The following is a 70,338-nucleotide window of genomic DNA, read 5'->3' on the forward strand; positions in this document are numbered from 1 at the left end:
GTGGTGGTGCGGCGCTTTTTTTTCTTTGGGCTGATAGCTTTGAAGATATGTTCTGATGGTGGTGAGAGTGGAAGAGGACTGTCTCTGTGGCGCAATTGGCTAGCGTGATCGGCTGTTAACCAAAATGTTGGAGGTTCGAGCCCACCCGGTGGTGGTGCGGCGCTTTTTTTTCTTTGTGCTGATAGCTTTGAAGATATGTTCTGATGGTGGTGAGTGGGCAGCAAGACTGTCTCTGTGGCGCAATGGGCTAGCGCGATCGCCTGTTAACTGAATGGTTGGAGTTTCGTGCTCTGCCGGGAGGGGTGTGTTGCTTTTTTCATTGCGCTGATAGCTTTGAAGGTATGATCTGACGGTGGTGAGATTGGAGCAGGACTGTCTCCGTGGCGCAATTGGCTAGCGTGATCGGCTGTTAACCAAAAGGTTGGAGGTTTGAGCCCACCCGGTGGTGGTGCGGCGCTTTTTTTTCTTTGGGCTGATAGCTTTGAAGATATGTTCTGATGGTGATGAGAGGGGAGCAAGACTGTCTCCGTGGCGCAATGGGCTAGCGCGATCGGCTGTTAACAGAAAGGTTGGAGTTTCGAGCTCTCCCGGGAAGGGTGTGTTGCCTTTTTTCTTTGCGCTGATAGCTTTGAAGGTATGTTCTGACGGTGGTGAGAGTGGAGCACGACTGTCTCCGTGGCGCAATTGGCTAGCGCGATCGGCTGTTAACCGAAAGGTTGGAGTTTCGAGCCCACCCGGTGGTGGTGCGGCGCTTTTTTGTCTGTGGGCTGATAGCTTTAAAGATATGTTCTGATGGTGGTGAGAGTGGAGCAGGACTGTCTCCGTGGCGCAATTGGCTAGCGTGATCGGCTGTTAACCGAAAAGTTGGAGGTTCGAGCCCACCTGGTGGTGGTGCGGCGCTTTTTTTTTGGGCTGATAGCTTTGAAGATATGTTCTGATGGTGGTGAGAGTGGAGCAGGACTGTCTCCGTGGCGCAATTGGCTAGCGCGATCGGCTGTTAACCGAAAGGTTGGAGGTTCGAGCCCACCCGGTGGTGGGGCGGCGCTTTTTTTTCTTTGGGCTGATAGCTTTGAAGATATGTTCTGATGGTGGGGAGAGTAGAGCAGGACTGTCTCTGTGGCGCAATTGGCTGGCGAGATCGGCTGTTAACCGAAAGGTTGGAGGTTCGAGCCCTCCCGGGTGGGGTGTGTTGCTTTTTTCTTTGCGCTGATAGCTTTGAAGATATGTTCTGATGGTGGTGAGAGTGGAGCACAATTGTCTCCGTAGCGCAATTGGCTAGCGCGATTGGCTGTTAACCGAAAGGTTGGAGGTTCGAGCCCACCCGGTGGTGGTGCGGCGCTTTTTTTTTCTTTTGGCTGATAGCTTTGAAGATATGTTCTAATTGTGGTGAGAGGGGAGCAAGACTGTCTCCGTGGCGCAATTGGCCAGCGCGATCGGCTGTTAACCGAGAAGTTGGAGGTTCGAGCCCTCCCGGGAGTGGTGTGTTGCTTTTTTCTTTGCGCTGATAGCTTTGAAGGTATGATCTGACGGTGGTGAGATTAGAGCACGACTGTCTCCGTGGCGCAATGGGCTAGCGCGATCGGCTGTTAACCGAAAGGTTGGAGGTTCGAGCCCACCCGGTGGTGGTGTGGCGCTTTTTTTCTGTGGGCTGATAGCTTTGAAGATATGTTCTGATGGTGGTGAGAGTGGAGCAGGACTGTCTCCGTGGCGCAATTGGCTAGCGCGATCGGCTGTTAACCGAAAGGTTGGAGGTTCGAGCCCACCCGGTGGTGGTGCGGTGCTTTTTTTGGGCTGATAGCTTTGAAGATATGTTCTGATGGTGGTGAGAGTGGAGCAGGACTGTCTCCGTGGCGCAATTGGCTAGCGCGATCGGCTGTTAACCAAAAGGTCGGAGGTTCGAGCCCACCCGGTGGTGGGGCGGCGCTTTTATTTCTTTGGGCTGATAGCTTTGAAGATATGTTCTGATGGTGGTTAGAGTAGAGCAGGACTTTCTCTGTGGCGCATTTGGCTGGCGAGATCGGCTGTTAACCGAAAGGTTGGAGGTTCGAGCCCTCCTGGGTGGGGTGTGTTGCTTTTTTCTTTGCGCTGATAGCTTTGAAGATATGTTCTGATGGTGGTGAGAGTGGAGCACAATTGTCTCCGTAGCGCAATTGGCTAGCGCGATCGGCTGTTAACCGAAAGGTTGGAGGTTTGAGCCCACCTGGTGGTGGTGCGGCGCTTTTTTTTGGGCTGATAGCTTTGAAGATATGTTCTGATGGTGGTGAGAGTGGAGCATGACTGTCTCCGAGGCGCAATTGGCTAGCCGATCGGCTGTTAACCGAAAGGTTGGAGGTTCGAGCCCACCCGGTGGTGGGGCGGCGCTTTTCTTTCTTTGGGCTGATAGCTTTGAAGATATGTTCTGATGGTGGTGAGAGTAGAGCAGGACTGTCTCTGTGGCGCAATTGGCTGGCGAGATCGGCTGTTAACCGAAAGGTTGGAGGTTCGAGCCCTCCCGGGTGGGGTGTGTTGCTTTTTTTCTGTGGGCTGATAGCTTTGAAGATATGTTCTGATGGTGGTGAGAGTGGAGCACGACTGTCTCCGTGGCGCAATTGGCTAGCGCGATCGGCTGTTAACCGAAAGGTTGGAGTTTCGAGCCCTCCCGGGAGTGGTGTGTTGCTTCTTTTCTTTGCGCTGATAGCTTTGAAGATATGTTCTGATAGTGGTGAGAGTGGGGCAGGACTGTCTCCGTGGCGCAATTGGCTAGCTCGTTTGGCTGTTAACCGAAAGGTTGGAGGTTCGAGCCCACCCGGTGGTAGTGTGGCGCTTTTTTTTCTTTGGGCTGATAGCTTTGAAGATATGTTCTGATGGTGGTGAGAGTGGAGCTGGACTGTCTCCGTGGCGCAATTGGCTTGCGCGATGGGCTGTTAACCGAAAGGTTGGAGGTTCGAGCCCACCCGGTGGTGGTGCGGCGCTTTTTTTTCTTTGCGCTGATAGCTTTGAAGATATGTTCTGATGATGGTGAGAGTAGAGCAAGACAGTCTCCGTGGCGCAATGGGCTAGCGCGATTGGCTGTTAACCGAAAGGTTGGAGTTTCGAGCCCTCCCGGGAGTGGTGTGTGCTTTTTTCTTTGCGCTGATAGCTTTGAAGATATGTTCTGATGGTGGTGAGAGTGAAGCAGGACGATCTCCGTGACGCAATTGGCTAGCGCGATTTCGTTGTTAACCGAAAGGTTGGAGGTTTGAGCCCACCCGGTGGTGGTGCGGCGCTTTTTTTTGCGCTGATAGCTTTGAAGATATGTTCTGATGGTGGTGAGAGTGGAGCAAGACTGTCTCCATGGCGCAATGGGCTAGCGCGATCGGCTGTTAACCGAAAGGTTGGAGGTTCGAGCCCACCCGGTGGTGGTGTGGCGCTTTTTTTCTGTGGGCTGATAGCTTTGAAGATATGTTCTGATGGTGGTGAGAGTGGAGCAAGACTGTCTCCGTGGCGCAATGGGCTAGCGCGATTGGCTGTTAACCGAAAGGTTGGAGTTTCGAGCCCTCCCGGGAGTGGTGTGTGCTTTTTTCTTTGCGCTGATAGCTTTGAAGATATGTTCTGATGGTGGTGAGAGTGAAGCAGGACTATCTCCGTGACACAATTGGCTAGCGCGATTTCGTTATTAACCGAAAGGTTGGAGGTTTTAGCCCACCCGGTGGTGGTGCGGTGCTTTTTTTTGCGCTGATAGCTTTGAAGATATGTTCTGATGGTGGTGAGAGTGGAGCAAGACTGTCTCCATGGCGCAATGGGCTTGCGCGATCGGCTGTTAACCGAAAGGTTGGGCGTTCGAGCCCACCCGGTGGTGGTGCGGCGCTTTTTTTTCTGTGGGCTGATAGCTTTGAAGATATGTTCTGATGGTGGTGAGAGTGGAGCACGACTGTCTCCATTGCGCAATGGGCTAACGCGATCGGCTTTTAACCGAAAGGTCGGAGTTTCGAGCCCTCACGGGAGTGGTGTGTTGCTTTTTTCTTTGCGGTAATAGCTTTGAAGGTATGTTCTGATGGTGGTGAGAGTGGAGCAGGACTGTCTTCGTGGCGCAATTGGCTAGCGCGATCGGCTATTAACCGAAAAGTTGGAGGTTCCAGCCCTCCCGGGTGGGGTGTGTTGCTTTTTCTTTGCGCTCATAGCTTTGAAGATATGTTCTGATGGTGGTGAGAGTGGAGCACGATTGTCTCCGTGGCGCAATTGGCTAGCGCGATCGGCTGCTAACCGAAAGGTATGAGGTTCGAGCCCACCCAGTGGTGGTGCGGTGCTTTTTTTTCTTTGGGCTGATAGCTTTGAAGATTTGTTCTGATGGTGGTGAGAGTGGAGCAGGACTGTCTCCGTGGCGCAATTGGCTAGCGTGATCGGCTGTTAACCGAAAAGTTGGAGGTTCGAGCCCACCCGGTGGTGGTGCGGCGCTTTTTTTGGGCTGATAGCTTTGAGGATATGTTCTGATGGTGGTGAGAGTGGAGCAGGACTGTCTCCGTGGCGCAATTGGCTAGCGCGATCGGCTGTTAACCGAAAGGTGGGAGGTTTGAGCCCACCCGGTGGTGGTGCGGCGCTTTTTTTTCTTTGGGCTGATAGCTTTGAAGATATGTTCTGATGGTGATGAGAGGGGAGCAAGACTGTCTCCGTGGCGCAATGGGCTAGCGTGATCGGCTGTTAACAGAAAGGTTGGAGTTTCGAGCTCTCCCGGGAAGGGTGTGTTGCCTTTTTTCTTTGCGCTGATAGCTTTGAAGGTATGTTCTGACGGTGGTGAGAGTGGAGCACGACTGTCTCCGTGGCGCAATTGGCTAGCGCGATCGGCTGTTAACCGAAAGGTTGGAGTTTCGAGCCCACCCGGTGGTGGTGCGGCGCTTTTTTGTCTGTGGGCTGATAGCTTTAAAGATATGTTCTGATGGTGGTGAGAGTGGAGCAGGACTGTCTCTGTGGCGCAATTGGCTAGCGTGATCGGCTGTTAACCGAAAAGTTGGAGGTTCGAGCCCACCTGGTGGTGGTGCGGCGCTTTTTTTTGGGCTGATAGCTTTGAAGATATGTTCTGATGGTGGTGAGAGTGGAGCAGGACTGTCTCCGTGGCGCAATTGGCTAGCGCGATCGGCTGTTAACCGAAAGGTGGGAGGTTCGAGCCCACCCGGTGGTGGGGCGGCGCTTTTTTTTCTTTGGGCTGATAGCTTTGAAGATATGTTCTGATGGTGGGGAGAGTAGAGCAGGACTGTCTCTGTGGCGCAATTGGCTGGCGAGATCGGCTGTTAACCGAAAGGTTGGAGGTTCGAGCCCTCCCGGGTGGGGTGTGTTGCTTTTTTCTTTGCGCTGATAGCTTTGAAGATATGTTCTGATGGTGGTGAGAGTGGAGCACAATTGTCTCCGTAGCGCAATTGGCTAGCGCGATTGGCTGTTAACCGAAAGGTTGGAGGTTCGAGCCCACCCGGTGGTGGTGCGGCGCTTTTTTTTTCTTTTGGCTGATAGCTTTGAAGATATGTTCTAATTGTGGTGAGAGGGGAGCAAGACTGTCTCCGTGGCGCAATTGGCCAGCGCGATCGGCTGTTAACCGAGAAGTTGGAGGTTCGAGCCCTCCCGGGAGTGGTGTGTTGCTTTTTTCTTTGCGCTGATAGCTTTGAAGGTATGATCTGACGGTGGTGAGATTAGAGCACGACTGTCTCCGTGGCGCAATGGGCTAGCGCGATCGGCTGTTAACCGAAAGGTTGGAGGTTCGAGCCCACCCGGTGGTGGTGTGGCGCTTTTTTTCTGTGGGCTGATAGCTTTGAAGATATGTTCTGATGGTGGTGAGAGTGGAGCAGGACTGTCTCCGTGGCGCAATTGGCTAGCGCGATCGGCTGTTAACCGAAAGGTTGGAGGTTCGAGCCCACCCGGTGGTGGTGCGGTGCTTTTTTTGGGCTGATAGCTTTGAAGATATGTTCTGATGGTGGTGAGAGTGGAGCAGGACTGTCTCCGTGGCGCAATTGGCTAGCGCGATCGGCTGTTAACCAAAAGGTCGGAGGTTCGAGCCCACCCGGTGGTGGGGCGGCGCTTTTATTTCTTTGGGCTGATAGCTTTGAAGATATGTTCTGATGGTGGTTAGAGTAGAGCAGGACTTTCTCTGTGGCGCATTTGGCTGGCGAGATCGGCTGTTAACCGAAAGGTTGGAGGTTCGAGCCCTCCTGGGTGGGGTGTGTTGCTTTTTTCTTTGCGCTGATAGCTTTGAAGATATGTTCTGATGGTGGTGAGAGTGGAGCACAATTGTCTCCGTAGCGCAATTGGCTAGCGCGATCGGCTGTTAACCGAAAGGTTGGAGGTTTGAGCCCACCTGCTGGTGGTGCGGCGCTTTTTTTTGGGCTGATAGCTTTGAAGATATGTTCTGATGGTGGTGAGAGTGGAGCATGACTGTCTCCGAGGCGCAATTGGCTAGCCGATCGGCTGTTAACCGAAAGGTTGGAGGTTCGAGCCCACCCGGTGGTGGGGCGGCGCTTTTTTTTCTTTGGGCTGATAGCTTTGAAGATATGTTCTGATGGTGGTGAGAGTAGAGCAGGACTGTCTCTGTGGCGCAATTGGCTGGCGAGATCGGCTGTTAACCGAAAGGTTGGAGGTTCGAGCCCACCCGGGTGGGGTGTGTTGCTTTTTTTCTGTGGGCTGATAGCTTTGAAGATATGTTCTGATGGTGGTGAGAGTGGAGCACGACTGTCTCCGTGGCGCAATTGGCTAGCGCGATCGGCTGTTAACCGAAAGGTTGGAGCTTCGAGCCCTCCCGGGAGTGGTGTGTTGCTTCTTTTCTTTGCGCTGATAGCTTTGAAGATATGTTCTGATAGTGGTGAGAGTGGGGCAGGACTGTCTCCGTGGCGCAATTGGCTAGCTCGTTTGGCTGTTAACCGAAAGGTTGGAGGTTCGAGCCCACCCGGTGGTAGTGTGGCGCTTTTTTTTCTTTGGGCTGATAGCTTTGAAGATATGTTCTGATGGTGGTGAGAGTGGAGCTGGACTGTCTCCGTGGCGCAATTGGCTTGCGCGATGGGCTGTTAACCGAAAGGTTGGAGGTTCGAGCCCACCCGGTGGTGGTGCGGCGCTTTTTTTTCTTTGCGCTGATAGCTTTGAAGATATGTTCTGATGATGGTGAGAGTAGAGCAAGACAGTCTCCGTGGCGCAATGGGCTAGCGCGATTGGCTGTTAACCGAAAGGTTGGAGTTTCGAGCCCTCCCGGGAGTGGTGTGTGCTTTTTTCTTTGCGCTGATAGCTTTGAAGATATGTTCTGATGGTGGTGAGAGTGAAGCAGGACGATCTCCGTGACGCAATTGGCTAGCGCGATTTCGTTGTTAACCGAAAGGTTGGAGGTTTGAGCCCACCCGGTGGTGGTGCGGCGCTTTTTTTTGCGCTGATAGCTTTGAAGATATGTTCTGATGGTGGTGAGAGTGGAGCAAGACTGTCTCCATGGCGCAATGGGCTAGCGCGATCGGCTGTTAACCGAAAGGTTGGAGGTTCGAGCCCACCCGTTGGTGGTGTGGCGCTTTTTTTCTGTGGGCTGATAGCTTTGAAGATATGTTCTGATGGTGGTGAGAGTGGAGCAAGACTGTCTCCGTGGCGCAATGGGCTAGCGCGATTGGCTGTTAACCGAAAGGTTGGAGTTTCGAGCCCTCCCGGGAGTGGTGTGTGCTTTTTTCTTTGCGCTGATAGCTTTGAAGATATGTTCTGATGGTGGTGAGAGTGAAGCAGGACTATCTCCGTGACACAATTGGCTAGCGCGATTTCGTTATTAACCGAAAGGTTGGAGGTTTTAGCCCACCCGGTGGTGGTGCGGTGCTTTTTTTTGCGCTGATAGCTTTGAAGATATGTTCTGATGGTGGTGAGAGTGGAGCAAGACTGTCTCCATGGCGCAATGGGCTTGCGCGATCGGCTGTTAACCGAAAGGTTGGGCGTTCGAGCCCACCCGGTGGTGGTGCGGCGCTTTTTTTTCTGTGGGCTGATAGCTTTGAAGATATGTTCTGATGGTGGTGAGAGTGGAGCACGACTGTCTCCATTGCGCAATGGGCTAACGCGATCGGCTTTTAACCGAAAGGTCGGAGTTTCGAGCCCTCACGGGAGTGGTGTGTTGCTTTTTTCTTTGCGGTAATAGCTTTGAAGGTATGTTCTGATGGTGGTGAGAGTGGAGCAGGACTGTCTTCGTGGCGCAATTGGCTAGCGCGATCGGCTATTAACCGAAAAGTTGGAGGTTCCAGCCCTCCCGGGTGGGGTGTGTTGCTTTTTCTTTGCGCTCATAGCTTTGAAGATATGTTCTGATGGTGGTGAGAGTGGAGCACGATTGTCTCCGTGGCGCAATTGGCTAGCGCGATCGGCTGCTAACCGAAAGGTATGAGGTTCGAGCCCACCCAGTGGTGGTGCGGTGCTTTTTTTTCTTTGGGCTGATAGCTTTGAAGATTTGTTCTGATGGTGGTGAGAGTGGAGCAGGACTGTCTCCGTGGCGCAATTGGCTAGCGTGATCGGCTGTTAACCGAAAAGTTGGAGGTTCGAGCCCACCCGGTGGTGGTGCGGCGCTTTTTTTGGGCTGATAGCTTTGAGGATATGTTCTGATGGTGGTGAGAGTGGAGCAGGACTGTCTCCGTGGCGCAATTGGCTAGCGCGATCGGCTGTTAACCGAAAGGTGGGAGGTTCGAGCCCACCCGGTGGTGGGGCGGCGCTTTTTTTTCTTTGGGCTGATAGCTTTGAAGATATGTTCTGATGGTGGTGAAAGTAGAGCAGGACTGTCTCTGTGGCGCAATTGGCTGACGAGATCGGCTGTTAACCGAAAGGTTGGAGGTTCGAGCCCTCCCGGGTGGGGTGTGTTGCTTTTTTCTTTGCGCTGATAGCTTTGAAGATATGTTCTGATGGTGGTGAGAGTGGAGCACAATTGTCTCCGTAGCGCAATTGGCTAGCGCGATCGGCTGTTAACCGAAAGGTTGGAGGTTCGAGCCCACCCGGTGGTGGTGCGGCGCTTTTTTTTTCTTTTGGCTGATAGCTTTGAAGAAATGTTCTAATTGTGGTGAGAGGGGAGCAAGACTGTCTCCGTGGCGCAATTGGCCAGCGCGATCGGCTGTTAACCGAGAAGTTGGAGGTTCGAGCCCTCCCGGGAGTGGTGTGTTGCTTTTTTCTTTGCGCTGATAGCTTTGAAGGTATGATCTGACGGTGGTGAGATTAGAGCACGACTGTCTCCGTGACGCAATGGGCTAGCGCGATCGGCTGTTAACCGAAAGGTTGGAGGTTCGAGCCCACCCGGTTGTGGTGCGGTGCTTTTTTTTGGGCTGATAGCTTTGAAGATATGTTCTGATGGTGGTGAGAGTGGAGCAGGACTATCTCCGTGGCGCAATTGGCTAGCGCGATCGGCTGTTAACCAAAAGGTCGGAGGTTCGAGCCCACCCGGTGGTGGGGCGGCGCTTTTATTTCTTTGGGCTGATAGCTTTGAAGATATGTTCTGATGGTGGTTAGAGTAGAGCAGGACTTTCTCTGTGGCGCATTTGGCTGGCGAGATCGGCTGTTAACCGAAAGGTTGGAGGTTCGAGCCCTCCTGGGTGGGGTGTGTTGCTTTTTTCTTTGCGCTGATAGCTTTGAAGATATGTTCTGATGGTGGTGAGAGTGGAGCACAATTGTCTCCGTAGCGCAATTGGCTAGCGCGATCGGCTGTTAACCGAAAGGTTGGAGGTTCGAGCCCACCTGGTGGTGGTGCGGCGCTTTTTTTGGGCTGATAGCTTTGAAGATATGTTCTGATGGTGGTGAGAGTGGAGCAGGACTGTCTCCGAGGCGCAATTGGCTAGCGCGATCGGCTGTTAACCGAAAGGTTGGAGGTTCGAGCCCACCCGGTGGTGGGGCGGCGCTTTTTTTTCTTTGGGCTGATAGCTTTGAAGATATGTTCTGATGGTGGTGAGAGTAGAGCAGGACTGTCTCTGTGGCGCAATTAGCTGGCGAGATGGGCTGTTAACCGAAAGGTTGGAGGTTCGAGCCCTCCCGGGTGGGGTGTGTTGCTTTTTTTCTGTGGGCTGATAGCTTTGAAGATATTTATTTATTTATTTAATATACCTCAAAGGCCACCCAACAGGGGGCTTTACATGAGGGTGTGGGCAAACAATATAGAGTTAATAAAACAATGATTCTATGGCATTTTTAAATCTATCCGTGTTGCTATGATGGATGACACTTGGGGGAAGATCGTTCCAGTCCCTGGCTGCTTGAGCGAAGAAGGAGTGATGGTGGGCTGTGGTACATGCAGGAGGTGGGTACACGGCCTTGTGGTGGCTTGTGCGGGCTGAAGTACGATGAGCTGATTGAATGGGACAGTTGTAATGAAACGTATGATACATTTTGTGATACAAGGATAGTCTGGAAACCTTACGGCGTAGGTCAAGGTTAGGTAGATCTGCTATTCTTTTAAGGGTGGTAACACTGGTATGATACGAGTAATCTGAGTAGATGAATCTAACTGCTCGGTTTTGAATTAGTTCGATGGACTTACTTAGGTTAATTTGGAATGGGTCCCAAATGGCGGATGCGTACTCTAGTTTTGGGCGAATTAGTGTTTTGTAGGCTAGTAATTTGACTGATGGAGGAACAAGATGCAAGTTACGACGAAGGTAACCGAGAGCTCTGTTAGCATTGTTAACTATTTTACTTACGTGTAAAGACCAGTTTAGATTCTGTGAAATGTTAACACCGAGATATTTAATGGAACTTAGGGAAGAAACTATGGAGCCATTAATATTATAGTTAGTGGTGGGTAAGTTTTGGCGCCTGTGAAATGAAATAAGTGCAGTTTTATTAGTATTTAATACCATGAGCCATTTGCGACACCACTCGTCCAGCTTTAGTAGGTCCTGCTGGAGAGTAATTGTATCTGAAACGTTAGTAATAGGTCGGTAGATTACACAGTCGTCGGCAAAGAGGCGGATGTTAGATGAAATGTTATCGGGTAAATCATTGATGTAAATTAAGAAGAGGAGGGGTCCTAGAACTGTACCTTGTGGCACACCGGAGATTACGTTGGAAAGGGAAGAGGGCGTGTCGTTAGCTTCAACAAATTGCTGACGGTTAGTGAGGAAGTCCTGAATCCAATTGTAGACAAGTTGATTAAGGCTTAATTGGGAGAGTTTTAGTAGTAGGCGGTTGTGGGGAACTTTGTCAAAGGCTTTCTCAAAGTCAATAAAAAGGGCGTCAACTGGTATGTTAAGGTCTACACTAGCGCTTAAGTCATGGATGAATAGTGCAAGCTGAGTATCGCATGAGAGTCCCCTTTGGAATCCATGTTGGTTAGGGTGAAAAAATTTAACTGAGGTAAGGAAGTTAGCGATTTGTGAATGAATTATATGCTCCATTATTTTTGAACAGACGCTGGTTAAGGAAATTGGCCGGTAACTAGATGAACCAGGCTTAGGAACCGGAAAGATCTTACCCACTTTCCAGTCGTGAGGAACGATGCCGGATGAGAGTGATTGCTGAAAAATATAGGAAAGAATGACACTGGTGATTTCTTTGGTGTTTTTGAGCACCTTAGCATTATTACCATCGATGCCGCAGGATGATGTAAGTTTTAACGACTCGATAATTTTCTGGATGCCCTGAGGTGAAAAAATGACGTCCGGCATGGTAGGGTAGTTGTGGGGGGAGACATCAGGGAGGTTTTCAATCGGTTCTCTGGTGAAAACGGAAGAAAAGGTATGGTTTAGTTCTTCTGCTACTGCATTATTCGCGATAGGCTGTCCAGTTGGATCCATTATTGATATGCATTTGTTTTCGTTTCGCGGGTTAATCACTCTCCAAAATTGTTTTGGGTTAGTGCGGAGTAAGTTGGGCAAGGTGGTATTATTAAACAGCCGCTTCGCTTTATCGATGGCAGAGCAGAATAGTTTCGTGGTAGTCTGGTATTTTTGCCACGCCACAGGATTGTTGCTGTTTTTTGCGGCGCGAAATTGTCGTTTCTTTTTGTTTTTGAGCCTCTTGAGTTCAGGATTAAACCAGCGGGATGTGCTACGTTCACCAATCGTAATTGTTGGAATGTAAGTACTAATAAGCTCATGCATTTTAGATTTAAACATTAACCAATTTTCAGTGACAGATCGTTTGTTAAAATCTTTAACTACAAACTGACAGAATTTTGTTAGTTCTTTATTGAAGTTATTATAATCACCCTTATCGTATAAGGTAAGCTTTTTCCTTGTTTTGTCTGGGCGCTTCAGCCTACATTGGAATGTGCCATGAATGACCTTATGGTCACTGATTTCGTCGAGGTACGAAAGCGAAGTGATTCTATCAGGATGGGTTGTTAGTACTAGATCAAGTATATTGGCTGAGTGTTTAGATTGCCTCGTTGCTGCATTAACAATTTGAGTTAAAGCGAATGTTAAACATGTATCGACGAAGTTGCTTTCAATGTTTTGTTTCGATGTGACAAGAACGAGGTCAGACCAATCTATATTCGGAAAATTAAAGTCGCCGAATAGGACAACTGGTGCATTAGGGAAATGAATCTTTAGTGATTGTAGCGCGTCATGAAACATTGGTATAAATGTACTGTCGGAATCAGGTGGGCGATAGCATGCACCTAAGACTACGTGGGGTTGAATGGCTTTACAGCACACAAACACCATTTCGAGTGAGGTTGGTATATTTATACGATAGCAGCCAAGGTCACGGTGAGTGGCAATGAGCACGCCACCACCTCGCCTGCCACCTCGGTCGGTACGAAAAATATTGAAATCTGGATAAGAAGGGAATATTTCACCGCTGATGACAGACGAGTTTAACCAGGTTTCGGTTAGCACTATAACGTTGGAATCTGAAGAGTCAATTAAACAGGACAAGATATCCCGCTTTGGTAGTACGCTCCTGATATTAGTAAAAAGAAACGATAAATAGTCCTTGGGACCGTAAGGGCAACCACTAGCTAACTGCTACGGCGTGCGAAGAACGACTTGTTGATTAACCGGGTCATACACGTAGGTGTTCTTCCCTGCTACAAGTTTGTTATGACGAAGGCTGCTGGGAAAAGTTTGAGTTTTTTTGAACTCGACCACTTTTTTACGGGCTAGGCGTGTGGCTGGTGAAAAATCTTGCACAATGTTAACATTGGGATGCTTGTGATCTCTACTAGCAGTTAGTACCTTTTCCTTATCTTTGAAATGGGTGAATTTTACTAGAACTGGTCTAGTTTTATTCGGCGAAAAGGTACCGAGTCTGTGTGCGCGTTCTATGTCTTTCGGAGCAATAGTTGATTTGAGGTGCTCGCTTGAAAACCTGATAATCTTCTCCTCAGATTTTGTCCAACTTTCGTTAGACTCATCATCTATCCCGTAGAAGACTAAGTTATTTCGCCGCGCTCTATCTTCGGCGTCATCAGTGCGTGCAGTCAGCTGCTCAATCTGATGCGCGTTTGCCTCTGCGAGTGCATGCATATGTTCTGATGGTGGTGAGAGTGGAGCACGACTGTCTCCGTGGCGCAATTGGCTAGCGCGATCGGCTGTTAACCGAAAGGTTGGAGTTTCGAGCCCTCCCGGGAGTGGTGTGTTGCTTCTTTTCTTTGCGCTGATAGCTTTGAAGATATGTTCTGATAGTGGTGAGAGTGGGGCAGGACTGTCTCCGTGGCGCAATTGGCTAGCGAGTTTGGCTGTTAACCGAAAGGTTGGAGGTTCGAGCCCACCCGTTGGTGGTGTGGCGCTTTTTTTTCTTTGGGCTGATAGCTTTGAAGATATGTTCTGATGGTGGTGAGAGTGGAGCAGGACGATCTCCGTGACGCAATTGGCTAGCGCGATTTCGTTGTTAACCGAAAGGTTGGAGGTTTGAGCCCACCCGGTGGTGGTGCGGCGCTTTTTTTTTGCGCTGATAGCTTTGAAGATATGTTCTGATGGTGGTGAGAGTGGAGCAAGACTGTCTCCATGGCGCAATGGGCTAGCGCGATCGGCTGTTAACCGAAAGGTTGGAGGTTCGAGCCCACCCGGTGGTGGTGTGGCGCTTTTTTTCTGTGGGCTGATAGCTTTGAAGATATGTTCTGATGGTGGTGAGAGTGGACCAAGACTGTCTCCGTGGCGCAATGGGCTAGCGCGATTGGCTGTTAACCGAAAGGTTGGAGTTTCGAGCCCTCCCGGGAGTGGTGTGTGCTTTTTTCTTTGCGCTGATAGCTTTGAAGATATGTTCTGATGGTGGTGAGAGTGAAGCAGGACTATCTCCGTGACGCAATTGGCTAGCGCGATTTCGTTATTAACCAAAAGGTTGGAGGTTTTAGCCCACCCGGTGGTGGTGCGGCGCTTTTTTTTGCGCTGATAGCTTTGAAGATATGTTCTGATGGTGGTGAGAGTGGAGCAAGACTGTCTCCATGGCGCAATGGGCTTGCGCGATCGGCTGTTAACCGAAAGGTTGGGCGTTCGAGCCCACCCGGTGGTGGTGCGGCGCTTTTTTTTCTGTGGGCTGATAGCTTTGAAGATATGTTCTGATGGTGGTGAGAGTGGAGCACGACTGTCTCCGTGGCGCAATTGGCTAGCGCGATCGGCTGTTAACCAAAAGGTCAGAGCTTTGAAGATATGTTCTGATGGTGGTGAGAGTGGAGCAGGACTGTTTACGTGGCGCAATTGGCTAGCGCGATTGGCTGTTAACCGAAACGCCAGAGGTTCGAGCCCACCCGATGGTGGTGTGGCGCTTTTTTTTCTTAGGGCTGATAGCTTTGAAGATATGTTCTGATGGTGGTGAGAGTGGAGCAAGACTGTCTCCATGGCGCAATGGGCTACCGCGATCGGCTTTTAACCGAAAGGTCGGAGTTTCGAGCCCTCACGGGAGTGGTGTGTTGCTTTTTTTTTCTTTGCGGTAATAGCTTTGAAGGTGCCCCGCCGCGGTGGTCTAGTGGCTAAGGTACTCGGCTGCTGACCCGCAGGTCGCGGGTTCGATTCCCGGCTGCGGCGGCTGCATTTCCGATGGAGGCGGAAATGTTGTAGGCCCGTGTACTCAGATTTGGGTGCACGTTAAAGAACCCCAGGTGGTCAAAATTTCCGGAGCCCTCCACTACGGCGTCTCTCATAATCAAATGGTGGTTTTGGGACGTTAAACCCCACAAATCAATCAATCAGCTTTGAAGGTATGTTCTGATGGTGGTGAGAGTGGAGCAGGACTGTCTTCGTGGCGCAATTGGCTAGCGCAATCGGCTATTAACCGAAAAGTTGGAGGTTCCAGCCCTCCCGGGTGGGGTGTGTTGCTTTTTCTTTGCGCTGATAGCTTTGAAGATATGTTCTGATGGTGGTGAGAGTGGAGCACGATTGTCTCCGTGGCGCAATTGGCTAGCGCGATCGGCTGCTAACCGAAAGGTTGGAGGTTCGAGCCCACCCAGTGGTGGTGCGGTGCTTTTTTTTCTTTGGGCTGATAGCTTTGAAGATATGTTCTGATGGTGGTGAGAGTGAAGCACGACTGTCTCCGTGGCGCAATTGGCTAGCGCGATAGGCTGTTAACCGAAAGGTCAGAGCTTTGAAGATATGTTCTGATGGTGGTGAGAGTGGAGCAGGACTGTCTACGTGGCGCAATTGGCTAGCGCGATTGGCTGTTAACCGAAACGCCAGAGGTTCGAGCCCACCCGATGGTGGTGTGGCGCTTTTTTTTCTTAGGGCTGATAGCTTTGAAGATATGTTCTGATGGTGGTGAGAGTGGAGCAAGACTGTCTCCATGGCGCAATGGGCTACCGCGATCGGCTTTTAACCGAAAGGTCGGAGTTTCGAGCCCTCACGGGAGTGGTGTGTTGCTTTTTTCTTTGCGGTAATAGCTTTGAAGGTATGTTCTGATGGTGGTGAGAGTGGAGCAGGACTGTCTTCGTGGCGCAATTGGCTAGCGCGATCGGCTATTAACCGAAAAGTTGGAGGTTCCAGCCCTCCCGGGTGGGGTGTGTTGCTTTTTCTTTGCGCTGATAGCTTTGAAGATATGTTCTGATGGTGGTGAGAGTGGAGCACGATTGTCTCCGTGGCGCAATTGGCTAGCGCGATCGGCTGCTAACCGAAAGGTTGGAGGTTCGAGCCCACCCAGTGGTGGTGCGGTGCTTTTTTTTCTTTGGGCTGATAGCTTTGAAGATATGTTCTGATGGTGGTGAGAGTGAAGCACGACTGTCTCCGTGGCGCAATTCTCTAGCGCGATCGGCTGTTAACCGAAAGGTTGGAGGTTTGAGCCCACCCGGTGGTGGTGCGGCGCTTTTTTTTCTTTGGGCTGATAGCTTTGAAGATATGTTCTGATGGTGATGAGAGGGGAGCAAGACTGTCTCCGTGGCGCAATGGGCTAGCGCGATCGGCTGTTATCAGAAAGGTTGGAGTTTCGAGCTCTCCCGGGAGGGGTGTGTTGCTTTTTTTCTTTGCGCTGATAGCTTTGAAGGTATGTTCTGACGGTGGTGAGAGTGGAGCACGACTGTCTCCGTGGCGCAATTGGCTAGCGCAATCGGCTGTTAACCGAAAGTTTGGAGGTTCGAGCCCACCCGGTGGTGGTGCGGCGCTTTTTTTTCTGTGGGCTTTAAAGATATGTTCTGATGGTGGTGAGAGTGGAGCAGGACTATCTCCGTGGCGCAATTGGCTAGCGCGATCGGCTGTTAACCAAAAGGTCGGAGGTTCGAGCCCACCCGGTGGTGGGGCGGCGCTTTTATTTCTTTGGGCTGATAGCTTTGAAGATATGTTCTGATGGTGGTGTGGGCTCGGCGGCTGTGCACCAACGCAGACCGCTAATCCCTTCACTCTTGTCATGCAGGTGTTTCAGTGCGCATTCCTGCGCATACTGCTTTCCGTTTTCCTGCCAGCTTCCTTGACCACACCGTTGCAGTATCAACATCGTTCCAGCGAAAGTGGCACGCTTACCTGTCACGCCCTCTTGGTCTTCGACACAAGCTTATCAACCGCAACGTACTTGGAACCACTGGATCTCACCTCACGCAACAGATCTGGATCCCTTCCGGCGCCACCGGTCAGCTACATGGTCCTCGACAAAACCTGGTCGACGCTATCAGCATCGGCATCGATGCCTGTGTCGACTACAAAAGAGCGGCCTTTGCCGGCGGCGCTGTGTGGGCTCGGCGGCTGTGCACCAACGCAGACCGCTAATCCCTTCACTCTTGTCATGCAGGTGTTTCAGTGCGCATTCCTGCGCATACTGCTTTCCGTTTTCCTGCCAGCTTCCTTGACCACACCGTTGCAGTATCAACATCGTTCCAGCGAAAGTGGCACGCTTACCTGTCACGCCCTCTTGGTCTTCGACACAAGCTTATCAACCGCAACGTACTTGGAACCACTGGATCTCACCTCACGCAACAGATCTGGATCCCTTCCGGCGCCACCGGTCAGCTACATGGTCCTCGACAAAACCTGGTCGACGCTATCAGCATCGGCATCGATGCCTGTGTCGACTACAAAAGAGCGGCCTTTGCCGGAGGCGCTGTGTGGGCTCGGCGGCTGTGCACCAACGCAGACCGCTAATCCCTTCACTCTTGTCATGCAGGTTAGTAAAACTTACAGTCTTCTCGCTAAGAAGTCTAGTAATTACCTGCTGTTTCAGCTGCCGAGCCCACACTGCTGCGTTCTTGTTGCACTTGAGTGTTCTCGTGTTATTCGTGCCTTGTTGATGATGTCGGGCGATATTGAAAGCAATCCGGGTCCTGCTTCTAATGCTGTACTAACTGAACTGCAGAAATTGTCTGCCGGTCAGACGGAATTAATCAGTCAGGTACAGGACCTTAAGTCCCATTTGCTATCAACAGATAAATCTATAGCAGATCTCAGTAGACGCATGACTGATCTGGAAGGGCACTGCCATAATATTATTTCCTTACGTACTGATGTGGAAGCGCTCAGAAGAGACACCGCTCGCGCGAGTGACCTTCTGCGCAAGCTTGAAGCACGCGTGGATGAAGCCGAGAATCATTCTCGGCGCAATAACCTCATATTTTATGGCCTTCCTGAATCAACTGGATCGGAAGCACTTGTCCAAGTTGAACAACTTGTCATCAAGCACTGCCGTGATCGTCTAGGTATTTCCATCGATCCGAAGGAAATTGAGCGCGCGCATCGTCTGGGTCGCCGCAAGGGTACTAACCACCATCGCCCCATAATAGTTAAATTCGCATTCCATAAAACAAAAGGAGAGATTCTTTCTAATGGACGGAAATTTAAAGGAACCACTTTTAGTGTTGGTGAAGATTTTTCACGTCGTGTGCAAAACGTCCGTCGGCAATTGATTGCCTTTGCTAAAACCAAGTCGCTGCCTTTTTCCATCACGTACAAGACACTGCTAATGGGTCACAAGCGCTACGTCTACGATGAGCAATCGCAAACTGTAAGGGAAGCGTCGTAGCAATTTCCTCGGCGCAAATCTGCCGGGCACACCCCCACACCTCAATCTGGCCTGTCACTTTCGGTAGTCTTTGCTAACGCGCGCAGTTTTTTTCCGAAACGCATAACTTTTTCTGAGCTTGCTTTGTCATCAAGCAGTAACGTATTGGTGATAACCGAGACTTGGCTGACAAATGATATAACCGATGCAGAAGTGCTAGATCACCTACCTGGATTTCAACTTTATCGTAAGGACCGTACAGGCGCACGTGGAGGCGGGGTTCTGATAGCTGTGCACCAACATTTATCGTGCTCGGTGGCCAGGACCAACTCTCCTGAACTTGAAATTCTTTGGGTCGTTTGCCGTGCTCGCCCTCATACTGTCCTTGTAGGCGTTTGTTATAGGCCCCCAAACAGTGACCCAGATTTCGCATATAAGCTCAACAACAACCTGAGTGACCTTGGGAAACAGTATCCGCAAGCAGAGATACTGCTTTTCGGCGATTTTAATTTCCCTCAAATAGATTGGAGTAGTAGCGTCCCGTCAGCTGTGGGCAGTGAGCCCGCAAAAGACTTCATAGATTTCTGCCTGAATTGCAATCTAACCCAACTTGTATCCCAACCAACGCGCGTTACAGAGAGCAATTCCAGCATCTTAGATCTAATACTAACTAGTCATCAAGAGAGCTTATCATCAATTACATATCTGCGTGCCGTCAGTGACCACAAGGTAATCCATGCGGCCTTTGCGTTTCGACCTGTAAAACGCGATCTTGTCACCAAAACAATCCGTCTTTACGACAAGGGCAATTATAGTGCCATCAATAATGAATTGATATCTTTTCTTCCTGATTTCGAGAGAATAAGCCATACACGCTCTGTGGATGAGAATTGGATTATATTTAGAGATAAGTTAGCCACTCTTGTCGAGAAATTTATCCCAAAAATAACGTTTACCGCAAACCGAAACAAGCCATGGTTTTCACGTACACTTCACAAACTAAGAAACAAGAAAAAACGCCTCTTCCGATCAGCCAAACAGTCTAAACTTCTGTCCTTATGGGAAAAATATTACGCCGCGGAAGATGATTATCTTAGAACCATTCGAAACGCCAAGCACGTGTTCTTTCATGAAGAGCTGCCCAAAATGCTTGCAACCAGCCCTCGCAAATTCTGGGAGGTGATAAACCCTCAGGAGATGCGCACCACCAGTCTTTCAAATGCGCATGGCGATATAGTCGACAACAATGAATGCGCGAACCTTTTTAACGAGGCCTTTTTCTCTGTTTTTACGAATGAGAGTTCAGTTCCCGATTTTTCTTCACCTGCGCGCAGCACCGAGTCTATGCCCCCGATTGCATTTTCTACGGACGGCATCATTTCGATTATAGAAAAGATTAAGCTTTCTTCTTCTGCAGGTGTGGTTGACATTAATTCAAAACTTCTCATAAATGTTAAACATGTGTGTGCCGCATACCTTACATTGTTATTTTCGCAGTCATTATCATCAAGCATTCTGCCAGCAGACTGGAAAGTAGGCAAGGTCGTTCCAGTCTACAAATCAGGTAACAGAGATTCTCCACTAAATTACCGTCCCATATCCTTAACAAGTATCCCCTGCAAAATCATGGAACATGTCATCTACTCCCATATCATCAACTTCTTGGACTCAATGCACTTTTTTCATCCTTCTCAACACGGGTTCCGAAGGGGTTATTCTTGTGAAACGCAGCTGGCCATTTTCATTCACGACTTACATTCTAACCTTGACTGCAACATTCAGACCGATGCTCTTTTCCTGGATTTCGCCAAAGCATTTGACACTGTCCCTCACAAACGCCTAATTCTTAAATTATCTCTGTTAAATCTAGATCCTAATGTACTTGCATGGATAACATCTTTCCTGACTAATCGTTCCCAATTTGTGTTTGTTAATAATCACTCATCTAACCGACTACCTGTAACCTCAGGTGTCCCGCAAGGGTCTGTCTTAGGGCCTCTACTCTTTTTAATTTACATTAACGACCTACCATTGCATGTATCATGTAACTTTCGTATGTTTGCCGATGACTGCGTAATCTACCGATCAGTAACCAACATTCATGACCAAACACTAATTCAGCATGATCTTAACAACATACAAACATGGTGTGATCGTTGGTTAATGAACTTAAATCCTAATAAATGTAAGCTCGTTTCTTTTTCTCGCCACCGTAACCCTTTTGAGTTTACCTATTCCATCACTAATGTTCCCATACAATCAGTTCAATCATTCAAATACCTCGGCATCACCTTGGCTCATGACCTGTCTTGGCGTCATCACACTACTAACATCATCTCGTCTGCTAATAAATCACTCGGGTTTCTCAGACGACACTTACGCCATACTCCGCCTCACGTCAAGACGCTTGCATACAAATCATTTATCAGGTCCAAACTCGAGTATGCATCTTCCATCTGGAGCCCTCATCAATCATACATCATAAGTGAACTCGAATCACTTCAAAATCGGGCTACCAGGTTCATTCATTCTGCATATTCATACGATATCAGCATCTCATCTCTAAAGGCGGAATCAGGTCTAGAAACCCTTGCTTCACGCCGACGGTGTGCCACCCTCTCTCTTTTTCATATGTTTTATTTCAGTTCACTGAATCATCCACCGTACATCACGCCCCCTCCGCACATATCCAATCGCACTGGTCATCCGTTACAAGTCGCATTACCACGTACCCGGACCACTGTATTCCAAGCCTCCTTTTTCGTAAGAGCAGCAAAAGACTGGAATGGCCTTCCTCACGCCACCTGTGCCATCACTAACCCATCTATGTTTGCAGAAGCCATTAAAAACACCGTTGTATAGTTCTCTTTTTTTTTTTTGTTATGCACCACCCCTTATGTAATACCCCTACAGGGGGTCTTTAAGGAAATAAAAGTGAAGTGAAGTGAAGTGAAGAGTAGAGCAGGACTTTCTCTGTGGCGCATTTGGCTGGCGAGATCGGCTGTTAACCGAAAGGTTGGAGGTTCGAGCCCTCCTGGGTGGGGTGTGTTGCTTTTTTCTTTGCGCTGATAGCTTTGAAGATATGTTCTGATGGTGGTGAGAGTGGAGCACAATTGTCTCCGTAGCGCAATTGGCTAGCGCGATCGGCTGTTAACCGAAAGGTTGGAGGTTCGAGCCCACCTGGTGGTGGTGCGGCGCTTTTTTTTGGGCTGATAGCTTTGAAGATATGTTCTGATGGTGGCGAGAGTGGAGCAGGACTGTCTCCGAGGCGCAATTGGCTAGCGCGATCGGCTGTTAACCGAAAGGTTGGAGGTTCGAGCCCACCCGGTGGTGGGGCGGCGCTTTTTTTTCTTTGGGCTGATAGCTTTGAAGATATGTTCTGATGGTGGTGAGAGTAGAGCAGGACTGTCTCTGTGGCGCAATTGGCTGGCGAGATGGGCTGTTAACCGAAAGGTTGGAGGTTCGAGCCCTCCCGGGTGGGGTGTGTTGCTTTTTTTCTGTGGGCTGATAGCTTTGAAGATATTTATTTATTTATTTAATATACCTCAAAGGCCACCCAACAGGGGGCTTTACATGAGGGTGTGGGCAAACAATATAGAGTTAATAAAACAATGATTCTATGGCATTTTTAAATCTATCCGTGTTGCTATGATGGATGACACTTGGGGGAAGATCGTTCCAGTCCCTGGCTGCTTGAGCGAAGAAGGAGTGATGGTGGGCTGTGGTACATGCAGGAGGTGGGTACACGGCCTTGTGGTGGCTTGTGCGGGCTGAAGTACGATGAGCTGATTGAATGGGACAGTTGTAATGAAACGTATGATACATTTTGTGATACAAGGATAGTCTGGAAACCTTACGGCGTAGGTCAAGGTTAGGTAGATCTGCTATTCTTTTAAGGGTGGTAACACTGGTATGATACGAGTAATCTGAGTAGATGAATCTAACTGCTCGGTTTTGAATTAGTTCGATGGACTTACTTAGGTTAATTTGGAATGGGTCCCAAATGGCGGATGCGTACTCTAGTTTTGGGCGAATTAGTGTTTTGTAGGCTAGTAATTTGACTGATGGAGGAACAAGATGCAAGTTACGACGAAGGTAACCGAGAGCTCTGTTAGCATTGTTAACTATTTTACTTACGTGTAAAGACCAGTTTAGATTCTGTGAAATGTTAACACCGAGATATTTAATGGAACTTAGGGAAGAAACTATGGAGCCATTAATATTATAGTTAGTGGTGGGTAAGTTTTGGCGCCTGTGAAATGAAATAAGTGCAGTTTTATTAGTATTTAATACCATGAGCCATTTGCGACACCACTCGTCCAGCTTTAGTAGGTCCTGCTGGAGAGTAATTGTATCTGAAACGTTAGTAATAGGTCGGTAGATTACACAGTCGTCGGCAAAGAGGCGGATGTTAGATGAAATGTTATCGGGTAAATCATTGATGTAAATTAAGAAGAGGAGGGGTCCTAGAACTGTACCTTGTGGCACACCGGAGATTACGTTGGAAAGGGAAGAGGGCGTGTCGTTAGCTTCAACAAATTGCTGACGGTTAGTGAGGAAGTCCTGAATCCAATTGTAGACAAGTTGATTAAGGCTTAATTGGGAGAGTTTTAGTAGTAGGCGGTTGTGGGGAACTTTGTCAAAGGCTTTCTCAAAGTCAATAAAAAGGGCGTCAACTGGTATGTTAAGGTCTACACTAGCGCTTAAGTCATGGATGAATAGTGCAAGCTGAGTATCGCATGAGAGTCCCCTTTGGAATCCATGTTGGTTAGGGTGAAAAAATTTAACTGAGGTAAGGAAGTTAGCGATTTGTGAATGAATTATATGTTCCATTATTTTTGAACAGACGCTGGTTAAGGAAATTGGCCGGTAACTAGATGAACCAGGCTTAGGAACCGGAACGATCTTACCCACTTTCCAGTCGTGAGGAACTATGCCGGATGAGAGTGATTGCTGAAAAATATAGGAAAGAATGACACTGGTGATTTCTTTGGTGTTTTTGAGCACCTTAGCATTTATACCATCGATGCCGCAGGATTATGTAAGTTTTAACGACTCGATAATTTTCTGGATGCCCTGAGGTGAAAAAATGACGTCCGGCATGGTAGGGTAGTTGTGGGGGGAGACATCAGGGAGGTTTTCAATCGGTTCTCTGGTGAAAACGGAAGAAAAGGTATGGTTTAGTTCTTCTGCTACTGCATTATTCGCGATAGGCTGTCCAGTTGGATCCATTATTGATATGCATTTGTTTTCGTTTCGCGGGTTATTCACTCTCCAAAATTGTTTTGGGTTAGTGCGGAGTAAGTTGGGCAAGGTGGTATTATTAAACAGCCGCTTCGCTTTATCGATGGCAGAGCAGAATAGTTTCGTGGTAGTCTGGTATTTTTGCCACGCCACAGGATTGTTGCTGTTTTTTGCGGCGCGAAATTGTCGTTTCTTTTTGTTTTTGAGCCTCTTGAGTTCAGGATTAAACCAGCGGGATGTGCTACGTTCACCAATCGTAATTGTTGGAATGTAAGTACTAATAAGCTCATGCATTTTAGATTTACACATTAACCAATTTTCAGTGACAGATCGTTTGTTAAAATCTTTAACTACAAACTGACAGAATTTTGTTAGTTCTTTATTGAAATTATTATAATCACCCTTATCGTATAAGGTAAGCTTTTTCCTTGTTTTGTCTGGGCGCTTCAGCCTACATTGGAATGTGCCATGAATGACCTTATGGTCACTGATTTCGTCGAGGTACGAAAGCGAAGTGATTCTATCAGGATGGGTTGTTAGTACTAGATCAAGTATATTGGCTGAGTGTTTAGATTGCCTCGTTGCTGCATTAACAATTTGAGTTAAAGCGAATGTTAAACATGTATCGACGAAGTTGCTTTCAATGTTTTGTTTCGATGTGACAAGAACGAGGTCAGACCAATCTATATTCGTAAAATTAAAGTCGCCGAATAGGACAACTGGTGCATTAGGGAAATGAATCTTTAGTGATTGTAGCGCGTCATGAAACATTGGTATAAATGTACTGTCGGAATCAGGTGGGCGATAGCATGCACCTAAGACTACGTGGGGTTGAATGGCTTTACAGCACACAAACACCATTTCGAGTGAGGTTGGTATATTGATACGATAGCAGCCAAGGTCACGGTGAGTGGCAATGAGCACGCCACCACCTCGCCTGCCACCTCGGTCGGTACGAAAAATATTGAAATCTGGATAAGAAGGGAATATTTCACCGCTGATGACAGACGAGTTTAACCAGGTTTCGGTTAGCACTATAACGTTGGAATCTGAAGAGTCAATTAAACAGGACAAGATATCCCGCTTTGGTAGTACGCTCCTGATATTAGTAAAAAGAAACGATAAATAGTCCTTGGGACCGTAAGGGCAACCACTAGCTAACTGCTACGGCGTGCGAAGAACGACTTGTTGATTAACCGGGTCATACACGTAGGTGTTCTTCCCTGCTACAAGTTTGTTATGACGAAGGCTGCTGGGAAAAGTTTGAGTTTTTTTGAACTCGACCACTTTTTTACGGGCTAGGCGTGTGGCTGGTGAAAAATCTTGCACAATGTTAACATTGGGATGCTTGTGATCTCTACTAGCAGTTAGTACCTTTTCCTTATCTTTGAAATGGGTGAATTTTACTAGAACTGGTCTAGTTTTATTCGGCGAAAAGGTACCGAGTCTGTGTGCGCATTCTATGTCTTTCGGAGCAATAGTTGATTTGAGGTGCTCGCTTGAAAACCTGATAATCTTCTCCTCAGATTTTGTCCAACTTTCGTTAGACTCATCATCTATCCCGTAGAAGACTAAGTTATTTCGCCGCGCTCTATCTTCGGCGTCATCAGTGCGTGCAGTCAGCTGCTCAATCTGATGCGCGTTTGCCTCTGCGAGTGCATGCATATGTTCTGATGGTGGTGAGAGTGGAGCACGACTGTCTCCGTGGCGCAATTGGCTAGCGCGATCGGCTGTTAACCGAAAGGTTGGAGTTTCGAGCCCTCCCGGGAGTGGTGTGTTGCTTCTTTTCTTTGCGCTGATAGCTTTGAAGATATGTTCTGATAGTGGTGAGAGTGGGGCAGGACTGTCTCCGTGGCGCAATTGGCTAGCGAGTTTGGCTGTTAACCGAAAGGTTGGAGGTTCGAGCCCACCCGTTGGTGGTGTGGCGCTTTTTTTTCTTTGGGCTGATAGCTTTGAAGATATGTTCTGATGGTGGTGAGAGTGGAGCAGGACGATCTCCGTGACGCAATTGGCTAGCGCGATTTCGTTGTTAACCGAAAGGTTGGAGGTTTGAGCCCACCCGGTGGTGGTGCGGCGCTTTTTTTTTTGCGCTGATAGCTTTGAAGATATGTTCTGATGGTGGTGAGAGTGGAGCAAGACTGTCTCCATGGCGCAATGGGCTAGCGCGATCGGCTGTTAACCGAAAGGTTGGGCGTTCGAGCCCACCCGGTGGTGGTGCGGCGCTTTTTTTTCTGTGGGCTGATAGCTTTGAAGATATGTTCTGATGGTGGTGAGAGTGGAGCACGACTGTCTCCGTGGCGCAATTGGCTAGCGCGATAGGCTGTTAACCGAAAGGTCAGAGCTTTGAAGATATGTTCTGATGGTGGTGAGAGTGGAGCAGGACTGTCTACGTGGCGCAATTGGCTAGCGCGATTGGCTGTTAACCGAAACGCCAGAGGTTCGAGCCCACCCGATGGTGGTGTGGCGCTTTTTTTTCTTAGGGCTGATAGCTTTGAAGATATGTTCTGATGGTGGTGAGAGTGGAGCAAGACTGTCTCCATGGCGCAATGGGCTACCGCGATCGGCTTTTAACCGAAAGGTCGGAGTTTCGAGCCCTCCCGGGTGGGGTGTGTTGCTTTTTCTTTGCGCTGATAGCTTTGATGATATGTTCTGATGGTGGTGAGAGTGGAGCACGATTGTCTCCGTGGCGCAATTGGCTAGCGCGATCGGCTGCTAACCGAAAGGTTGGAGGTTCGAGCCCACCCAGTGGTGGTGCGGTGCTTTTTTTTCTTTGGGCTGATAGCTTTGAAGATATGTTCTGATGGTGGTGAGAGTGAAGCACGACTGTCTCCGTGGCGCAATTCTCTAGCGCGATCGGCTGTTAACCGAAAGGTTGGAGGTTTGAGCCCACCCGGTGGTGGTGCGGCGCTTTTTTTTCTTTGGGCTGATAGCTTTGAAGATATGTTCTGATGGTGATGAGAGGGGAGCAAGACTGTCTCCGTGGCGCAATGGGCTAGCGCGATCGGCTGTTAACAGAAAGGTTGGAGTTTCGAGCTCTCCCGGGAGGGGTGTGTTGCTTTTTTTCTTTGCGCTGATAGCTTTGAAGGTATGTTCTGACGATGGTGAGAGTGGAGCACGACTGTCTCCGTGGCGCAATTGGCTAGCGCAATCGGCTGTTAACCGAAAGTTTGGAGGTTCGAGCCCACCCGGTGGTGGTGCGGCGCTTTTTTTTCTGTGGGCTGATAGCTTTAAAGATATGTTCTGATGGTGGTGAGAGTGCAGCAGGACTGTCTCCGTGGCGCAATTGGCTAGCGTGATCGGCTGTTAACCGAAAAGTTGGAGGTTCGAGCCCACCTGGTGGTGGTGCGGCGCTTTTTTTTGGGCTGATAGCTTTGAAGATATGTTCTGATGGTGGTGAGAGTGGAGCAGGACTGTCTCCGTGGCGCAATTGGCTAGCGCGATCGGCTGTTAACCGAAAGGTGGGAGGTTCGAGCCCACCCGGTGGTGGGGCGGCGCTTTTTTTTTTGTTTGGGCTGATAGCTTTGAAGATATGTTCTGATGGTGGTGAGAGTAGAGCAGGACTGTCTCCGTGGCGCAATGGGCTAGCGCGATCGGCTGTTAACCGAAAGGTTGGAGGTTCGAGCCCACCCGGTGGTGGTGCGGTGCTTTTTTTTGGCTGATAGCTTTGAAGATATGTTCTGATGGTGGTGAGAGTGGAGCAGGACTGTCTCCGTGGCGCAATTGGCTAGCGCGATTGGCTGTTAACCAAAAGGTCGGAGGTTCGAGCCCACCCGGTGGTGGGGCGGCGCTTTTATTTCTTTGGGCTGATAGCTTTGAAGATATGTTCTGATGGTGGTTAGAGTAGAGCAGGACATTCTCTGTGGCGCATTTGGCTGGCGAGATCGGCTGTTAACCGAAAGGTTGGAGGTTCGAGCCCTCCTGGGTGGGGTGTGTTGCTTTTTTCTTTGCGCTGATAGCTTTGAAGATATGTTCTGATGGTGGTGAGAGCGGAGCACAATTGTCTCCGTAGCGCAATTGGCTAGCGCGATCGGCTGTTAACCGAAAGGTTGGAGGTTCGAGCCCACCTGGTGGTGGTGCGGCGCTTTTTTTTGGGCTGATAGCTTTGAAGATATGTTCTGATGGTGGTGAGAGTGGAGCAGGACTGTCTCCGAGGCGCAATTGGCTAGCGCGATCGGCTGTTAACCGAAAGGTTGGAGGTTCGAGCCCACCCGGTGGTGGGGCGGCGCTTTTTTTTCTTTGGGCTGATAGCTTTGAAGATATGTTCTGATGGTGGTGAGAGTAGAGCAGGACTGTCTCTGTGGCGCAATTGGCTGGCGAGATCGGCTGTTAACCGAAAGGTTGGAGGTTCGAGCCCTCCCGGGTGGGGTGTGTTGCTTTTTTTCTGTGGGCTGATAGCTTTGAAGATATGTTCTGATGGTGGTGAGAGTGGAGCACGACTGTCTCCGTGGCGCAATTGGCTAGCGCGATCGGCTGTTAACCGAAAGGTTGGAGTTTCGAGCCCTCCCGGGAGTGGTGTGTTGCTTCTTTTCTTTGCGCTGATAGCTTTGAAGATATGTTCTGATAGTGGTGAGAGTGGGGCAGGACTGTCTCCGTGGCGCAATTGGCTAGCGCGTTTGGCTGTTAACCAAAAGGTTGGAGGTTCGAGCCCACCCGGTGGTGGTGTGGCGCTTTTTTTTCTTTGGGCTGATAGCTTTGAAGATATGTTCTGATGGTGGTGAGAGTGGAGCTGGACTGTCTCCGTGGCGCAGTTGGCTTGCGCGATGGGCTGTTAACCGAAAGGTTGGAGGTTCGAGCACACCCGGTGGTGGTGCGGCGCTTTTTTTTCTTTGCGCTGATAGCTTTGAAGATATGTTCTGATGGTGGTGAGAGTAGAGCAAGACTGTCTCCGTGGCGCAATGGGCTAGCGCGATTGGCTGTTAACCGAAAGGTTGGAGTTTCGAGCCCTCCCGGGAGTGGTGCGTGCTTTTTTCTTTGCGCTGATAGCTTTGAAGATATGTTCTGATGGTGGTGAGAGTGAAGCAGGACGATCTCCGTGACGCAATTGGCTAGCGCGATTTCGTTGTTAACCGAAAGGTTGGAGGTTTGAGCCCACCCGGTGGTGGTGCGGCGGTTTTTTTTTTGCGCTGATAGCTTTGAAGATATGTTCTGATGGTGGTGAGAGTGGAGCAAGACTGTCTCCATGGCGCAATGGGCTAGCGCGATCGGCTGTTAACCGAAAGGTTGGAGGTTCGAGCCCACCCGGTTGTGGTGTGGCGCTTTTTTTTCTGTGGGCTGATAGCTTTGAAGATATGTTCTGATGGTGGTGAGAGTGGAGCAAGACTGTCTCCGTGGCGCAATGGGTTAGCGCGATTGGCTGTTAACCGAAAGGTTGGAGTTTCGAGCCCTCCCGAGAGTGGTGTGTGCTTTTTTCTTTGCGCTGATAGCTTTGAAGATATGTTCTGATGGTGGTGAGAGTGAAGCAGGACTATCTCCGTGACGCATTTGGCTAGCGCGATTTCGTTATTAACCGAAAGGTTGGAGGTTCTAGCCCACCCGGTGGTGGTGCGGTGCTTTTTTTTGCGCTGATAGCTTTGAAGATATGTTCTGATGGTGGTGAGAGTGGAGCAAGACTGTCTCCATGGCGCAATGGGCTTGCGCGATCGGCTGTTAACCGAAAGGTTGGGCGTTCGAGCCCACCCGGTGGTGGTGCGGCGCTTTTTTTTCTGTGGGCTGATAGCTTTGAAGATATGTTCTGATGGTGGTGAGAGTGGAGCACGACTGTCTCCGTGGCGCAATTGGCTAGCGCGATCGGCTGTTAACCAAAAGGTCAGAGCTTTGAAGATATGTTCTGATGGTGGTGAGAGTGGAGCAGGACTGTCTACGTGGCGCAATTGGCTAGCGCGATTGGCTGTTAACCGAAACGCCAGAGGTTCGAGCCCACCCGATGGTGGTGTGGCGCTTTTTTTTCTTAGGGCTGATAGCTTTGAAGATATGTTCTGATGGTGGTGAGAGTGGAGCAAGACTGTCTCCATGGCGCAATGGGCTACCGCGATCGGCTTTTAACCGAAAGGTCGGAGTTTCGAGCCCTCACGGGAGTGGTGTGTTGCTTTTTTCTTTGCGGTAATAGCTTTGAAGGTATGTTCTGATGGTGGTGAGAGTGGAGCAGGACTGTCTTCGTGGCGCAATTGGCTAGCGCGATCGGCTATTAACCGAAAAGTTGGAGGTTCCAGCCCTCCCGGGTGGGGTGTGTTGCTTTTTCTTTGCGCTGATAGCTTTGAAGATATGTTCTGATGGTGGTGAGAGTAGAGCACGATTGTCTCCGTGGCGCAATTGGCTAGCGCGATCGGCTCCTAACCGAAAGGTTGGAGGTTCGAGCCCACCCAGTGGTCGTGCGGTGCTTTTTTTTCTTTGGGCTGATAGCTTTGAAGATATGTTCCGATGGTGGTGAGAGTGAAGCACGACTTTCTCCGTGGCGCAATTGGCTAGCGCGATCGGCTGTTAACCGAAAGGTTGGAGGTTTGAGCCCACCCGGTGGTGGTGCGGCGCTTTTTTTTCTTTGGGCTGATAGCTTTGAAGATATGTTCTGATGGTGATGAGAGGGGAGCAAGACTGTCTCCGTGGCGCAATGGGCTAGCGCGATCGGCTGTTAACAGAAAGGTTGGAGTTTCGAGCTCTCCCGGGAGGGGTGTGTTGCTTTATTTCTTTGCGCTGATAGCTTTGAAGGTATGTTCTGACGGTGGTGAGAGTGGAGCACGACTGTCTCCGTGGCGCAATTGGCTAGCGCAATCGGCTGTTAACCGAAAGGTTGGAGGTTCGAGCCCACCCGGTTGTGGTGCGGCGCTTTTTTTTCTGTGGGCTGATAGCTTTAAAGATATGTTCTGATGGTGGTGAGAGTGGAGCAGGACTGTCTCCGTGGCTCAATTGGCTAGCGTGATCAGCTGTTAACCGAAAAGTTGGAGGTTCGAGCCCACCCGGTGTTGGTGCGGCGCTTTTTTTTGGGCTGATAGCTTTGAAGATATGTTCTGATGGTGGTGAGAGTGGAGCAGGACTGTCTCCGTGGCGCAATTGGCTAGCGCGATCGGCTGTTAACCGAAAGGTGGGAGGTTCGAGCCCACCCGGTGCTGGGGCGGCGCTTTTTTTTCTTTGGGCTGATAGCTTTGAAGATATGTTCTGATGGTGGTGAGAGTAGAGCAGGACTGTCTCTGTGGCGCAATTGGCTGGCGAGATCGGCTGTTAACCGAAAGGTTGGAGGTTCGAGCCCTCCCGGGTGGGGTGTGTTGCTTTTTTCTTTGCGCTGATAGCTTTGAAGATATGTTCTGATGGTGGTGAGAGTGGAGCACAATTGTCTCCGTAGCGCAATTGGCTAGCGCGATCGGCTGTTAACCGGAAGGTTGGAGGTTCGAGCCCACCCGGTGGTGGTGCGGCGCTTTTTTTTTCTTTTGGCTGATAGCTTTGAAGATATGTTCTAATTGTGGTGAGAGGGGAGCAAGACTGTCTCCGTGGCGCAATTGGCCAGCGCGATCGGCTGTTAACCGAGAAGTTGGAGGTTCGAGCCCTCACGGGAGTGGTGTGTTGCTTTTTTCTTTGCGCTGATAGCTTTGAAGGTATGATCTGACGATGGTGAGAGTGAAGCAGGACGATCTCCGTGACGCAATTGGCTAGCGCGATTTCGTTGTTGACCGAAAGGTTGGAGGTTTGAGCCCACCCGGTGGTGGTGCGGCGCTTTTTTTGCGCTGATAGCTTTGAAGATATAATCTAATTGTGGTGAGAGGGGAGCAAGACTGTCTCCGTGGCGCAATTGGCCAGCGCGATCGGCTGTTAACCGAGAAGTTGGAGGTTCGAGCCCTCCCGGGAGTGGTGTGTTGCTTTTTTCTTTGCGCTGATAGCTTTGAAGATATGTTCTGATGGTGGTGAGAGTGAAGCAGGACGATCTCCGTGACGCAATTGGCTAGCGCGATTTCGTTGTTAACCGAAAGGTTGGAGGTTTGAGCCCACCCGGTGGTGGTGCGGCACTTTTTTTTGCGCTGATAGCTTTGAAGATATGTTCTGATGGTGGTGAGAGTGGAGCAAGACTGTCTCCATGGCGCAATGGGCTTGCGCGATCGGCTGTTAACCGAAAGGTTGGAGTTTCGAGCCCTTACGGGAGTGGTGTGTTGCTTTTTTTGCGGTAATAGCTTTGAAGATATGTTCTGATGGTGGTGAGAGTAGAGCAGGACTGTCTCCGTAGCGCATTTGGCTAGCGCGATCGGCTGTTAACCGAAAGGTTGGAGGTTCGAGCCCACCCGGTGGTGGTTTGGCGCGTTTTTTCTGTGGGCTGATAGCTTTGAAGATATGTTCTGATGGTGGTGAGAGTGGAGCAAGACTGTCTCCGTGGCGCAATGGGCTAGCGCGATTGGCTGTTAACCGAAAGGTTGGAGTTTCGAGCCCTCCCGGGAGTGGTGTGTGCTTTTTTCTTTGCGCTGATAGCTTTGAAGATATGTTCTGATGGTGGTGAGAGTGAAGCAGGACTATCTCCGTGACGCAATTGGCTAGCGCGATTTCGTTATTAACCGAAAGGTTGGAGGTTTTAGCCCACCCGGTGGTGGTGCGGCGCTTTTTTTTTGCGCTGATAGCTTTGAAGATATGTTCTGATGGTGGTGAGAGTGGAGCAAGACTGTCTCCATGGCGCAATGGGCTTGCGCGATCGGCTGTTAACCGAAAGGTTGGGCGTTGGAGCCCACCCGGTGGTGGTGCGGTGCTTTTTTTTCTTTGGGCTGATAGCTTTGAAGATATGTTCTGATGGTGGTGAGAGTAGAGCAGGACTGTCTCCGTGGCGCAATTGGCTAGCGCGATCGGCTGTTAACCAAAAGGTCGGAGGTTCGAGCCCACCCGGTGGTGGTGCGGCGCTTTTTTTCTTTGGGCTGATAGCTTTGAAGATATGTTCTGATGGTGGTGAGAGTGGAGCAGGACTATCTCCGTGGCGCAATTGGCTAGCGCGATCGGCTGTAAACCGAAAAGTTGGAGGTTCGAGCCTACCCGGTGGTTGTGCGGCGATTTTTTTCTGTGGTCTGATAGCTTTGAAGATATGTTCTGATGGTGGTGAGAGTGGAGCTGGACTGTCTCCGTGGCGCAATTGGCTAGCGTGATCGGCTGTTAACCGAAAAGTAGGAGGTTCGAGCTCACCCGGTGGTGGTGCGGCGCTTTTTTTCTTTGGGCTGATAGCTTTGAAGATATGTTCTGATGGTGGTGAGAGTGGAGCAGGACTGTCTCCCTGGCGCAATTGGCTAGCGTGATCGGCTGTTAACCGAAAAGTTGGAGGTTCGAGCCCACCCGGTGGTGGTGCGGCGCTTTATTTTTCTTTGGGCTGATAGCTTTTAAGATATGTTCTGATAGTGGTGAGAATGGAGCAGGACTGTCTTCGTGGCGCAATAGGCTAGCGCGATCGGCTGTTAACCGAAAGGTTGGAGGTTCGAGCCCACCCGGTGGTGGTGCGGTGCTTTTTTTTCTTTGGGCTGATAGCTTTGAAGATATGTTCTAATTGTGGTGAGAGTGCAGCAGGACTGTCTCCGTGCGCAATTGGCCAGCGCGATCTGCTGTTAACCGAGAGATTGGAGGTTGGAGCCCTCCCGGGAGTGGTGTGTTGCTTTTTTCTTTGCGCTGATGGCTTTGAAGAATGTTCTGATGGTGGTGACAGTGGAGCATGACTGTCTCCGTGGCGCAATTGGCTAGCGCGATCAGCAGTTAACCGAAAGGTTGGAGGTTTGAGCCCACCCGGTGGTGGTGCGGCGCTTTTTTTTTCTTTGGGCTGATAGCTTTGAAGATATGTTCTTATGGTGGTGAGAGGGGAGGAAGACTGTCTCCGTGGCGCAATGGGCTAGCGCGATCGGCTGTTAACCGAAAGGTTGAAGTTTCGAGCTCTCCCGGGCGGGGTGTGTTGCTTTTTTCATTGCGCTGATAGCTTTGAAGGTATGATCTGACGGTGGTGAGAGTGGAGCAGGACTGTCTCCGTGGCGCAATTGGCTAGCGCGATCGGCTATTAACCGAAAGGTTGGAGGTTCGAGCTCACCCGGTGGTGGTGCGGCGCTTTTTTTCTGTGGGCTGATAGCTTTGAAGATATGTTCTGATGGTGGTGAGAGTGGAGCAGGACTGTCTCCGTGGCGTATTGGCTAGCGCGATCGGCTGTTAACCAAAAGTTCGGAGGTTGGAGCACACCCGGTGGTGGTGCGGCGCATTTTTTTCTTTGGGCTGACAGCTTTGAAGATATGTTCTGATGGTGGTGAGAGTAGAGCAGGACTGTCTCCGTGGCGCAATTGGCTAGCGCGATCGGCTGTTAACCGAAAGGTTGGAGTTTCTAGCCCTCCCGGGAGTGGTGTGTTGCTTTTTTCTTTGCGCTGATAGCTTTGAAGATATGTTCTGATGGTGGTGAGAGTGGAGCACGACTGTCTCCGTGGCGCCGTTGGCTAGCGCGATCGCCTGTTAACTGAATGGTTGGAGTTTCGAGCTCTCCCGGGCGGGGTGTGTTGCTTTTTTCATTGCGCTGATAGCTTTGAAGGTATGATCTGACGGTGGTGAAAGTGGAGCACGACTGTCTCCGTGGCGTAATTGGCTAGCGCGATCGGCTATTAACCGAAAGGTTGGAGGTTCGAGCTCACCCGGTGGTGGTGCGGCGCTTTTTTTCTGTGGGCTGATAGCTTTGAAGATATGTTCTGATGGTGTTGAGAGTAGAGCAGGACTGTCTCCGTGGCGCAATTGGCTAGCGCGATCGGCTGTTAACCAAAAGGTCGGAGGTTCGAGCCCACCCGGTGGAGGTGCGGCGCTTTTTTTTCTTTGGGCTGACAGCTTTGAAGATATGTTCTGATGGTGGTGAGAGTGGAGCAGGACTGTCTCTGTGCTCGCAATTGGCTAGCGCGTTCGGCTGTTGAGCGAAATGATGGAGGTTCGAGCCCACCCGGTGGTTGTGCGGCGCTTTTTTTTGTGGGCTGATAGCCTTGCAGATATGTTCTGATGGTGGTGAGAATAGAGCAGGACTGTCGTCGTGGCGCAATAGGCTAGCGCGATCGGCTGTTAACCGAAAGGTTGGAGTTTCGAGCCCACCCGGCGGTGGTGCGGCGCTTTTTTTCTTTGGGCTGATAGCTTTGAAGATATGTTCTGATGGTGGTGAGAGTAGAGCAGGACTGTCTCCGTGGCGCAATTGGCTAGCGCGATCGGCTGTTAACCGAAAGGTTGGAGTTTCTAGCCCTCCCGGGAGTGGTGTGTTGCTTTTTTCTTTGCGCTGATAGCTTTGAAGATATGTTCTGATGGTGGTGAGAGTGAAGCAGGACGATCTCCGTGACGCAATTGGCTAGCGCGATTTCGTTGTTAACCGAAAGGTTGGAGGTTTGAGCCCACCCGGTGGTGGTGCGGCACTTTTTTTTGCGCTGATAGCTTTGAAGATATGTTCTGATGGTGGTGAGAGTGGAGCAAGACTGTCTCCATGGCGCAATGGGCTTGCGCGATCGGCTGTTAACCGAAAGGTTGGAGTTTCGAGCCCTTACGGGAGTGGTGTGTTGCTTTTTTTGCGGTAATAGCTTTGAAGATATGTTCTGATGGTGGTGAGAGTAGAGCAGGACTGTCTCCGTAGCGCATTTGGCTAGCGCGATCGGCTGTTAACCGAAAGGTTGGAGGTTCGAGCCCACCCGGTGGTGGTTTGGCGCGTTTTTTCTGTGGGCTGATAGCTTTGAAGATATGTTCTGATGGTGGTGAGAGTGGAGCAAGACTGTCTCCGTGGCGCAATGGGCTAGCGCGATTGGCTGTTAACCGAAAGGTTGGAGTTTCGAGCCCTCCCGGGAGTGGTGTGTGCTTTTTTCTTTGCGCTGATAGCTTTGAAGATATGTTCTGATGGTGGTGAGAGTGAAGCAGGACTATCTCCGTGACGCAATTGGCTAGCGCGATTTCGTTATTAACCGAAAGGTTGGAGGTTTTAGCCCACCCGGTGGTGGTGCGGCGCTTTTTTTTTGCGCTGATAGCTTTGAAGATATGTTCTGATGGTGGTGAGAGTGGAGCAAGACTGTCTCCATGGCGCAATGGGCTTGCGCGATCGGCTGTTAACCGAAAGGTTGGGCGTTGGAGCCCACCCGGTGGTGGTGCGGTGCTTTTTTTTCTTTGGGCTGATAGCTTTGAAGATATGTTCTGATGGTGGTGAGAGTAGAGCAGGACTGTCTCCGTGGCGCAATTGGCTAGCGCGATCGGCTGTTAACCAAAAGGTCGGAGGTTCGAGCCCACCCGGTGGTGGTGCGGCGCTTTTTTTCTTTGGGCTGATAGCTTTGAAGATATGTTCTGATGGTGGTGAGAGTGGAGCAGGACTATCTCCGTGGCGCAATTGGCTAGCGCGATCGGCTGTAAACCGAAAAGTTGGAGGTTCGAGCCTACCCGGTGGTTGTGCGGCGATTTTTTTCTGTGGTCTGATAGCTTTGAAGATATGTTCTGATGGTGGTGAGAGTGGAGCTGGACTGTCTCCGTGGCGCAATTGGCTAGCGTGATCGGCTGTTAACCGAAAAGTAGGAGGTTCGAGCTCACCCGGTGGTGGTGCGGCGCTTTTTTTCTTTGGGCTGATAGCTTTGAAGATATGTTCTGATGGTGGTGAGAGTGGAGCAGGACTGTCTCCCTGGCGCAATTGGCTAGCGTGATCGGCTGTTAACCGAAAAGTTGGAGGTTCGAGCCCACCCGGTGGTGGTGCGGCGCTTTATTTTTCTTTGGGCTGATAGCTTTTAAGATATGTTCTGATAGTGGTGAGAATGGAGCAGGACTGTCTTCGTGGCGCAATAGGCTAGCGCGATCGGCTGTTAACCGAAAGGTTGGAGGTTCGAGCCCACCCGGTGGTGGTGCGGTGCTTTTTTTTCTTTGGGCTGATAGCTTTGAAGATATGTTCTAATTGTGGTGAGAGTGCAGCAGGACTGTCTCCGTGCGCAATTGGCCAGCGCGATCTGCTGTTAACCGAGAGATTGGAGGTTGGAGCCCTCCCGGGAGTGGTGTGTTGCTTTTTTCTTTGCGCTGATGGCTTTGAAGAATGTTCTGATGGTGGTGACAGTGGAGCATGACTGTCTCCGTGGCGCAATTGGCTAGCGCGATCAGCAGTTAACCGAAAGGTTGGAGGTTTGAGCCCACCCGGTGGTGGTGCGGCGCTTTTTTTTTCTTTGGGCTGATAGCTTTGAAGATATGTTCTTATGGTGGTGAGAGGGGAGGAAGACTGTCTCCGTGGCGCAATGGGCTAGCGCGATCGGCTGTTAACCGAAAGGTTGAAGTTTCGAGCTCTCCCGGGCGGGGTGTGTTGCTTTTTTCATTGCGCTGATAGCTTTGAAGGTATGATCTGACGGTGGTGAGAGTGGAGCAGGACTGTCTCCGTGGCGCAATTGGCTAGCGCGATCGGCTATTAACCGAAAGGTTGGAGGTTCGAGCTCACCCGGTGGTGGTGCGGCGCTTTTTTTCTGTGGGCTGATAGCTTTGAAGATATGTTCTGATGGTGGTGAGAGTGGAGCAGGACTGTCTCCGTGGCGTATTGGCTAGCGCGATCGGCTGTTAACCAAAAGTTCGGAGGTTGGAGCACACCCGGTGGTGGTGCGGCGCATTTTTTTCTTTGGGCTGACAGCTTTGAAGATATGTTCTGATGGTGGTGAGAATAGAGCAGGACTGTCTCCGTGGCGCAATTGGCTAGCGCGATCGGCTGTTAACCGAAAGGTTGGAGTTTCTAGCCCTCCCGGGAGTGGTGTGTTGCTTTTTTCTTTGCGCTGATAGCTTTGAAGATATGTTCTGATGGTGGTGAGAGTGGAGCACGACTGTCTCCGTGGCGCCGTTGGCTAGCGCGATCGCCTGTTAACTGAATGGTTGGAGTTTCGAGCTCTCCCGGGCGGGGTGTGTTGCTTTTTTCATTGCGCTGATAGCTTTGAAGGTATGATCTGACGGTGGTGAAAGTGGAGCACGACTGTCTCCGTGGCGTAATTGGCTAGCGCGATCGGCTATTAACCGAAAGGTTGGAGGTTCGAGCTCACCCGGTGGTGGTGCGGCGCTTTTTTTCTGTGGGCTGATAGCTTTGAAGATATGTTCTGATGGTGTTGAGAGTAGAGCAGGACTGTCTCCGTGGCGCAATTGGCTAGCGCGATCGGCTGTTAACCAAAAGGTCGGAGGTTCGAGCCCACCCGGTGGAGGTGCGGCGCTTTTTTTTCTTTGGGCTGACAGCTTTGAAGATATGTTCTGATGGTGGTGAGAGTGGAGCAGGACTGTCTCTGTGCTCGCAATTGGCTAGCGCGTTCGGCTGTTGAGCGAAATGATGGAGGTTCGAGCCCACCCGGTGGTTGTGCGGCGCTTTTTTTTGTGGGCTGATAGCCTTGCAGATATGTTCTGATGGTGGTGAGAATAGAGCAGGACTGTCGTCGTGGCGCAATAGGCTAGCGCGATCGGCTGTTAACCGAAAGGTTGGAGTTTCGAGCCCACCCGGCGGTGGTGCGGCGCTTTTTTTCTTTGGGCTGATAGCTTTGAAGATATGTTCTGATGGTGGTGAGAGTAGAGCAGGACTGTCTCCGTGGCGCAATTGGCTAGCGCGATCGGCTGTTAACCGAAAGGTTGGAGTTTCTAGCCCTCCCGGGAGTGGTGTGTTGCTTTTTTCTTTGCGCTGATAGCTTTGAAGATATGTTCTGATGGTGGTGAGAGTGAAGCAGGACGATCTCCGTGACGCAATTGGCTAGCGCGATTTCGTTGTTAACCGAAAGGTTGGAGGTTTGAGCCCACCCGGTGGTGGTGCGGCACTTTTTTTTGCGCTGATAGCTTTGAAGATATGTTCTGATGGTGGTGAGAGTGGAGCAAGACTGTCTCCATGGCGCAATGGGCTTGCGCGATCGGCTGTTAACCGAAAGGTTGGAGTTTCGAGCCCTTACGGGAGTGGTGTGTTGCTTTTTTTGCGGTAATAGCTTTGAAGATATGTTCTGATGGTGGTGAGAGTAGAGCAGGACTGTCTCCGTAGCGCATTTGGCTAGCGCGATCGGCTGTTAACCGAAAGGTTGGAGGTTCGAGCCCACCCGGTGGTGGTTTGGCGCGTTTTTTCTGTGGGCTGATAGCTTTGAAGATATGTTCTGATGGTGGTGAGAGTGGAGCAAGACTGTCTCCGTGGCGCAATGGGCTAGCGCGATTGGCTGTTAACCGAAAGGTTGGAGTTTCGAGCCCTCCCGGGAGTGGTGTGTGCTTTTTTCTTTGCGCTGATAGCTTTGAAGATATGTTCTGATGGTGGTGAGAGTGAAGCAGGACTATCTCCGTGACGCAATTGGCTAGCGCGATTTCGTTATTAACCGAAAGGTTGGAGGTTTTAGCCCACCCGGTGGTGGTGCGGCGCTTTTTTTTTGCGCTGATAGCTTTGAAGATATGTTCTGATGGTGGTGAGAGTGGAGCAAGACTGTCTCCATGGCGCAATGGGCTTGCGCGATCGGCTGTTAACCGAAAGGTTGGGCGTTGGAGCCCACCCGGTGGTGGTGCGGTGCTTTTTTTTCTTTGGGCTGATAGCTTTGAAGATATGTTCTGATGGTGGTGAGAGTAGAGCAGGACTGTCTCCGTGGCGCAATTGGCTAGCGCGATCGGCTGTTAACCAAAAGGTCGGAGGTTCGAGCCCACCCGGTGGTGGTGCGGCGCTTTTTTTCTTTGGGCTGATAGCTTTGAAGATATGTTCTGATGGTGGTGAGAGTGGAGCAGGACTATCTCCGTGGCGCAATTGGCTAGCGCGATCGGCTGTAAACCGAAAAGTTGGAGGTTCGAGCCTACCCGGTGGTTGTGCGGCGATTTTTTTCTGTGGTCTGATAGCTTTGAAGATATGTTCTGATGGTGGTGAGAGTGGAGCTGGACTGTCTCCGTGGCGCAATTGGCTAGCGTGATCGGCTGTTAACCGAAAAGTAGGAGGTTCGAGCTCACCCGGTGGTGGTGCGGCGCTTTTTTTCTTTGGGCTGATAGCTTTGAAGATATGTTCTGATGGTGGTGAGAGTGGAGCAGGACTGTCTCCCTGGCGCAATTGGCTAGCGTGATCGGCTGTTAACCGAAAAGTTGGAGGTTCGAGCCCACCCGGTGGTGGTGCGGCGCTTTATTTTTCTTTGGGCTGATAGCTTTTAAGATATGTTCTGATAGTGGTGAGAATGGAGCAGGACTGTCTTCGTGGCGCAATAGGCTAGCGCGATCGGCTGTTAACCGAAAGGTTGGAGGTTCGAGCCCACCCGGTGGTGGTGCGGTGCTTTTTTTTCTTTGGGCTGATAGCTTTGAAGATATGTTCTAATTGTGGTGAGAGTGCAGCAGGACTGTCTCCGTGCGCAATTGGCCAGCGCGATCTGCTGTTAACCGAGAGATTGGAGGTTGGAGCCCTCCCGGGAGTGGTGTGTTGCTTTTTTCTTTGCGCTGATGGCTTTGAAGAATGTTCTGATGGTGGTGACAGTGGAGCATGACTGTCTCCGTGGCGCAATTGGCTAGCGCGATCAGCAGTTAACCGAAAGGTTGGAGGTTTGAGCCCACCCGGTGGTGGTGCGGCGCTTTTTTTTTCTTTGGGCTGATAGCTTTGAAGATATGTTCTTATGGTGGTGAGAGGGGAGGAAGACTGTCTCCGTGGCGCAATGGGCTAGCGCGATCGGCTGTTAACCGAAAGGTTGAAGTTTCGAGCTCTCCCGGGCGGGGTGTGTTGCTTTTTTCATTGCGCTGATAGCTTTGAAGGTATGATCTGACGGTGGTGAGAGTGGAGCAGGACTGTCTCCGTGGCGCAATTGGCTAGCGCGATCGGCTATTAACCGAAAGGTTGGAGGTTCGAGCTCACCCGGTGGTGGTGCGGCGCTTTTTTTCTGTGGGCTGATAGCTTTGAAGATATGTTCTGATGGTGGTGAGAGTGGAGCAGGACTGTCTCCGTGGCGTATTGGCTAGCGCGATCGGCTGTTAACCAAAAGTTCGGAGGTTGGAGCACACCCGGTGGTGGTGCGGCGCATTTTTTTCTTTGGGCTGACAGCTTTGAAGATATGTTCTGATGGTGGTGAGAATAGAGCAGGACTGTCTCCGTGGCGCAATTGGCTAGCGCGATCGGCTGTTAACCGAAAGGTTGGAGTTTCTAGCCCTCCCGGGAGTGGTGTGTTGCTTTTTTCTTTGCGCTGATAGCTTTGAAGATATGTTCTGATGGTGGTGAGAGTGGAGCACGACTGTCTCCGTGGCGCCGTTGGCTAGCGCGATCGCCTGTTAACTGAATGGTTGGAGTTTCGAGCTCTCCCGGGCGGGGTGTGTTGCTTTTTTCATTGCGCTGATAGCTTTGAAGGTATGATCTGACGGTGGTGAAAGTGGAGCACGACTGTCTCCGTGGCGTAATTGGCTAGCGCGATCGGCTATTAACCGAAAGGTTGGAGGTTCGAGCTCACCCGGTGGTGGTGCGGCGCTTTTTTTCTGTGGGCTGATAGCTTTGAAGATATGTTCTGATGGTGTTGAGAGTAGAGCAGGACTGTCTCCGTGGCGCAATTGGCTAGCGCGATCGGCTGTTAACCAAAAGGTCGGAGGTTCGAGCCCACCCGGTGGAGGTGCGGCGCTTTTTTTTCTTTGGGCTGACAGCTTTGAAGATATGTTCTGATGGTGGTGAGAGTGGAGCAGGACTGTCTCTGTGCTCGCAATTGGCTAGCGCGTTCGGCTGTTGAGCGAAATGATGGAGGTTCGAGCCCACCCGGTGGTTGTGCGGCGCTTTTTTTTGTGGGCTGATAGCCTTGCAGATATGTTCTGATGGTGGTGAGAATAGAGCAGGACTGTCGTCGTGGCGCAATAGGCTAGCGCGATCGGCTGTTAACCGAAAGGTTGGAGTTTCGAGCCCACCCGGCGGTGGTGCGGCGCTTTTTTTCTTTGGGCTGATAGCTTTGAAGATATGTTCTGATGGTGGTGAGAGTAGAGCAGGACTGTCTCCGTGGCGCAATTGGCTAGCGCGATCGGCTGTTAACCGAAAGGTTGGAGTTTCTAGCCCTCCCGGGAGTGGTGTGTTGCTTTTTTCTTTGCGCTGATAGCTTTGAAGATATGTTCTGATGGTGGTGAGAGTGGAGCACGACTGTCTCCGTGGCGCAGTTGGCTAGCGCGATCGCCTGTTAACTGAATGGTTGGAGTTTCGAGCTCTGCCGGGAGGGGTGTGTTGCTTTTTTCATTGCGCTGATAGCTTTGAAGGTATGATCTGACGGTGGTGAGATTGGAGCACGACTGTCTCCATGGCGCAATTGGCTAGCGCGATCGGCTGTTAACCGAAAGGTTGGACGTTCGAGCCCACCCGGTGGTGGTGCGGTGCTTTTTTTTCTTTGGGCTGATAGCTTTGAAGATATGTTCTGATGGTGTTGAGAGTAGAGCAGGACTGTCTCCGTGGCGCAATTGGCTAGCGCGATCGGCTGTTAACCAAAAGGTCGGAGGTTCGAGCCCACCCGGTGGAGGTGCGGCGCTTTTTTTTCTGTGGGCTGATAGCGTTGAACATATGTTCTGATGGTGGTGAGAGTGGAGCAGGACTGTCTCCGTGGCGCAATTGGCTAGCGCGATCGGCTGTTAACCGAAAGGTGGGAGGTTCGAGCCCACCCGGTGGTGGGGCGGCGCTTTTTTTTTGTTTGGGCTGATAGCTTTGAAGATATGTTCTGATGGTGGTGAGAGTAGAGCAGGACTGTCTCCGTGGCGCAATGGGCTAGCGCGATCGGCTGTTAACCGAAAGGTTGGAGGTTCGAGCCCACCCGGTGGTGGTGCGGTGCTTTTTTTTTGGCTGATAGCTTTGAAGATATGTTCTGATGGTGGTGAGAGTGGAGCAGGACTGTCTCCGTGGCGCAATTGGCTAGCGCGATTGGCTGTTAACCAAAAGGTCGGAGGTTCGAGCCCACCCGGTGGTGGGGCGGCGCTTTTATTTCTTTGGGCTGATAGCTTTGAAGATATGTTCTGATGGTGGTTAGAGTAGAGCAGGATATTCTCTGTGGCGCATTTGGCTGGCGAGATCGGCTGTTAACCGAAAGGTTGGAGGTTCGAGCCCTCCTGGGTGGGGTGTGTTGCTTTTTTCTTTGCGCTGATAGCTTTGAAGATATGTTCTGATGGTGGTGAGAGCGGAGCACAATTGTCTCCGTAGCGCAATTGGCTAGCGCGATCGGCTGTTAACCGAAAGGTTGGAGGTTCGAGCCCACCTGGTGGTGGTGCGGCGCTTTTTTTTGGGCTGATAGCTTTGAAGAAATGTTCTGATGGTGGTGAGAGTGGAGCAGGACTGTCTCCGAGGCGCAATTGGCTAGCGCGATCGGCTGTTAACCGAAAGGTTGGAGGTTCGAGCCCACCCGGTGGTGGGGCGGCGCTTTTTTTTCTTTGGGCTGATAGCTTTGAAGATATGTTCTGATGGTGGTGAGAGTAGAGCAGGACTGTCTCTGTGGCGCAATTGGCTGGCGAGATCGGCTGTTAACCGAAAGGTTGGAGGTTCGAGCCCTCCCGGGTGGGGTGTGTTGCTTTTTTTCTGTGGGCTGATAGCTTTGAAGATATGTTCTGATGGTGGTGAGAGTGGAGCACGACTGTCTCCGTGGCGCAATTGGCTAGCGCGATCGGCTGTTAACCGAAAGGTTGGAGTTTCGAGCCCTCCCGGGAGTGGTGTGTTGCTTCTTTTCTTTGCGCTGATAGCTTTGAAGATATGTTCTGATAGTGGTGAGAGTGGGGCAGGACTGTCTCCGTGGCGCAATTGGCTAGCGCGTTTGGCTGTTAACCAAAAGGTTGGAGGTTCGAGCCCACCCGGTGGTGGTGTGGCGCTTTTTTTTCTTTGGGCTGATAGCTTTGAAGATATGTTCTGATGCTGGTGAGAGTGGAGCTGGACTGTCTCCGTGGCGCAATTGGCTTGCGCGATGGGCTGTTAACCGAAAGGTTGGAGGTTCGAGCCCACCCGGTGGTGGTGCGGCGCTTTTTTTTCTTTGCGCTGATAGCTTTGAAGATATGTTCTGATGGTGGTGAGAGTAGAGCAAGACTGTCTCCGTGGCGCAATGGGCTAGCGCGATTGGCTGTTAACCGAAAGGTTGGAGGTTCGAGCCCACCCAGTGGTCGTGCGGTGCTTTTTTTTTTGCGCTGATAGCTTTGAAGATATGTTCTAATTGTAGTGAGAGGGGAACAAGACTGTCTCCGTGGCGCAATTGGCCAGCGCGATCGGCTGTTAACCGAGAAGTTGGAGGATCGAGCACTCCCGGGAGTGGTGTGTTGCTTTTTTCTTTGCGCTGATAGCTTTGAAGATATGTTCTGATGGTGGTGAGAGTGAAGCAGGACGATCTCCGTGACGCAATTGGCTAGCGCGATTTCGTTGTTAACCGAAAGGTTGGAGGTTTGAGCCCACCCGGTGGTGGTGCGGCGCTTTTTTTTGCGCTGATAGCTTTGAAGATATGTTCTGATGGTGGTGAGAGTGGAGCAAGACTGTCTCCATGGCGCAATGGGCTTGCGCGGTCGGCTGTTAACCGAAAGGTTGGAGTTTCGAGCCCTTACGGGAGTGGTGTGTTGCTTTTTTTGCGGTAATAGCTTTGAAGATATGTTCTGATGGTGGTGAGAGTAGAGCAGGACTGTCTCCGTGGCGCAATTGGCTAGCGTGATCGGCTGTTAACCGAAAAGTTGGAGGTTCGAGCCCACCCGGTGGTGGTGCGGCGCTTTTTTTTCTTTGGGCTGATAGCTTTGAAGATATGTTCTGATGGTGGTGAGAGTGGAGCACGATTGTCTCCGTAGCGCATTTGGCTAGCGCGATCGGCTGTTAACCGAAAGGTTGGAGGTTCGAGCCCACCCGGTGGTGGTGTGGCGCTTTTTTTCTGTGGGCTGATAGCTTTGAAGATATGTTCTGATGGTGGTGAGAGTGGAGCAAGACTGTCTCCGTGGCGCAATGGGCTAGCGCGATTGGCTGTTAACCGAAAGGTTGGAGTTTCGAGCCCTCCCGGGAGTGGTGTGTGCTTTTTTCTTTGCGCTGATAGCTTTGAAGATATGTTCTGATGGTGGTGAGAGTGAAGCAGGACTATCTCCGTGACGCAATTGGCTAGCGCGATTTCGTTAGTAACCGAAAGGTTGGAGGTTTTAGCCCACCCGGTGGTGGTGCGGCGCTTTTTTTTTGCGCTGATAGCTTTGAAGATATGTTCTGATGGTGGTGAGAGTGGAGCAAGACTGTCTCCATGGCGCAATGGGCTTGCGCGATCGGCTGTTAACCGAAAGGTTGGGCGTTCGAGCCCACCCGGTGGTGGTGCGGTGCTTTTTTTTCTTTGGGCTGATAGCTTTGAAGATATGTTCTGATGGTGGTGAGAGTAGAGCAGGACTGTCTCCGTGGCGCAATCGGCTAGCGCGATCAGCTGTTAACCAAAAGGTCGGAGGTTCGAGCCCACCTGGTGGTGGTGCGGCGCTTTTTTTCTTTGGGCTGATAGCTTTGAAGATATGTTCTGATGGTGGTGAGAGTGGAGCAGGACTATCTCCGTGGCGCAATTGGCTAGCGCGATCGGCTGTAAACCGAAAAGTTGGAGGTTCGAGCCTACCCGGTGGTTGTGCGGCGATTTTTTTCTGTGGTCTGATAGCTTTGAAGATATGTTCTGATGGTGGTGAGAGTGGAGCTGGACTGTCTCCGTGGCGCAATTGGCTAGCGTGATCGGCTGTTAACCGAAAAGTAGGAGGTTCGAGCTCACCCGGTGGTGGTGCGGCGCTTTTTTTCTTTGGGCTGATAGCTTTGAAGATATGTTCTGATGGTGGTGAGAGTGGAGCAGGACTGTCTCCCTGGCGCAATTGGCTAGCGTGATCGGCTGTTAACCGAAAAGTTGGAGGTTCGAGCCCACCCGGTGGTGGTGCGGCGCTTTTTTTTTCTTTGGGCTGATAGCTTTTAAGATATGTTCTGATAGTGGTGAGAATGGAGCAGGACTGTCTTCGTGGCGCAATAGGCTAGCGCGATCGGCTGTTAACCGAAAGGTTGGAGGTTCGAGCCCACCCGGTGGTGGTGCGGTGCTTTTTTTTCTTTGGGCTGATAGCTTTGAAGATATGTTCTAATTGTGGTGAGAGTGCAGCAGGACTGTCTCCGTGCGCAATTGGCCAGCGCGATCTGCTGTTAACCGAGAGATTGGAGGTTGGAGCCCTCCCGGGAGTGGTGTGTTGCATTTTTCTTTGCGCTGATGGCTTTGAAGAATGCTCTGATGGTGGTGACAGTGGAGCATGACTGTCTCCGTGGCGCAATTGGCTAGCGCGATCAGAAGTTAACCGAAAGGTTGGAGGTTTGAGCCCACCCGGTGGTGGTGCGGCGCTTTTTTTTTCTTTGGGCTGATAGCTTTGAAGATATGTTCTTATGGTGGTGAGAGGGGAGGAAGACTGTCTCCGTGGCGCAATGGGCTAGCGCGATCGGCTGTTAACCGAAAGGTTGAAGTTTCGAGCTCTCCCGGGTGGAGTGTGTTGCTTTTTTCATTGCGCTGATAGCTTTGAAGGTATGATCTGACGGTGGTGAGAGTGGAGCACGACTGTCTCCGTGGCGCAATTGGCTAGCGCGATCGGCTATTAACCGAAAGGTTGGAGGTTCGAGCTCACCCGGTGGTGGTGCGGCGCTTTTTTTCTGTGGGCTGATAGCTTTGAAGATATGTTCTGATGGTGGTGAGAGTGGAGCAGGACTGTCTCCGTGGCGTATTGGCTAGCGCGATCGGCTGTTAACCAAAAGTTCGGAGGTTGGAGCCCACCCGGTGGTGGTGCGGCGCATTTTTTTCTTTGGGCTGACAGCTTTGAAGATATGTTCTGATGGTGGTGAGAGTGGAGCAGGACTGTCTCTGTGCTCGCAATTGGCTAGCGCGTTCGGCTGTTGAGCGAAAAGATGGAGGTTCGAGCCCACCCGGTGGTTGTGCGGCGCTTTTTTTTCTGTGGGCTGATAGCCTTGCAGATATGTTCTGATGGTGGTGAGAATAGAGCAGGACTGTCGTCGTGGCGCAATAGGCTAGCGCGATCGGCTGTTAACCGAAAGGTTGGAGTTTCGAGCCCACCCGGCGGTGGTGCGGCGCTTTTTTTCTTTGGGCTGATAGCTTTGAAGATATGTTCTGATGGTGGTGAGAGTAGAGCAGGACTGTCTCCGTGGCGCAATTGGCTAGCGCGATCGGCTGTTAACCGAAAGGTTGGAGTTTCTAGCCCTCCCGGGAGTGGTGTGTTGCTTTTTTCTTTGCGCTGATAGCTTTGAAGATATGTTCTGATGGTGGTGAGAGTGGAGCACGACTGTCTCCGTGGCGCAGTTGGCTAGCGCGATCGCCTGTTAACTGAATGGTTGGAGTTTCGAGCTCTGCCGGGAGGGGTGTGTTGCTTTTTTCATTACGCTGATAGCTTTGAAGGTATGATCTGACGGTGGTGAGATTGGAGCACGACTGTCTCCGTGGCGCAATTGGCTAGCGCGATCGGCTGTTAACCGAAAGGTTGGACGTTCGAGCCCACCCGGTGGTGGTGCGGTGCTTTTTTTTCTTTAGGCTGATAGCTTTGAAGATATGTTCTGATGGTGTTGAGAGTAGAGCAGGACTGTCTCCGTGGCGCAATTGGCTAGCGTGATCGGCTGTTAACCAAAAGGTCGGAGGTTCGAGCCCACCCGGTGGAGGTGCGGCGCTTTTTTTTCTGTGGGCTGATAGCGTTGAACATATGTTCTGATGGTGGTGAGAGTGGAGCAGGACTGTCTCCGTGGCGCAATTGGCTAGCGCGATCGGCTGTTAACCGAAACGTTGGAGGTTCGAGCCTACCCGGTGGTTGTGCGGCGCTTTTTTTCTGTGGGCTGATAGCTTTGAAGATATGTTCTGATGGTGGTGAGAGTAGAGCAGGACTGTCTCCGTGGCGCAATTGGCTAGCGCGATCGGCTGTTAACCGAAAGGTTGGAGTTTCGAGCCCTCCCGAGAGTGGTGTGTTGCTTCTTTTCTTTGCGCTGATAGCTTTGAAGATATGTTCTGATGGTGGTGAGATTGGAGCAGGACTGTCTCCGTGGCGCAATTGGCTAGCGCGATCGGCTGTTAACCGAAAGGTTGGACGTTCGAGCCCACCCGGTGGTGGTGCGGCGCTTTTTTTTCTGTGGGCTGATAGCTTTGAAGATATGTTCTGATGGTGGTGAGAGTGGAGCACGACTGTCTCCGTGGCGCAATTGGCTAGCGCGATCGGCTGTTAACCGAAAAGTTGGAGGTTCCAGCCCTCCCGGGTGGGGTGTGTTGCTTTTTTCTTTGCGCTGATAGCTTTGAAGATATGTTCTGATGGTGGTGAGAGTGGAGCACGATTGTCTCCGTGGCGCAATTGGCTAGCGCGATCGGCTATTAACCGAAAAGTTGGAGGTTCCAGCCCTCCCGGGTGGGGTGTGTTGCTTTTTTCTTTGCGCTGATAGCTTTGAAGATATGTTCTGATGGTGGTGAGAGTGGAGCACGATTGTCTCCGTGGCGCAATTGGCTAGCGCGAGCGGCTGCTAACCGAAATGTTGGAGGTTCGAGCCCACCCAGTGGTGGTGCGGTGCTTTTTTTTCTTTGGGCTGATAGCTTTGAAGATATGTTCTGATGGTGGTGAGAGTGGAGCACGACTGTCTCCGTGGCGCAATTGGCTAGCGCGATCGGCTGTTAACCGAAAGGTTGGAGGTTTGAGCCCACCCGGTTGTGGTGCGGCGCTTTTTTTTCTTTGGGCTGATAGCTTTGAAGATATGTTCTGATGGTGATGAGAGGGGAGCAAGACTGTCTCCGTGGCGCAGTGGGCTAGCGCGATCGGCTGTTAACAGAAAGGTTGGAGTTTCGAGCTCTCCCGGGAGGGGTGTGTTGCTTTTTTTCTTTGCGCTGATAGCTTTGAAGGTATGTTCTGACGGTGGTGAGAGTGGAGCACGACTGTCTCCGTGGCGCAATTGGCTAGCGCGATCGGCTGTTAACCGAAAGGTTGGCGGTTCGAGCCCACCCGGTGGTGGTGCGGCGCTTTTTTGTCTGTGGGCTGATAGCTTTAAAGATATGTTCTGATGGTGGTGAGAGTGGAGCAGGACTGTCTCCGTGGCGCAATTGGCTAGCGTGATCGGCTGCTAACCGAAAAGTTGGAGGTTCGAGCCCACCCGGTGGTGGTGCGGCGCTTTTTTTTCTTTGGGCTGATAGCTTTGAAGATATGTTCTGATGGTGGTGAGAGTGGAGCAGGCCTGTCTCCGTGGCGCAATTGGCTAGCGCGATCGGCTGTTAACCGAAAGGTTGGAGGTTCGAGCCCACCCGGTGGTGGGGCGGCGCTTTTTTTTCTTTGGGATGATAGCTTTGAAGATATGTTCTGATGGTGGTGAGAGTAGAGCAGGACTGTCTCTGTTGCGCATTTGGCTGGCGAGATCGGCTGTTAACCGAAAGGTTGGAGGTTCGAGCCCTCCCAGGTGGGGTGTGTTGCTTTTTTCTTTGCGCTGATAGCTTTGAAGATATGTTCTGATGGTGGTGAGAGTGGAGCACAATTGTCTCCGTAGCGCAATTGGCTAGCGCGATCGGCTGTTAACCGAAAGGTTGGAGGTTCGAGCCCACCCGGTGGTGGTGCGGCGCTTTTTTTTCTTTGGGCTGATAGCTTTGAAGATATGTTCTAATTGTGGTGAGAGTGGAGCTAAACTGTCTCCGTGGCGCAATTGGCCAGCGCGATCGGCTGTTAACCGAGAAGTTGGAGGTTCGAGCCCTCCCGGGAGTGGTGTGTTGCTTTTTTCTTTGCGCTGATAGCTTTGAAGGTATGATCTGACGGTGGTGAGATTAGAGCACGACTGTCTCCGTGGCGCTATGGGCTAGCGCGATCGGCTGTTAACCGAAAGGTTGGAGGTTCGAGCCCACCCGGTGGTGGTGTGGCGCTTTTTTTCTGTGGGCTGATAGCTTTGAAGATATGTTCTGATGGTGGTGAGAGTGGAGCAGGACTGTCTTCGTGGCGCAATTGGCTAGCGCGATCGGCTGTTAACCGAAAGGTTGGAGGTTCGAGCCCACCTGGTGGTGGTGCGGCGCTTTTTTTGCGCTGATAGCTTTGAAGATATGTTCTGATGGTAGTGAGAGTGGAGCAAGACTGTCTCCATGGCGCAATGGGCTAGCGCGATCGGCTGTTAACCGAAAGGTTGGAGTTTCGAGCCCTTACGGGAGTGGTGTGTTGCTTTTTTTTTGCGGTAATAGCTTTGAAGATATGTTCTGATGGTGGTGAGAGTAGAGAAGGAGTGTCTCCGTGGAGCAATTGGCTAGCGTGATCGGCTAATAACCGAAAAGTTGGAGGTTCGAGCCCACCCGGTGGTGGTGCGGCGCTTTTTTTTCTTTGGGCTGATAGCTCTGAAGATATGTTCTGATGGTGGTGAGAGTGGAGCACGATTGTCTCCGTAGCGAAATTGGCTAGCGCGATCGGCTGTTAACCGAAAGGTTGGAGGTTCGAGCCCACCCGGTGGCAGTGCGGCGCTTTTTTTTTCTTTGGGCTGATAGCTTTGAAGATATGTTCTAATTGTGGTGAGAGTGGAGCAGGACTGTCTCCGTGGCGCAATTGGCCAGCGCGATCGGCTGTTAACCGAGAAGTTGGAGGTTGGAGCCCTCCCGGGAGTGGTGTGTTGCTTTTTTCTTTGCGCTGATAGCTTTGAAGATATGTTCTGATGGTGGTGACAGCTGAGCATGACTGTCTCCGTGGCGCAATTGGCTAGCGCGATCGGCTGTTAACCGAAAGGTTGGAGGTGCGAGCCCACCCGGTGGTGGTGCTGCGCTTTTTAATCTTTGGCCTGATAGCTTTGAAGATATGTTCTGATGGTGGTGAGAGGGGAGCAAGACTGTCTCCGTGGCGCAATGGGCTAGCGCGATCGGCTGTTAACCGAAAGGTTGGAGTTTCGAGCTCTCCCAGGAGGGGTGTGTTGCTTTTTTCATTGCGCTGATAGCTTTGAAGATATGTTCTGATGGTGGTGAGAGTGGAGCACGATTGTCTCCTTGGCGCAATTGGCTAGCGCGATCGGCTGCTAACCGAAAGGTTGGAGGTTCGAGCCCACCCAGTGGTGGTGCGGTGCTTTTTTTCTTTGGGCTGATAGCTTTGAAGATATGTTCTGATGGTGGTGAGAGTGGAGCACGACTGTCTCCGTGGCGCAATTGGCTAGCGCGATCGGCTGTTAACCGAAAGGTTGGAGGTTTGAGCCCACCCGGTGGTGGTGCGGCGCTTTTTTTTCTTTGGGCTGATAGCTTTGAAGATATGTTCTGATGGTGATGAGAGGGGAGCAAGACTGTCTCCGTGGCGCAATGGGCTAGCGCGATCGGCTGTTAACAGAAAGGTTGGAGTTTCGAGCTCTCCCGGGAGGGGTGTGTTGCTTTTTTTCTTTGCGCTGATAGCTTTGAAGGTATGTTCTGACGGTGGTGAGAGTGGAGCACGACTGTCTCCGTGGCGCAATTGGCTAGCGCGATCGGCTGTTAACCGAAAAGTTGGAGGTTCGAGCCCACCCGGTGGTGGTGCGGCGCTTTTTTGTCTGTGGGCTGATAGCTTTAAAGATATGTTCTGATGGTGGTGAGAGTGGAGCAGGACTGTCTCCGTGGCGCAATAGGCTAGCGTGATCGGCTGCTAACCGAAAAGTTGGAGGGTCGAGCCCACCCGGTGGTGGTGCGGCGCTTTTTTTTCTTTGGGCTGATAGCTTTGAAGATATGTTCTGATGGTGGTGAGAGTGGAGCAGGACTGTCTCCGTGGCGCAATCGGCTAGCGTGATCGGCTGCTAACCGAAAGGTTGGAGGTTCGAGCCCACCCGGTGGTGGGGCGGCGCTTTTTTTTCTTTGGGCTGATAGCTTTGAAGATATATTCTGATGGTGGTGAGAGTAGAGCAGGACTGTCTCTGTTGCGCAATTGGCTGGCGAGATCGGCTGTTAACCGAAAGGTTGGAGGTTCGAGCCCACCTGGTGGTGGTGGGGCGCTTTTTTTTGCGCTGATAGCTTTGAAGATATGTTCTGATGGTGGTGAGAGTGGAGCAAGACTGTCTCCATGGCGCAATGGGCTAGCGCGATCGGCAGTTAACCGAAAGGTTGGAGTTTCGAGCCCTTACGCGAGTGGTGTGTTGCTTTTTTTTTGCGGTAATAGCTTTGAAGATATGTTCTGATGGTGGTGAGAGTAGAGCAGGACTCTCTCCGTGGCGCAATTGGCTAGCGTGATCGTCTATTAACCGAAAAGTTGGAGGTTCGAGCCCACCCAGTGGTGGTGCGGCGCTTTTTTTTCTTTGGGCTGATAGCTTTGAAGATATGTTCTGATGGTGGTGAGAGTGGAGCACGATTGTCTCCGTAGCGCAATTGGCTAGCGCGATCGGCTGTTAACCGAAAGGTTGGAGGTTCGAGCCCACCCGGTGGTGGTGCGGCGCTTTTTTTTTTCTTTGGGCTGATAGCTTTGAAGACATGTTCTAATTGTGGTGAGAGTGGAGCAGGACTGTCTCCGTGGCGCAATTGGCCAGCGCGATCGGCTGTTAACCGAGAAGTTGGAGGTTGGAGCCCTCCCGGGAGTGGTGTGTTTCTTTTTTGTTTGCGCTGATAGCTTTGAAGATATGTTCTGATGGTGGTGACAGCTGAGCATGACTGTCTCCGTGGCGCAATTGGCTAGCGCGATCGGCTGTTAACCGAAAGGTTGGAGGTGCGAGCCCACCCGGTGGTGGTGCTGCGCTTTTTTTTCTTTGGGCTGATAGCTTTGAAGATATGTTCTGATGGTGGTGAGAGGGGAGCAAGACTGTCTCCGTGGCGCAATGGGCTAGCGCGATCGGCTGTTAATTGAAAGGTTGGAGTTTCGAGCTCTCCCGGGAGGGGTGTGTTGCTTTTTTCATTGCGCTGATAGCTTTGAAGGTATGATCTGACGGTGGTGAGAGTGGAGCACGACTGTCTCCGTGGCGCAATTGGCTAGCGCGATCGGCTATTAACCGAAAAGTTGGAGGTTCGAGCCCGCCCGGTGGTGGTGCGGCGCTTTTTTTCTGTGGGCTGATAGCTTTGAAGTTATGTTCTGATGGTGGTGAGAGTGGAGCAGGACTGTCTCCGTGGCGCAATTGGCTAGCGCGATTGGCTGTTAACCAAAAGGTTGGAGGTTCAAGCCCACCCAGTGGTGGTGCGGGGCTTTTTTTCTTTGGGCTGATAGCCTTGAAGATATGTTCTGATGGTGGTGAGAGTGGAGCAGGACTGTCACTGTGGCGCAATTGGCTAGCGCGATCGGCTGTTAACCAAAAGGTCGGAGGGTCGAGCCCACCCGGTGGTGGTGCGGCGCTTTTTTTCTTTGGGCTGATAGCTTTGAAGATATGTTCTGATGGTGGTGAGAGTGGAGCAGGACTGTCTCCGTGGCGCAATTGGCTAGCGCGATCGGCTGTTAACCGAAACGTTGGAGGTTCGAGCCTACCCGGTGGTTGTGCGGCGATTTTTTTCTGTGGACTGATAGCTTTGAAGATATGTTCTGATGGTGGTGAGATTGGAGCAGGACTGTCTCCGTGGCGCAATTGGCTAGCGCGATCGGCTGTTAACCGAAAGGTTGGACGTTCGAGCCCACCCGGTGGTGGTGCGGCGCTTTTTTTTCTGTGGGCTGATAGCTTTGAAGATATGTTCTGATGGTGGTGAGAGTGGAGCACGACTGTCTCCGTGGCGCAATTGGCTAGCGCGATCGGCTGTTAACCGAAAAGTTGGAGGTTCCAGCCCTCCCGGGTGGGGTGTGTTGCTTTTTTCTTTGCGCTGATAGCTTTGAAGATATGTTCTGATGGTGGTGAGAGTGGAGCACGATTGTCTCCGTGGCGCAATTGGCTAGCGCGATCGGCTATTAACCGAAAAGTTGGAGGTTCCAGCCCTCCCGGGTGGGGTGTGTTGCTTTTTTCTTTGCGCTGATAGCTTTGAAGATATGTTCTGATGGTGGTGAGAGTGGAGCACGATTGTCTCCGTGGCGCAATTGGCTAGCGCGAGCGGCTGCTAACCGAAATGTTGGAGGTTCGAGCCCACCCAGTGGTGGTGCGGTGCTTTTTTTTCTTTGGGCTGATAGCTTTGAAGATATGTTCTGATGGTGGTGAGAGTGGAGCACGACTGTCTCCGTGGCGCAATTGGCTAGCGCGATCGGCTGTTAACCGAAAGGTTGGAGGTTTGAGCCCACCCGGTTGTGGTGCGGCGCTTTTTTTTCTTTGGGCTGATAGCTTTGAAGATATGTTCTGATGGTGATGAGAGGGGAGCAAGACTGTCTCCGTGGCGCAGTGGGCTAGCGCGATCGGCTGTTAACAGAAAGGTTGGAGTTTCGAGCTCTCCCGGGAGGGGTGTGTTGCTTTTTTTCTTTGCGCTGATAGCTTTGAAGGTATGTTCTGACGGTGGTGAGAGTGGAGCACGACTGTCTCCGTGGCGCAATTGGCTAGCGCGATCGGCTGTTAACCGAAAGGTTGGCGGTTCGAGCCCACCCGGTGGTGGTGCGGCGCTTTTTTGTCTGTGGGCTGATAGCTTTAAAGATATGTTCTGATGGTGGTGAGAGTGGAGCAGGACTGTCTCCGTGGCGCAATTGGCTAGCGTGATCGGCTGCTAACCGAAAAGTTGGAGGTTCGAGCCCACCCGGTGGTGGTGCGGCGCTTTTTTTTCTTTGGGCTGATAGCTTTGAAGATATGTTCTGATGGTGGTGAGAGTGGAGCAGGACTGTCTCCGTGGCGCAATTGGCTAGCGCGATCGGCTGTTAACCGAAAGGTTGGAGGTTCGAGCCCACCCGGTGGTGGGGCGGCGCTTTTTTTTCTTTGGGATGATAGCTTTGAAGATATGTTCTGATGGTGGTGAGAGTAGAGCAGGACTGTCTCTGTTGCGCATTTGGCTGGCGAGATCGGCTGTTAACCGAAAGGTTGGAGGTTCGAGCCCTCCCAGGTGGGGTGTGTTGCTTTTTTCTTTGCGCTGATAGCTTTGAAGATATGTTCTGATGGTGGTGAGAGTGGAGCACAATTGTCTCCGTAGCGCAATTGGCTAGCGCGATCGGCTGTTAACCGAAAGGTTGGAGGTTCGAGCCCACCCGGTGGTGGTGCGGCGCTTTTTTTTCTTTGGGCTGATAGCTTTGAAGATATGTTCTAATTGTGGTGAGAGTGGAGCTAAACTGTCTCCGTGGCGCAATTGGCCAGCGCGATCGGCTGTTAACCGAGAAGTTGGAGGTTCGAGCCCTCCCGGGAGTGGTGTGTTGCTTTTTTCTTTGCGCTGATAGCTTTGAAGGTATGATCTGACGGTGGTGAGATTAGAGCACGACTGTCTCCGTGGCGCTATGGGCTAGCGCGATCGGCTGTTAACCGAAAGGTTGGAGGTTCGAGCCCACCCGGTGGTGGTGTGGCGCTTTTTTTCTGTGGGCTGATAGCTTTGAAGATATGTTCTGATGGTGGTGAGAGTGGAGCAGGACTGTCTTCGTGGCGCAATTGGCTAGCGCGATCGGCTGTTAACCGAAAGGTTGGAGGTTCGAGCCCACCTGGTGGTGGTGCGGCGCTTTTTTTGCGCTGATAGCTTTGAAGATATGTTCTGATGGTAGTGAGAGTGGAGCAAGACTGTCTCCATGGCGCAATGGGCTAGCGCGATCGGCTGTTAACCGAAAGGTTGGAGTTTCGAGCCCTTACGGGAGTGGTGTGTTGCTTTTTTTTTTGCGGTAATAGCTTTGAAGATATGTTCTGATGGTGGTGAGAGTAGAGAAGGAGTGTCTCCGTGGAGCAATTGGCTAGCGTGATCGGCTAATAACCGAAAAGTTGGAGGTTCGAGCCCACCCGGTGGTGGTGCGGCGCTTTTTTTTCTTTGGGCTGATAGCTCTGAAGATATGTTCTGATGGTGGTGAGAGTGGAGCACGATTGTCTCCGTAGCGAAATTGGCTAGCGCGATCGGCTGTTAACCGAAAGGTTGGAGGTTCGAGCCCACCCGGTGGCAGTGCGGCGCTTTTTTTTCTTTGGGCTGATAGCTTTGAAGATATGTTCTAATTGTGGTGAGAGTGGAGCAGGACTGTCTCCGTGGCGCAATTGGCCAGCGCGATCGGCTGTTAACCGAGAAGTTGGAGGTTGGAGCCCTCCCGGGAGTGGTGTGTTGCTTTTTTCTTTGCGCTGATAGCTTTGAAGATATGTTCTGATGGTGGTGACAGCTGAGCATGACTGTCTGCGTGGCGCAATTGGCTAGCGCGTTCGGCTGTTAACCGAAAGGTTGGAGGTGCGAGCCCACCCGGTGGTGGTGCTGCGCTTTTTAATCTTTGGCCTGATAGCTTTGAAGATATGTTCTGATGGTGGTGAGAGGGGAGCAAGACTGTCTCCGTGGCGCAATGGGCTAGCGCGATCGGCTGTTAACCGAAAGGTTGGAGTTTCGAGCTCTCCCGGGAGGGGTGTGTTGCTTTTTTCATTGCGCTGATAGCTTTGAAGATATGTTCTGATGGTGGTGAGAGTGGAGCACGATTGTCTCCGTGGCGCAATTGGCTAGCGCGATCGGCTGCTAACCGAAAGGTTGGAGGTTCGAGCCCACCCAGTGGTGGTGCGGTGCTTTTTTTCTTTGGGCTGATAGCTTTGAAGATATGTTCTGATGGTGGTGAGAGTGGAGCACGACTGTCTCCGTGGCGCAATTGGCTAGCGCGATCGGCTGTTAACCGAAAGGTTGGAGGTTTGAGCCCACCCGGTGGTGGTGCGGCGCTTTTTTTTCTTTGGGCTGATAGCTTTGAAGATATGTTCTGATGGTGATGAGAGGGGAGCAAGACTGTCTCCGTGGCGCAATGGGCTAGCGCGATCGGCTGTTAACAGAAAGGTTGGAGTTTCGAGCTCTCCCGGGAGGGGTGTGTTGCTTTTTTTCTTTGCGCTGATAGCTTTGAAGGTATGTTCTGACGGTGGTGAGAGTGGAGCACGACTGTCTCCGTGGCGCAATTGGCTAGCACGATCGGCTGTTAACCGAAAAGTTGGAGGTTCGAGCCCACCCGGTGGTGGTGCGGCGCTTTTTTGTCTGTGGGCTGATAGCTTTAAAGATATGTTCTGATGGTGGTGAGAGTGGAGCAGGACTGTCTCCGTGGCGCAATAGGCTAGCGTGATCGGCTGCTAACCGAAAAGTTGGAGGGTCGAGCCCACCCGGTGGTGGTGCGGCGCTTTTTTTTCTTTGGGCTGATAGCTTTGAAGATATGTTCTGATGGTGGTGAGAGTGGAGCAGGACTGTCTCCGTGGCGCAATCGGCTAGCGTGATCGGCTGCTAACCGAAAGGTTGGAGGTTCGAGCCCACCCGGTGGTGGGGCGGCGCTTTTTTTTCTTTGGGCTGATAGCTTTGAAGATATGTTCTGATGGTGGTGAGAGTAGAGCAGGACTGTCTCTGTTGCGCAATTGGCTGGCGAGATCGGCTGTTAACCGAAAGGTTGGAGGTTCGAGCCCACCTGGTGGTGGTGGGGCGCTTTTTTTTTGCGCTGATAGCTTTGAAGATATGTTCTGATGGTGGTGAGAGTGGAGCAAGACTGTCTCCATGGCGCAATGGGCTAGCGCGATCGGCTGTTAACCGAAAGGTTGGAGTTTCGAGCCCTTACGCGAGTGGTGTGTTGCTTTTTTTTTGCGGTAATAGCTTTGAAGATATGTTCTGATGGTGGTGAGAGTAGAGCAGGACTCTCTCCGTGGCGCAATTGGCTAGCGTGATCGTCTATTAACCGAAAAGTTGGAGGTTCGAGCCCACCCAGTGGTGGTGCGGCGCTTTTTTTTCTTTGGGCTGATAGCTTTGAAGATATGTTCTGATGGTGGTGAGAGTGGAGCACGATTGTCTCCGTAGCGCAATTGGCTAGCGCGATCGGCTGTTAACCGAAAGGTTGGAGGTTCGAGCCCACCCGGTGGCAGTGCGGCGCTTTTTTTTTCTTTGGGCTGATAGCTTTGAAGATATGTTCTAACTGTGGTGAGAGTGGAGCAGGACTGTCTCCGTGGCGCAATTGGCCAGCGCGATCGGCTGTTAACCGAGAAGTTGGAGGTTGGAGCCCTCCCGGGAGTGGTGTGTTGCTTTTTTCTTTGCGCTGATAGCTTTGAAGATATGTTCTGATGGTGGTGACAGCTGAGCATGACTGTCTCCGTGGCGCAATTGGCTAGCGCGATCGGCTGTTAACCGAAAGGTTGGAGGTGCGAGCCCACCCGGTGGTGGTGCTGCGCTTTTTAATCTTTGGCCTGATAGCTTTGAAGATATGTTCTGATGGTGGTGAGAGGGGAGCAAGACTGTCTCCGTGGCGCAATGGGCTAGCGCGATCGGCTGTTAACCGAAAGGTTGGAGTTTCGAGCTCTCCCGGGAGGGGTGTGTTGCTTTTTTCATTGCGCTGATAGCTTTGAAGATATGTTCTGATGGTGGTGAGAGTGGAGCACGATTGTCTCCGTGGCGCAATTGGCTAGCGCGATCGGCTGCTAACCGAAAGGTTGGAGGTTCGAGCCCACCCAGTGGTGCTGCGGTGCTTTTTTTTCTTTGGGCTGATAGCTTTGAAGATATGTTCTGATGGTGGTGAGAGTGGAGCACGACTGTCTCCGTGGCGCAATTGGCTAGCGCGATCGGCTGTTAACAGAAAGGTTGGAGTTTCGAGCTCTCCCGGTGGTGGGGCGGCGCTTTTTTTTCTTTGGGCTGATAGCTTTGAAGATATGTTCTGATGGTGGTGAGAGTAGAGCAGGACTGTCTCTGTTGCGCAATTGGCTGGCGAGATCGGCTGTTAACCGAAAGGTTGGAGGTTCGAGCCCACCTGGTGGTGGTGGGGCGCTTTTTTTTGCGCTGATAGCTTTGAAGATATGTTCTGATGGTGGTGAGAGTGGAGCAAGACTTTCTCCATGGCGCAATGGGCTAGCGCGATCGGCTGTTACCCGAAAGGTTGGAGTTTCGAGCCCTTACGGGAGTGGTGTGTTGCTTTTTTTGCGGTAATAGCTTTGAAGATATGTTCTGATGGTGGTGAGAGTAGAGCAGGACTCTCTCCGTGGCGCAATTGGCTAGCGCGATCGGCTGTTAACCGAAAAGTTGGAGGTTCGAGCCCACCCGGTGGTGGTGCGGCGCTTTTTTGTCTGTGGGCTGATAGCTTTAAAGATATGTTCTGATGGTGGTGAGAGTGGAGCAGGACTGTCTCCGTGGCGCAATAGGCTAGCGTGATCGGCTGCTAACCGAAAAGTTGGAGGTTCGAGCCCACCCGGTGGTGGTGCGGCGCTTTTTTTTCTTTGGGCTGATAGCTTTGAAGATATGTTCTGATGGTGGTGAGAGTGGAGCAGGACTGTCTCCGTGGCGCAATTGGCTAGCGCGATCGGCTGTTAACCGAAAGGTTGGAGGTTCGAGCCCACCCGGTGGTGGGGCGGCGCTTTTTTTTCTTTGGGCTGATAGCTTTGAAGATATGTTCTGATGGTGGTGAGAGTAGAGCAGGACTGTCTCTGTTGCGCAATTGGCTGGCGAGATCGGCTGTTAACCGAAAGGTTGGAGGTTCGAGCCCACCTGGTGGTGGTGGGGCGCTTTTTTTTGCGCTGATAGCTTTGAAGATATGTTCTGATGGTGGTGAGAGTGGAGCAAGACTTTCTCCATGGCGCAATGGGCTAGCGCGATCGGCTGTTACCCGAAAGGTTGGAGTTTCGAGCCCTTACGGGAGTGGTGTGTTGCTTTTTTTGCGGTAATAGCTTTGAAGATATGTTCTGATGGTGGTGAGAGTAGAGCAGGACTCTCTCCGTGGCGCAATTGGCTAGCGTGATCGTCTATTAACCGAAAAGTTGGAGGTTCGAGCCCACCCAGTGGTGGTGCGGCACTTTTTTTTCTTTGGGCTGATAGCTTTGAAGATATGTTCTGATGGTGGTGAGAGTGGAGCAAGACTTTCTCCATGGCGCAATGGGCTAGCGCGATCGGCTGTTACCCGAAAGGTTGGAGTTTCGAGCCCTTACGGGAGTGGTGTGTTGCTTTTTTTGCGGTAATAGCTTTGAAGATATGTTCTGATGGTGGTGAGAGTAGAGCAGGACTCTCTCCGTGGCGCAATTGGCTAGCGTGATCGTCTATTAACCGAAAAGTTGGAGGTTCGAGCCCACCCAGTGGTGGTGCGGCACTTTTTTTTCTTTGGGCTGATAGCTTTGAAGATATGTTCTGATGGTGGTGAGAGTGGAGCACGATTGTCTCCGTAGCGCAATTGGCTAGCGCGATCGGCTGTTAACCGAAAGGTTGGAGGTTCGAGCCCACCCGGTGGTGGTGCGGCGATTTTTTTTTCTTTGGGCTGATAGCTTTGAAGACATGTTCTAATTGTGGTGAGAGTGGAGCAGGACTGTCTCCGTGGCGCAATTGGCCAGCGCGATCGGCTGTTAACCGAGAAGTTGGAGGTTGGAGCCCTCCCGGGAGTGGTGTGTTTCTTTTTTGTTTGCGCTGATAGCTTTGAAGATATGTTCTGATGCTGGTGACAGCTGAGCATGACTGTCTCCGTGGCGCAATTGGCTAGTGCGATCGGCTGTTAACCGAAAGGTTGGAGGTGCGAGCCCATCCGGTGGTGGTGCTGCGCTTTTTTTTCTTTGGGCTGATAGCTTTGAAGATATGTTCTGATGGTGGTGAGAGGGGAGCAAGACTGTCTCCGTGGCGCAATGGGCTAGCGCGATCGGCTGTTAATTGAAAGGTTGGAGTTTCGAGCTCTCCCGGGAGGGGTGTGTTGCTTTTTTCATTGCGCTGATAGCTTTGAAGGTATGATCTGACGGTGGTGAGAGTGGAGCACGACTGTCTCCGTGGCGCAATTGGCGAGCGCGATCGGCTATTAACCGAAAAGTTGGAGGTTCGAGCCCGCCCGGTGGTGGTGCGGCGCTTTTTTTCTGTGGGCTGATAGCTTTGAAGTTATGTTCTGATGGTGGTGAGAGTGGAGCAGGACTGTCTCCGTGGCGCAATTGGCTAGCGCGATTGGCTGTTAACCAAAAGGTTGGAGGTTCAAGCCCACACAGTGGTGGTGCGGGGCTTTTTTCTTTGGGCTGATAGCCTTGAAGATATGTTCTGATGGTGGTGAGAGTGGAGCAGGACTGTCACTGTGGCGCAATTGGCTAGCGCGATCGGCTGTTAACCAAAAGGTCGGAGGTTCGAGCCCACCCGGTGGTGGTGCGGCGCTTTTTTTCTTTGGGCTGATAGCTTTGAAGATATGTTCTGATGGTGGTGAGAGTGGAGCAGGACTGTCTCCGTGGCGCAATTGGCTAGCGCGATCGGCTGTTAACCGAAACGTTGGAGGTTCGAGCCTACCCGGTGGTTGTGCGGCGATTTTTTTCTGTGGTCTGATAGCTTTGAAGATATGTTGTGATGGTGGTGAGAGTGGAGCTGGACTGTCTCCGTGGCGCAATTGGCTAGCGTGATCGGCTGTTAACCGAAAAGTAGGAGGTTCGAGCTCACCCGGTGGTGGTGCGGCGCTTTTTTTTCTTTGGGCTGATAGCTTTGAAGAAATGTTCTGATGGTGGTGAGAGTGGAGCAGGACTGTCTCCATGGCGCAATTGGCTAGCGCGATCGGCTGTTAACCAAAAGGTCAGAGGTTCGAGCCCACCCGGTGGTGGTATGGCGCTTTTTTTTCTTTGGGCTGATAGCTTTGAAGATATGTTCTGGTGGTGGTGAGAGTGGAGCGGGACTGTCTCCGTGGCGCAATTGGCTAGCGCGTTCGGCTGTTAACCGAAAAGTTGGAGGTTCGAGCCCACCCGTTGGTTGTGCGGCGCTTTTTTTTCTGTGGGCTGATAGCCTTGAAGATATGTTCTGATGGTGGTGAGAGTGGAGCAGGACTGTCTCCCTGGCGCAATTGGCTAGCATGATCGGCTGTTAACCGAAAAGTTGGAGGTTCGAGCCCACCCGGTGGTGGTGCGGCGCTTTTTTTTTCTTTGGGCTGATAGCTTTGAAGATATGTTCTAATTGTGGTGAGAGTGGAGCAGGACTGTCTCCGTGCGCAATTGGCAAGCGCGATCTGCTGTTAACCGAGAGATTGGAGGTTGGAGCCCTCCCGGGAGTGGTGTGTTGCTTTTTTCTTTGCGCTGATGGCTTTGAAGAATGTTCTGATGGTGGTGACAGTGGAGCATGACTGTCTCCGTGGTGCAATTGGCTAGCGCGATCGGCTGTTAACCGAAAGGTTGGAGGTTCGAGCCCACCCGGTGGTGGTGCGGCGCTTTTTTTTCTTTGGGCTGGTAGCTTTGAAGATATGTTCTTATGGTGGTGAGAGGGGAGGAAGACTGTCTCCGTGGCGCAATGGGCTAGCGCGATCGGCTGTTAACCAAAAGGTTGAAGTTTCGAGCTCTCCCGGGCGGGGTGTGTTGCTTTTTTCATTGCGCTGATAGCTTTGAAGGCATGATCTGACGGTAGTGAGAGTGGAGCACGACTGTCTCCGTGGCGCAATTGGCTAGCGGGATCGGCTATTAACCGAAAGTTTGGAGATTCGAGCTCACCCGGTGGTGGTGCGGCGCTTTTTTTCTGTGGGCTGATAGCTTTGAAGATATGTTCTGATGGTGGTGAGAGTTTTCGATAGTTTCATGACGCTACCTAGCTTAAATTAACAAATCTCAAGCTAACCTAACGTTCACACTTCTAGCGTTAGAAAACGTCTTACTCGCTAGTTTACAATGCTCTCTGCAACTTTACGACGGTTTTATGTGCTTTCACATTAGATATCGCAACTTCCGACTTGTGATGGTGAAAACACTGCATCTGAATAGCTGACATTGTTTAATGCGGTTTTATGACGCTTCATGACTTAACCTAACCAAACCTTCCCACTTGTATCTATAAACGCTCTCTTACACTGTTTTGTTAACAAATACGATATTTGCATGACCTCACAGTTTTTCACCAACTTAGTACAGTACAGAACGCTGTATCTCGCTAAGGACATCGTTCTTTAGGGTTTCACGATGCTTGCATGCGCTTTCACGAGAACCTCACAATACCGCAGTTTCGCATATGTAACGGTACAAGACGCAGTATCTGGCTAGTTTACGCCGTTATGTGTCCTTTCACAATGTTTCACATATCGCAGTTTTGCTCTCGCAACAAAACGACACTATCATGTTACATGACGTCGTTTTTGGTGGTTTCACGACGCTACCTTACTTAAACTAACACAACTCAACCTAACCAAGCCTTCGCACTTCTAGCGTTGACAACGTTTTACTCGCTACTTTATGACGCCTTCATGTGCTTTCACATTTGATATCGCAGTTTCCGATTTGTAATGGTGAAAACACTGCATCTCAATAGCTGACATTGTTTAATGCGGTTTTATGACGCTTCATAACTTAACCTAACCTAACCTTCGCACTTGTATCTAAATAGGCTCTGTTACACGCTTTCGTTCACATAACGATATTTGCATGGCCTCACAGTTTTTCACCAACGTTATACAGTACAGAACGCTGTATCTCACCAAATGACATCGTTCTTCAGGGTTTCACGATACGTGCATGCACTTTCACGAGAATATCTCAATAGAGTAGTTTCGCAATTGTAACGGCACAAGACGAAGTATCTGGCTAGTTTACGCCGTTTTGTGTCCTTTCACAATATTTCACATATCGCAGTTTTGCACTCGCAACAAAACGACACTGTTAGATGACGTCGTTTTTGGTGGTTTCACGACGCTACCTAACTTAAACTAACTTAACTCAAACTAACCAAGCCTTCGCACTTCTAGCGTTGACAACGTTTTACTCGCTACTTTACAATGCTTTCTGCAACTTTACGACGCTTTCATGCGCTTTCACATTAGATATCGCAGTTTCTAACTTGTAATGGTGAAAACACTGCATCTCAATAGCTGACATTGTTTAATGCGGTTTTATGACGCTTCATGACTTAACCTAACCAAACCTTCCCACTTGTATCTATAAACGCTCTCTTACACTGTTTTGTTAACAAATACGATATTTGCATGACCTCACAGTTTTTCACCAACTTAGTACAGTACAGAACGCTGTATCTCGCTAAGGACATCGTTCTTTAGGGTTTCACGATGCTTGCATGTGCTTTCACGAGAACCTCACAATACAGCAGTTTCGCATATGTAACGGTACAAGACGCAGTATCTGGCTAGTTTACGCCGTTATGTGTCCTTTCACAATGTTTCACATATCGCAGTTTTGCTCTCGCAACAAAACGACACTATCATGTTACATGACGTCGTTTTTGGTGGTTTCACGACGCTACCTTACTTAAACTAACACAACTCAACCTAACCAAGCCTTCGCACTTCTAGCGTTAAACAACTTCTTGCTCGCTACTTTACAATGCTTTCTGCAACTTTACGATGGTTTCATGTGCTTTCACATTAGATATCGCAAATTCCGACTTGTAATGGTGAAAAACACTGCATCTCAATAGCTTACATTGTTTAATGTGGTTTTTTGACGCTTCATAACTTAATCTAACCTAACCTTCGCACTTGTATCTAAAATCGCTCTGCTACACTGTTTCGTTCACAACTACAATATTTGCATGACGTCACAGTTTTCACCCACTTAGTACAGTACAGAACGCTGTATCTCGCTAAATGACATCGTTCTTTAGGGTTTCACGATGCTTGCATGCGCTTTCGCGAGAATATCACAATATAGCAGTTTCGCACTTGTAACGGTACAAGACGCAGAATCAGGCTAGTTCATGCCGTTTCGTGTGCTTTCATAATATTTCACATATCGCAGTTTCGTACTCGCAACAAAACACCACTATCTCGTTAGATGACGTCGTTCTCGGTAGTTTCACGACGCTACCTAGCTTAAAATAACATAACTCAACCTAACCTAACCTTCGCACTTTTAGCGTTAGAAAACGTTTTACTCGCTACTTTGCGACGCCTTCATGTGCTTTCACATTAGATATCGCAGTTTCCGACTTGTAATGATGAAAAAGACTGTCTCAATCGCTGACATTGTTTATTGCGGTTTTATGACGCTTCATAACTTAACCTAACCTTCGCACTTGTATCTAAATACGCTCTGTTACACTCTTTCGTTCACAATAACAATATTTGCATGGCCTCACAGTTTTTCACCAACGTAGTACAGTACAGAACGCTGTATCTCGCTAAATGACATCGTTCTTCAGGGTTTCACCAAGCTTGCATGTGCTTTCACGAGAATATCACAATATAGCAGTTTCGCAATTGTAACGGCACTAGACGCAGTAAATGGCTAGTTTACGCCGTTTCGTGTGCTTTCACAATATTTCACATATCGCAGTTTTGCACTCGCAACAAAACGACACTATCATGTTAGATGACGTCGCTTTTGGTGGTTTCACGACGCTACCTAACTTAAACTAACATACCTCAACCTAACAAAGCCTTCGCACTTGTAGCGTTGACAACGTTTTACTCGCTTCTTTACAATGCTTTCTGCAACTTTACGACGCTTTCATGCGCTTTCACATTAGATATTGCAGTTTCCGACTTGTATTGGTGAAAACACTGCATCTCAACAGCTGACATATTTAATGCGGTTTAATGACGCTTCATAACTTAACTAACCAAACTTTCGCACTTGTATCTAAAAATGCTCTGTTACACTGTTTCGTTCACAATTACGATATTTGTATGACCTCACAGTTTTTCTCCCACTTAGTACAGTACAGCACACTGTATCTCGCTGAATGACATCGTTCTTTAGGGTTTCACGATGCTTGCATGCGCTTTCACGAGAATATCTCAATATAGCAGTTTCGCAATTGTAACGGCACAAGACGAAGTATCTGGCTAGTTTACGCCGTTTTGTGTCCTTTCACAATATTTCACATATCGCAGTTTTGCACTCGCAACAAAACGACACTATCATGTTAAATGACGTCGTTTTTGGTGGTTTCACGACGCTACCTAACTTAAAGTAACATAACTCAACCTAACAAAGCCTTCGCACTTCTAGCGTTGACAACGTTTTACTTGCTACTTTACAATGCTTTCTGCAACTTTACGACGCTTTCATGCGCTTTCACATTAGATATCGCAGTTTCTAACTTGTAATGGTGAAAACACTGCATCTCAATAGCTGACATTGTTTAATGCGGTTTTATGACGCTTCATACCTTAACTAACCAAACTTTCGCACTTGTATCTAAAAACGCTCTGTTACACTGTTTCGTTCACAATTACGATATTTGCATGACCTCACAGTTTTTCACCAACTTAGTAGAGTACAGAACCATGTATCTCGCTAAATGACATCGTTGTTTACGAGAACAACACAATATACCACTTTCGCACTTGTAACGGTGCAAAACACAGTATCTGGCTTGTTCTTGTCGTTTTCTGTGCTTTCACAATATTTCACATATCGCAGTTTTGTACTCGCAACAAAACAACACTATCTCGTTAGATGACGTCGTTTTCGATAGCGTCATGACGCTACCTAGCTTAAATTAACATATCTCAACCTAACCTAACCTTCGCACTTCTAGTGTTAGAAAACGTCTTACTCGCTAGTTTACAATGCTCTCTGCAACTTTACGATGGTTTCATGTGCTTTTACATTAGATATCGCAGTTTCCGACTTGTAATGGTGAAAAACCCTGCATCTCAATAGCTGACATTGTTTATAGCGATTTTATGACGCTTCATAACTCAACCTAACCAAACCTTCCCACTTGTATCTAAAAACGCTCTGTTGCACTGTTTCGTTCACAATTACAATATTTGCATGACCTCACAGTTTTTCACCGACTTAGTAGAGTACAAAACCATGTATCTCGCTAAATGACATCGTTGTTTACGAGAACAACACAATATACCACTTTCGCACTTGTAACGGTGCAAGACACAGTATCTGGCTTGTTCTTGTCGTTTTCTGTGCTTTCACAATATTTCACATATCGCAGTTTTGTACTCGCAACAAAACAACACTATCTCGTTAGATGACGTCGTTTTCGATAGCGTCATGACGCTACCTAGCTTAAATTAACATATCTCAACCTAACCTAACCTTCGCACTTCTAGTGTTAGAAAACGTCTTACTCGCTAGTTTACAATGCTCTCTGCAACTTTACGATGGTTTCATGTGCTTTTACATTAGATATCGCAGTTTCCGACTTGTAATGGTGAAAAACACTGCATCTCAATAGCTGACATTGTTTATAGCGATTTTATGACGCTTCATAACTCAACCTAACCAAACCTTCCCACTTGTATCTAAAAACGCTCTGTTGCACTGTTTCGTTCACAATTACGATATTTACATGACCTCACAGTTTTTCACCAACTTAGTACAGTACAGAACGCTGTATCTCGCTAAATGTTATCGTTCTTTAGGGTTTCACGATGCTTGCATGCGCTTTCACGAGAACATCACAATACAGCAGTTTCGCAATTGTAACGGTACAAGACGCAGTATCTGACTAGTCCACGCGTTTTGTGTGCTTTCACAATATTTCACATATCACAATTTTGCACTCGTAACAAAACAACACTATCAGGTTAGATAACGTCGTTTATGGTGCTTTCACGACGCTACCTAGCTTAAACTAACATAACTCAACCTAACCAAACCTTCACACTTCTAGCGTTAAACAACTACTTGCTCGCTACTTTACAATGCTTTCTGCAACTTTACGATGGTTTAATGTGCTTTCACATTAAATATCGCAGTTTCCGACTTTTAATGGTGAAAAACACTGCATCTCAATAGCTTACATTGTTTATTGTGGTTTTTTGACGCTTCATAACTTAATCTAACCTCACCTTCGCACTTGTATCTAAAAACGCTCTGCTACACTGTTTCGTTCACAATTACGATATTTGCATGACGTCACAGTTTTCACCCACTTAGTACAGTACAGAACGCTGTATCTCGCTAAATGACTTCGTTTTTAGGGTTTCACGATGCTTGCATGCGCTTTCGCGAGAATATCACAATAAAGCAGTTTCGCACTTGTAACGGTACAAGACGCAGAATCTGGCTAGTTCATGCCGTTTTGTGTGCTTTCATAATATTTCACATATCGCAGTTTCGTACTCGCAACAAAACACCGCTATCTCGTTAGATGACGTCGTTCTCGGTAGTTTCACGGCGCTACCTATCTTAAAATAACATAACTCAACCTAACCTAACCTTCGCACTTTTAGCGTTAGAAAACGTTTTACTCGCTACTTTACGACGCCTTCATGTGCTTTCACATTAGATATCGCAGTTTCCGACTTGTATTGGTGAAAAAGACAGCATCTCAATCGCTGACATTGTTTGTTGCGGTTTTAGGACGCTTCATAACTTAACCTAACCTAACCTTCGCACTTGTATCTAAATACGCTCTGTTACCCGCCTTCGTTCACAATAACGATATTTGCATGGCCTCACAGTTTTTCACCAACGTTATACAGTACAGAACGCTGTATCTCGCCAAATGACATCGTTCTTCAGGGTTTCATGATGCGTGCATGCGCTTTCACGAGAATATCTCAATATAGCAGTTTCGCAATTGTAACGGCACAATACGAAGTATCTGGCTAGTTTACGCCATTTTGTGTCCTTTCAAAATATTTCACATATCGCAGTTTTTCACTCGCAACAAAACGACACTATCATGTTAGATGACGTCGTTTTCGATAGTTTCACGACCCTACCTAACTTAAACTAACATAACTCAACCTAACCAAGCCTTGGCACTTCTTGCGTTGACAACGTTTTACTCGCTACTTTACAATGCTTTCTGCAACTTTACGACGCTTTCATGCGCTTTCACATTAGATATCGCAGTTTCCGACTTGTAATGGTGAAAACACAGCATCTCAATAGCTGACATTGTTTATTGCGGTTTTATGATGCTTCATAACTTAACTAACCAAACATTCGCACTTGTATCTAAAAACGCTCTGCTACACTGTTTCGTTCACAATTACGATATTTGCATGACCTCACAGTTTTCACCAACTTAGTACAGTAAAGAACGCTGTATCTCGCTAAATGACATCGTTGTTTAGGGTTTCACGATACTTGCATGCGCTTTAACGAGAATATCACAATAAAGCAGTTTCGCACTTGTAACGGTAGAACACGCAGTATTTGGCTTGTTCATGCCGTTTTGTGTGCTTTCACAACATTTCACCTATTGCAGTTTCGTACATGAAATAAAACAATTATATCTCGTTAGATGATGTCTTTTTTGGTGGTTTCACGACGCTACCTAGCTTAAACTAACATAATTCAACCTAACATAACCTTCGCACTTCTATCGTTAGAAAACGTTTTACTCGCTACTTTACAATGCTCTCTACAACATTACGACGGTTTCATGCACTTTCACATTAGATATCGCAGTTCCCGACTTGTAATGGTGAAAAAACCTGCATCTCACAAAGTGACATTGTTCAATGCGGTTTTACGACGGTTCATATCTTAACCTAACCTAACATTCGCACTTGTATCTAAATACGCTCTGTTACACGCTTTCGTTCACAATAACAATATTTGCATGGCCTCACAGTTTTTCACCAACGTTATACAGTACAGAACGCTGTATCTCGCCAAATGACATCGTTCTTCAGGGTTTCATGATGCGTGCATGCGCTTTCACGAGAATATCTCAATATAGCAGTTTCGCAATTGTAACGGCACAATACGAAGTATCTGGCTAGTTTACGACGTTTTGTGTCCTTTCACAATATTTCACATATCGCAGTTTTGCACTCGCAACAAAACGACACTATCATGTTAGATGACGTCGTTTTCGATAGTTTCACGACGCTACCTAACTTAAACTAACATAACTCAACCTAACCAAGCCTTGGCACTTCTTCCGTTGACAACGTTTTACTCGCTACTTTACAATGCTTTCTGCAACTTTACGACTCTTTCATGCGCTTTCACATTAGATATCGCAGTTTCTAACTTGTAATGGTGAAAACACTGCATCTCAATAGCTGACATTGTTTATTGCGGTTTTATGATGCTTCATAACTTAACTAACCAAACTTTCGCACTTGTATCTAAAAACGCTCTGCTACACTGTTTCGTTCACAATTACGATATTTGCATGACGTCACAGTTTTCACCCACTTAGTACAGTACAGAACGCTGTATCTCGCTAAATTACATCATTTTTTAAGGTTTCACGATGCTTGCATGCGCTTTCACGAGAATATCACAATATAGCAGTGTCGCACTTGTAACAGTACAAGACGCCGTATCTGGCTAGTTCAAGCCGTTTTGTGTGCTTTCACAATATTTCACATATTGCAGTTTTGCACTCGTAATGAAAACACACTTTCATGTTAGATGACGTCGTTTTCGGCAGTTTCATGACGCTACCTAGCTTAAAATAACATAACCTAACCTAACCTTCGCTCTTCTAGCGTTAAAAAAACGTTTTACTCGCTACTTCACGACACTTTCATGCGCTTTCACATAAGATATTGCAGTTTCCGACTTGTAAAGGTGAAGAACACTGCATCACAATAGCTGACATTCTTTAATGCAGTTTTATGACGCTTCATACCTTAATCTAACCTAACCTTCGCAATTGTATCTATAAACGCTCTGTTACACTGTTTTGTTCACAACTACAATATTTGCATGACCTCACAGTTCTTCACCAACTTAGTACAGTACAGAACGCTGTATCTCGCTAAATGACATCGTTGTTTAGAATTTCACAATGCTTGCATGCGCTTTCACGAGAATATTACAATATAGCAGTTTCTCACTTGTAACGGTACAAGACGCACTATTTGGCTAGTTCATGCCGTTTTCTGTGCTTTCACAATATTTCACATATCACAGTTTCGTACTCGCAACAAACAACACTATATCTTTAGATGACGTCGTTTTCGATAGTTTCACGACGCTACCTAGCTTAAATTAACATATCTAAACCTAGCACTTTACAATGCTTTCTGCAACTTTACGACGGTTTCATGTGCTTTCACATTAGATATCGCAGTTTCTGACTTGTAATGGTGAAAAACACTGCATTATCAATGGCTGACATTGTTTAATGCGGTTTTATGACGCTTCATAACTTAACCTAACCTAATCTTCGCACTTGTATCTAAAAACGCTCTGTTACACTGTTTCGTTCACAA

At 49.9% G+C, this 70,338-nt stretch overlaps 1 protein-coding gene across 1 annotated transcript; it reads left to right on the plus strand.

Annotated features, from left to right (window-relative positions):
• Positions 1–16,692: 16,692 nt before the first annotated feature.
• LOC119183484 (uncharacterized) lies at positions 16,693–18,566 on the plus strand. Its single transcript, XM_037433711.2, has one exon. It carries the CDS (start codon positions 16,693–16,695, stop codon positions 18,292–18,294), a length of 1,602 nt encoding a protein of 533 aa, XP_037289608.2. The 3' UTR covers positions 18,295–18,566.
• The last annotated feature ends 51,772 nt before the right edge of the window (positions 18,567–70,338 follow it).

The sequence above is a fragment of the Rhipicephalus microplus genome, unplaced genomic scaffold (genome assembly GCF_043290135.1).
Source record: "Rhipicephalus microplus isolate Deutch F79 unplaced genomic scaffold, USDA_Rmic scaffold_14, whole genome shotgun sequence".
NCBI classification, from domain to species: domain Eukaryota; kingdom Metazoa; phylum Arthropoda; class Arachnida; order Ixodida; family Ixodidae; genus Rhipicephalus; species Rhipicephalus microplus.

Excerpts from the sequence above, each read along its gene's own strand:
- LOC119183484 (XM_037433711.2), top strand. The coding sequence starts at position 16,693 with ATGCAGGTGTTTCAGTGCGCATTCCTGCGCATACTGCTTTCCGTTTTC.